Below are 68,961 nucleotides of genomic sequence, written 5' to 3'. Positions count from 1 at the left end.
CTCTCTCAGCGAGGCCCCTCGCTCTCCCCTTGTGCTGCAGAGCTGCAAAGTGACCCTCTTCCGCTGCGCCGTGTTCCTCGGCTGGGCCAATCGGAAGAGTCTCTTCTGCAGCCTGGCCTGGGACGGCTCCTCGCAGCTCTTGCCGTGCGTCGGGAAGTGCCTGGTAGGTGTGTTCTTTGGGCCCACAGAGCAGTGAGTGGGGAGCTCAGGGAGACCTTTCTAGCCCCACCCCCCGAGCACCCAGGGGGTTCTCCACCCCTCTCGTCACGCAGGGACATCAGAGGCAGCCCCTCCTAGAAGGGCTCCCGTGGGGTCCTGTCCCTTTTGCTTGTGGGGGGCACAGCTGCTGTGCACCCTGCTCCTGCCCTCCAGTCCCTTGCTGCCCTGCAGGCCCTGTGGGGTTAGGACACTGGGACTGCAGGGCACCCTCTCCATCCGGCCCTTCCGAGAGGGGCAGCTCCATCGTCTGGGCTCCTACTGGCTCTTGCCCTGCCCTCCCTCTGAGCTTCAGCAGCCCTGGCCTGCCCGCTGTGGGCAGATCACGTTGTCTGCACTGAGCATTTCTCCCTGCTCTGTTCCTAGATGGAGAATAACGAGAGGAACGTCCCAAGGCTCCTGTTCCAGGCCTTAGCCTATCTGGAAAGCTCCCAGCCGTCCATCCGACATTCTGCAGCCCTGTTCATCGGTAAGCAGAGCAAACCCACGTGAGCTTTTCCCGTGCTTCCTTCAAAGCTCTTTTTCCACTTCCCACTCCGTTCTCTGGGACCAGGGGGAATTTTCACTAGTTTCATTGAACAATCAGTTCAATAGGTTACGATGTTATCACAAACATGCGCTGCCCATCCCGACAGTCTCATCCAATTGCATTAATGGCTCTAGTCTCTCCAGCCTAACCAGCATCTCTTCCTCCTTGTCAGTTCTGGGCTTTCAATGTCTGTCATCCCACTGAGACACATGGGCACAGACAGACATAGCCCGGATCCGATACGTTTTGTTCTCTGCTTGTCTGGTGGTGAGCCTGGGCCAGGCAGAACTCAGCTTTCCCAAAGGTCCCCCCTGCGATACGTCTTTCAGTGGGCTTACAGCAAAATTAAGTGTCTCCCAAGCACAACTTAGCTTTTTGGGAAACTTAGTTTAAGAGCTGCATCACAATGCCAGTGGGAGGGGGGAAGAGGAGAGCTCCCTGCAGAAGTCGTAAGGACACCGCACATTTAGTGTTCTGGGGACACATCTGTTTGAATTAATAAAAAATGAACATGAACCAAAAGGGGTTTCAGGACAAGCATCAGCCAGCAACTCAGGAGCCTCCTGCAACTGCAAATGTGAAACATGGATATAACATGGAAGAGTTAGTTGAATAAAATATCAGCCCTATTGTGTTTTTGTGTATGATTTAGTCCTTCCCATCCCTAATATACTGCTTCAAGGTCTGCAGCTTAACACTGGTGATCATGTGCTATTTCCTAAATTAACAGAAGTCAGGTTATCTACCAGAATGACACACAAGGTGCTCTCTTAGCTGGTGTAAAATGCTACTCCCAGCTATAAATTACTATGTTTCACTGAGGAGATTTGCACTAGTGTTTGAGGAAATTAGAGAAGTAATACCAGTGGGAAACTTGATTTAAATCAATGCACCCAGCCTGACAAGCACCAGAATCCAACAGCGGGGATCTGCGTGGGCCAGAATTCACATTTACTGCAAGCTGGAGGGAACCACTTTGCCATTTGGTCTCTTCCAACTTCTCCTGCCCACAACTTTTTGGCCACATCTTCACGAAACCATCAAGATGCGATTTCAGTCGCCTTTGCAATCGGCCTTTCAGTGACTTCTGGGGCCGGATGCTTTCTCCCATGTGCTTCGTGCCACATCGAAGGGCCGGGTATTGAATTTCCCAAGGGCTGTCTTGTGGGAATGGCTGAATCTTTAGCAATTTTCAGGGATGATGTTGAAAAGTCCTGAGCTCCGGGGTATTCCTTGTCTGTTTAGGAGAGACCATCCACCATTTCGTCTACCTGTTGGCGGAGACAGTGAGTGCAGATGACATCTACCGCCTGTGTGAAGGTAAGGAAACAGCTCTGGGCGTTTGTGCATCTGTGGGCAATATGAGGCCTGAACACAGCTGTCCCAGTGTCTGTCTCTGTCTGAGGACAGTACTTAAGAGGGAAGAATGGTCTTGCTGGTCAATGTAAGAATGGGAGTCAGGAGATTTGAGCCCCCAGGAGCAACTCTGTGCCTCACCTTCCCCACCTGTAAAATGGGGATAAGAACACAAAGGCTCTCAAGGGAGGCCGGCCAGAACTGAAAATGACTAGTCAGTAGGAGGAGGAGAAGGATTCTTACCCTCTGTCACAAAAAGTTCCACCACCTGCTCCCCTCCACTAGAGAGGTTGTAGGCCAGGGACCTTCACCCAGAGTTGGGTTCTTGGCTCCTAGGCCATCCCGTGCGGCCCCCAGGAAACACCTTTCCCTGCCACCTCTGGAGCACTGAAGGCGGCACAAATGCACAAAGGATTCAGTTGAAGTTAGGAGCCGAAGCCCCTTTGCGGCTCTGCACCTAAATGCCAGAGTTACGGTTGCTGTCGTGTTCCCGTGGCAAAGGCCATTGGGAAGCAAAGGTTTCCCAGCCACCTGTGACAGCAGCTCTGTGAGGTTTCCAACCCATTTCCTCTTTCATTCAGCTTTCCAGGAAGTGCCTTTAAGATCAGACAGGACCACAGCGATCGTCCTGAATGAACATTGGAAATGGCTGCAGAAGCTGGTGAACCTCGTGTGGGGTGCGTTTTGATTAGGGAGCGGCACCGACACAGAAGGACTCTTCATCCTGCCACGGTACGTACAACAGAGGGGAGCAGCTCTTTGGAGCAGGGGCTGGGCCGTGGGCTGGGTATTCACAAGGGACATCAGCTCCCGTAGCACAGTCCAGCCCAGAGACACCTGGGAAGACGTTCCGAGGCTCTCGCAAAGCCGGGGCCCTGGGCAGCACAATGGGAGAGGGAAGCCGGTGCTGACCAACGCAGGGTCAGACACATGGAAAGCAGAAACGTGAATTATTCCTGTCTGTCTGAGATCGGGGTGGGCGGGGGGGGGCTTAGTTGTTGGAGCAGTGGCAGTGGGGCCTAGTAGTTGGAGTGATGGCGGTGGAGCCTAGAGGAGCTAAGAGCAGGAGCCAGAGCCAGGAGTCAAGTGCGGGCCTGGAACCGTCTAGGAGCAGGGCTGGGAGCTTAGCTGGACTGCGAGCCGGGCTGCGCTAGGACTAGGGACGAGGCCGGAGCAGGAGCAGGGCTGGAGCAGGCTGAGGCCTGGGCGGCCTGGCACCACTCTCAGGCAGAGGAGAGGGCCAAGCCATGAAGCGACACTGAGCAGACTGAGTTGCTGGTTCTCCTCGGAGGTGCCGATGCCTCTTCTGAGACTCACCAGCCCAGCTCCTGCCTCCTGCATTGGCTGGAACCTGACTCAGGGCAACTCAGCCCAGCGTGGGGCTTCCTCAGGCTTCAGTTCAGGGAGGAGTCAGCCCCTCGGAGCCGGGCGACAGATTCACCCTCCCCTCTGAGGAAACCAGGCCCTGCTGTGGCGGCTTGACAAGGCCCTAACAGAGCCTGGGGCCTTCCCTGCACGGGGCCAAGCGCACTCCACAGCATTAGCCAAGAGGGGAGCGAGGGGGTGGGGGGGAACCTGCCCTGCCCTAGAGTCTCCCTGTGACGGCGCGTTGGGGGTTCCCCGTCTCCTGCACCCCGAAATGGCACAAACAGACTGCACCAGCCGGTGGAATAGAGGAAGTTTATTGCCTCTCCAGGATACAGCACAGCACAGATGTAGTCTGGTCACAGAGCTGGGCTAGGATGCCTCAGGCCCCCTTAAGTTGGGGGGAGACTGGGCCCCTAAACTCCAGCTCCTCTCCCTAGGCTGTCTCCTCCATCCTCACAGACAGCCAGCAACCAACTCACTCCCTTCCAGCCCTGCCCCCCAGCCAGGGCAGCATTCACCTTCCTTTGTTCCTCTCCATGGGGGGGGTGTGGCCACTGGTTCAACAAGTTTGGCATTACCTTGGCCTAGTGAGGTTTTCCCTGCTGGGTCTTGCTCCAGACAGCAGAGGTCACCACATCCCAGCAAGTACCCCCACTACGTCACAGTTCTCCCCCCTCCGAGAGCGAACTGAGCAGGGTCACTCCGCTCGTGACCTGGGGAAGTTCGGGCCCCTCGCTACGGGACAGCGCGTCGGCGATGATGTTGGCGCTCCCCTTGACGTGGATCACTTCCATGTCGTAGTCCTGCAGGAGCAGGCTCCACCGCAGCAGCTTGGCGTTCGTCCCTTTCATCTGGTGTAGCCAGGTCAGGGGGCAGTGGTCGGTGAACACCGTGAAACGCCGGCCAAACAGGTACGGCTGCAGCTTTTGCAGGGCCCACACCATGGCCAGGCACTCCCTCTCTACGGTCGCGTAGCTCCGCTCCCGGGGCAGCAGCTTCCTGCTCAGGTACACGATGGGATGACGTTCCCCTTTCTCGTCTGCCTGCATCAGCACCGCCCCCAGCCCGGTGTCCGAGGCGTCAGTAAACACGATAAAGGGCTTGTCGAAGTCTGGGTTTACCAACACTGGAGCCTTGGCCAGGGCTTCCTTCAGTGCACAGAGAGCCCTCTGGCACTGCTCTGTCCAGACCACCCTGTCGGGCCTCCCCTTCCTGCACAGCTCTGTGATCGGGGCAGCGATGGAGCTGAAGTTGGGCACAAACCTCCGGTAGTACCCCGCCATCCCAATGAAAGCCTGGACCTGCTTCTTGGTCTGGGGCACAGGCCAGTCCCGGATGGCCTCCACTTTGGCCGGCTCTGGCTTCAAGCAGCCGCTCCCCACCTTATGGCCCAGGTAGGACACTTCGGCCATTCCAACCTTGCACTTCCCAGCCTTTACGGTCAGCCCAGCCTCCCTCAGCCGATCCAGTACCTGGCTGACCTGGGCCACGTGGTCCTCCCAGGACTGGCTGAAGACGCAGATGTCATCGATGTACGCTAGGGCACAGTTCTCCATTCCCCTCAGCAGCTGGTCCACCAGGCGCTGGAAGGTGGCCGGCGCCCCTTTGAGGCCAAAGGGTAGGACCAGGAACTCATAGAGCCCCAGTGGCGTGATGAAAGCCGATTTCAGTCTGGCCTCCTGGTCTAGCAGCACCTGCCAGTAGCCCTTGGTGAGGTCCAGGGTGGTGAGGTAGCGAGCTCCCCCCAGCTTGTCCAGGAGCTCGTCGGGCCTTGGCATTGGGTAGGCATCGGACACCGTGATGGCGTTGAGCTTCCGGTAGTCCACGCAGAACCGGATCGACCCGTCCTTCTTGGGAACCAGCACCACGGGAGAGGCCCAGGGGCTGGAGGACGGCTGGATCACCCCCAGGGCCAACATGTCCTGGACCTCTCTCTCCAGGTCCTGGGCTGTTTTCCCTGTGACCCTGAATGGGGAGCAGCGCACCGGGGGGTGAGTGCCCGTCTGCACCCGGTGGACAGCCAGGTTGGTGAGACCCGGCTTGTTGGAGAACAGCTGCTGGTGGGAGCGCAGCACCTCCCGGATCTCGGCCTGCTGGGCCGGGGTGAGCTGGTCCGAGAGGGAAATTGACTCCAGCGAAGAGTCCTCTCCGGTCCCAGGGAACAGGCCCACCAGGGGATCCTCCCCCTGCTCCTCCCAGGGCTTACACATGGCCAGCACCAAGTTCTCCCTGTCACAGTACGGCTTCATCATGTTAACATGATACACCCGCTGGCCGCGCGTCCGGCCCGTCAGCTCCACCACGTAGTTCACCTCGTTCAGCTGCTTAACCACCTTGAAGGGGCCGTCCCAGGCGGCTTGCAGCTTGTTCTTCCGCACGGGGATCAGGACCATCACCTGGTCCCCGGTAGCGTAGGCGTGGGCCCGTGCATTGCGGTCGTACCAGACCTTCTGCTTCCTCTGGGCCCTGCTCAGGTTCTCTCTGGCCAGGCCCATGAGCTCGGCAAGTCTTTCCCGGAATGTCAGGACGTATTCCACGACCGGCTCACCCTCCGGGGAGACCTTCCCCTCCCACTCGTCTTTCAATAAGTCCAGGGGGCCCCTCACTCGCCTCCCATATAACAGCTCGAACGGCGAGAACCCCGTGGACTCCTGGGGCACTTCCCTGTACGCAAACAGCAGGTGGGGTAGGTACTTGTCCCAGTCCTGCGGGTGTTTGTGCATAAAGGTCCGTAGCATCTGCTTCAGAGTCCCATTGAACCTCTCCACCAACCCGTTGGTCTGGGGGTGATACGCCGAGGCCCAGGTGTGTTGCACCCCACTCTTCTCCCACAAGCACCGGAGCAGGGCCGACATGAAGTTGGATCCCTGGTCCGTGAGAACCTCCTGGGGAAACCCCACCCTGCTGAAAATGGTCAGCAGTGCGTCTGCCACCGTGTCTGCCTCGATGGAGGGCAGGGCCACGGCCTCGGGGTAGCGGGTGGCGAAGTCCACCACCACCAGGATGTATTTCTTCCCTGTCCGGGTCGCTCTGTTGAAGGGCCCCACAATATCCATCGCCACCTTCTGGAAAGGCTCCTCTATGATGGGCAGGGGTCTCAATGCAGCTTTCTTCCTGTCTTGGGCCTTCCCCACTCGTTGGCAGGAGTCGCAGGACCGGCAGTACTGCTGGACAGCTGCAAACATCCCCGGCCAATAGAAGTTTTGGAGCAGCCTCAGCCGCGTGCGCCGGATCCCCTGGTGTCCCGAGAACGGGATGTCATGGGCCAGGTGTAGCAGCTTGCGGCGATACCTTTGGGGAACCACCAGCTGCCGCTGGAGCCCCCACTTGCCTACCGTCCCGGGGGAAAGCCATTCCCGGTACAGAAATCCCCTCTCCCACCGGAACTTCTCCTGGCAATCTCCTCCTAGGGGTTGAGTGGCACCCAGGTCAGCCCGGTCCCTCAGGGCCTGCAAGGAGGGATCCGCTCGCACCTCCGCCTGGAATTCAGCGGCTGGGGCTGAGACAGGGCCGTGGTTCCCCCCACTGCCTAGGTCCAACTCTAGGTCTGCTGGGACGGGGCCCTGGGCCCCCTGTTGGGGAACCTCCTCGAGTTCCGGGCCGCAAGCCCCTCGCTTGCTCTGGCTACGGGTGGTGACCAGCGTCCTGTGGGGTCCGTCTGGCCACTCTTCTAGGTCACTCCCCATTAGCACGTCGGTGGGCAAGTGCGGGTGCACCCCCACTTCCTTGGGGCCCTCCTTGGCCTCGGTTGTAATCCCCTGGCTGTAGGTCCTCCAGCTGACTGAGCACTCCGGCCGCCTCCTGGTTCAGTGCGGGGATGAGCTCCTGCAGCCAGTCAGCTGGGGGGACCTGTTGCAGCCCACAGGCCCTCTCAAAGGAGCTGAGGAACCCGTCTATGTCGCCCACGTCCTTCAATTGGGCCACCGTGAGCCTCTCCAAGCGCCTGGCATCCCCGGGACTCTGGGGCCCATCCACTCTTGGCGCAGCCGGGGCCCCGCAGGTTCTCCGCTCTGCCATGGCCAGCTCATGCTGTCGCTGCCTCTCTCGATCTTGGCGCTCCTTCTCTCGATTCTGGCGGTCCCTCTCTCGATCTTGGCGCTCCTTCTCTCGGTCCTGTACTTCCAATTCCTTCATCCGCAGCTGGATCTCCAGCCGCCGCAGCTCCGCTGGGCTGGCCCCTGCCCTAGAGGGGCTACGGCTTGCAGGCCTCCCGGGAGACGCTGTCTCATCTCTCCGGTGGGTTCCAGCGCTCCTCCCCCTCTCTGAGCCTGACACACTCTCAGGGGGGGTCTGGCTGCTTCCCCTGGGGACAAGATCCTGGCCCCGTGGTTGGTCATTCTCTTCCAGCTGGGTAATCAGCTGGGCCTTGGTTGCTTTCCGCACAGGCAAGCCCCTCTCTCTGCACAGCCCCACCAGCTCTGCCTTCAAGAGTCGGGCGTAGGCCATCTGCCCGCTGGGCCCCTTGGTGCAGACTCACCAGTCTAGTGCTGCAGCGCCCCACGATTCCCAGGAACCGCTTCGCTCTGTCTCCAGCACGCCTGGCTCCAGGGCTCTTGCTTCTACTGCGCCTTGTTGCTTGCCGCTGGGAGTTTCATCCACGGGGTGCAGTGCATCCTACTTCTGACACCAGTGTGACGGCGCGTTGGGGGTTCCCCGTCTCCTGCACCCCGAAATGGCACAAACAGACTGCACCAGCCGGTGGAATAGAGGAAGTTTATTGCCTCTCCAGGATACAGCATAGCACAGATGTAGTCTGGTCACAGAGCTGGGCTAGGATGCCTCAGGCCCCCTTAAGTTGGGGGGAGACTGGGCCCCTAAACTCCAGCTCCTCTCCCTAGGCTGTCTCCTTCATCCTCACAGACAGCCAGCAACCAACTCACTCCCTTCCAGCCCTGCCCCCCAGCTAGGGCAGCATTCACCTTCCTTTGTTCCTCTCCATGGGGGGTGTCTGGCCACTGGTTCAACAAGTTTGGCATTACCTTGGCCTAGTGAGGTTTTCCCTGCTGGGTCTTGCTCCAGACAGCAGAGGTCACCACATCCCAGCAAGTACCCCCACTACGTCACACTCCCCCTTGACAATTGTGCTCTTCTCATCTGTGCTCCTGCCCTTTCTCCTCTGGCAGACACCGGCTGAGCCCACCACGAGCCCGGCCTGGCCAGAAGACCAAGCAGCTGGGACACCAGGAGGATGCGGAAGAGGCAGAGCTGCACGTGACGGGGAACCAGCCGCGCAGGGGCCAGGAGCCGTTCCGCCCCCAGGCCAGAGGAAGCCGAGCCCCTCCCCAGCCCTGCGGTCTGGTCTCCAACGTTTGTCTGGCCCGTCACCCCAGGACACAGCTCACAAATCACCATCAGACCCACCCATCTCCGGGCCCTTCCCACCGGCCTCTGCCCATCTGGGTGGGTTCTTCTCGTCGCCCATCGGCCTTCCCACAAACACCAGTGTGGGAGCACGCTCTTGGGGGGACTGGGACTGCGCGCGCTCTGGGGTCCGCGGTGGGGGGAGGGACAGGGGCTGCGCACGCTCTGGGGTCCGTGGTGGGGGGAGGGACAGGGGCTGCGCGCGCTCTGGGGTCCGCGGTGGGGGGAGGGACAGGGGCTGCGCGCGCTCTTGGGTCCGCGGTGGGGGGAAGGACAGGGGCTGCGCGTGCTCTAGGGTCCGTGGTGGGGGGAGGGACAGGGGCTGCGCGCACTTTGGGGTCCGCGGTGGGGGGAGGGGCTGGGGCTGCCCAGCGCTCTGGGACTGGGGTGGGGAGCTGAGGCTGTCTGGCTGCTCTGGGGCTTGTGGGGATGCCAGGGACCCAGGCAGCCTGGGGGCTGGGGTGGGAGGGTAGAAATCTGGGGCTGGGCAGCCACCAGTTTGGGGAGGAGAGGGCAGGGCACGGCCAGCAGCCTGGTGGGCATGGGGGGGCGGAGCCTCGGGAAGTAGGGGCAGGGCTGGGCTCTGCTGTCCCATGTGAGCCGTTCGCTCACTGCCCATGACTCCCACTGCTCTACCAGTCGGGGTAGTGGCCCTGGAGAGAGGGGACTTGCCCAAGCACCAGACGTGCTGTGGTCAGGTGCTCTGACTCCTGTGACCCCTGCAAGAAACCCCCACAGAGCCCTCTGCCCACAGGGGCGGGTTTCACTCCCCCTTTGGGCCATCTCAGAATAGACACAGGCACCAATCAGAGCAGGCCAGGCCCGGAGACCTAGGCCAGAAGCCCTCGATCTCTGGAGCCGAACAACTGGCTGGCCGACAGCATCGTCCCGGCGATCCCACGGCAACGCAGCGAGGAAGAGGTGGTCTCGCCCCAAGAAGGTGTTTTTCAGGAACTCTGGCCGAGGCCTTTGGGCTGCGCCACCTCCGATTGGTGCCCGAGTCCCTTCTGCGATGAGCGAGGGGGTGAAACCCGAGGCAATTGGCAGAGGCCGTGTGGGGACTTCTTGGAGGGGTCCTGGGACCCTCTTGTGGGTTTTCTCCCCGTGGATCTGCCTTGGGAATGGATTTCACCCATTGGAGACAGTTGCAGGCCAGGACGCATGTGGAATTGGGTAACGGGACCCCTCTGAGGACTCCTCTGCCCGCCCCCCACCAATCACGGTGGCCCCTGCCCTCAGGACCAACGAGGGCAGGGGGGGGCCACATCAAATAGGGGAAGTGCCGTGGTGTGAGGATCTTCCCTCAAGAGGGTCCTGGGACCCCTCCAAGGAGTCTCCCCTCCGTCCTCTCCCAACCAGGGAGGGTCACCCCCCGCCAAGGCCAGCTCAGAGGGGAAACATGCACCAGTCAGAGCATCTAGTGCCCGAAGGCCTAGGCCAGAAGCCCCCATTTCCGGAGCTGAGCGGCCAGCTGGCACCATCGCCCTGGACGTCCCAGCGCACCACTGCGGGAAGGAGCCCGTCTCGTTCCCAGAACTCAGCGCCTGGCCCGTCGGGCTACACCTGCTCTGACTGGTGCACGTTTCCCTTCTGAGCTGGCCTGAGGGGGGTGACCCTCACTGGTTTGGAGGGGCTGGTGGGGAGATTCCTGGGAGGGGTCACAGGACCCTCTTGTGGGCTGGACCCCGCAACACGGCACTTCCCCCATTTGGTGCAGTCCCCTCCCTCGATGGTCCTAAGGGCAGGGGCCACCGGGACTGGTGGAGGGCGGGCAGAGGAGTCCTCAGAGAGGTCCTATGACCCATTTCCAGATGGACACTCTGCTGGGGACATCTGCCCCCCATCGGACTGACAACTCGCCAGCCTAACTGGGTAACAGCTGAGAGTTTGTCTAGTCGCTGGGGACAGACCCGCAGTCACGGCACACTCATGAGTTCATGTTGCTGGCCCATCGGTCCATTGGTGAAACCCAGTCTCGGGGCAGCTCTACGGGGACACGTTCCCTCTCAGTTGTTACATCCAGGTGCGGCAGGGGGCATAGGGCATGGGCAGTGGGCTGCGGTACGTGTTCTGGATGGCGGCAGGCTCAGGGGCGCGGCTGGGGATGGAGCGTATGGGGTGCAGGCTGACGAGCAGAGAGGATTCCCCCCAGCCCTGGTTCATTGCAGAAGCTCAGGGCAGGTGAGAGTCACCTCTCCATGGCGGCAGCACCTGCCCTGAGAGTTGCTGGTGGGTACCTATTTCCCCCAACGGGGGCAGATCTAGGCTGCGGGAGGGGGGCAGCAGAGGTGTCTCTCCCTGGCTGTGCCAGCTCTGCACTGGGGCAGCAGGGAGAGGCGCTATTGCCCCAGCCAGGCAGCTCCACTTTGGGGCTGCCGAGGAGAGGTGCTTTTTAGGGATGAATATCCCATTTCATGGGTTAATCCAGCTGTTCTCAAATGTTGTGATAGCGCAGCCCCCCTCTAAGTTGCTCACAACCCCTGTGTAAGTTTGAGAAACGCTGGGTTAACCGATGAAAGGGGCAGCCAGAGGGTGCTGCAGTCTGGCCGGGCTGGACCGGCTCCGCCACCCACTGAGGCCGGGCTGGAGCATCTTCCCCCTCCCACACAGGCAGGGTTACTCCAGCCCCACCGGAGCAGCACCTGCCTCTGTTGGGCCCCGCGGGGCTGAGCAGACCCCTGCCCACGGCGGCGGGGGGCTCCTCCCTGCTCCAGTGGTTACCCAGAACCAGTGAGCAGCCCCCGCACATCCCGGTTCACTTCTCCCCTCCCGAGAGCCTCTGCCCCATGTCGGCAGCCTTGGGGCTGGGAAGGGAAATCTCTGCTCTGCAGCCCTGAGCCCTGCGCGGGGATTCACAGGCAGCACATGGGGCTTGACAGGAGACGTTTCCAGTCCAGTCTGTTACCGTGGGCAGAGTGTGCGTGCACTAGGGATGTGAAAGTGCCAACGTAGAGGCGGTTACCTCCTGAGCCTCGGCTCATCGGTTAACGTGCACGGTAACAGGCAGCCCCCCCCCCCAGCACTGCCTCTGCATTAGAGGCACATGGGGGGCAGGTGGGGGCCGGTGCGTGCAGGGAGCCAGCTTTCAAGCCAGCTCCCCATACGCACCAGCTCCTGCCGGACCATTTTCCCCCACGCAAGGGTGCCTCTTTCACAGGCAGCAGCTCAGAGCAGGGGGCAGGTAGAAGCTAGTAGACCCGGGGTGCTGGTTTTTAAAGCAAGGCCCCGCATGTACCAGCTGTAGTGGAGCCGCCTGCCCCCCACCCTGCGCTGCTGCCTCCAGTCCAGAGGCAGCAGAGGGGAGTGGAAACCATGAGCTGCCTGCCCCCTGCATGTAACCGTGTAACTTAAGTACATGCATGTTCCCGTCCCTAGTGCATACACAGCGTGTGGCTCACAGAGCTTCTCCCTCGAGTGTGTTCGTTAACAAAGCCATTTTGTGCTCAGACTGAATGTAAAAACTGTCCCTGTAAATGAGTCATCTGCTCGCCTGTACAAATAAATCAATAAATCGATCTCTGCTGTCGTCCCTGGGTCGTTCTTGGCGCGTTCAATAGAAATTTGTGATTTTGGTGGAAATTGAGGTTTTGGCAACAACCATGTTCTGTCTCACATGGACTTAAACATGGGAATGTAGAAACATGGGGGTGTGACAGACCAGGCCGTGTCTGGGCACAGCTGAGGGCATCTGCTCAGGGCGAATTGCTCAAATTCAGGGCTCCTTATAGCCCCGAGACTGGTGATCTTTCCAAACAGGCCAGAAACCAGTCCCACAGAGCGCTTCAGCTGCCTGCCTGAAGCCTCACAAGCAAAACCTCTCCGACACCTCAGCAATATCCATGCCCCAGGTGGCCCCGGTGGGGGTCCTAGCACCCAATCCCACCTACCCTGAACATGTTCTGTCCGGTCCCAAGAAACCAGCCACAGATCCCTGGTCAATTTACGCTTTGGACCTTACCCACAAATCACGCTGGGCCAATCCTTTAGCATCTAACATCTAAAGGTTTATTATTACAATAAAGAAAAGCATGAGAGTAAGGTTATTAAAGGATAGTACATTACATGCATCGAATCTCCCAGTTCTCCATGCAGGCTCTAGCAGAGATGTTACAGCTGCTGGTTTAAAAGTCCTTGTTGCGCATCCTAGGATCAGGATGGGTCCACAGGTCTTTCTGGCTCTTCGATCCCTGCATTGCTGCCTCTGGGATGAAGTGCTGAGCTGAAGACCAAGATGGAGTCCACCACATGGCCTATTTATCCCTCCTTCCTGGTCTCTTCTTGGCTACAGCAGGTCACCTGGCCCACGGGTTCTTCCTGTGTTCCCTGCTGATAGCCCTTAGGTGTGAGTCACCACTCATTCTTTAGGCGTGTCCTTGGCCCATTGAGTGCTATTGTCCCACAGAGCCTCGCTGATTAGCATGTCCATAGGCCGGGCTCTGCCCACTGCTCAACCACATGCAGAGAAATATTCAGTATCTACACAGATTACAGACTCCTAACTACACACACAGACATTATACAATCACATGACTAGCGTACACAGGATTAGCAGACAGTAAGCTTCTATTCAACACCCCACATGGCCCCCTTTTATTCCATTTTTGGGGCCAACACCCCCACCTATGGGTGCATCAGTGATCTGGCTGCTCCCCTCAAAATCCAGTAACGTGACAGGGGGTCTCTCTCCTCAGCTAGCCAGACCCAAGGACACGAGTTAGCTAGAGGTGTCTCTGCATCTTTATTGGTGAGACCGAGCAGAGGTGACCGTGTGAGGGTTTCGAGCGCCCACGCGGACGGTGTAGTTCGTAGCTATTGTCTAGCGATTTTCACTCTTTCACTGCGTTTAGGGAAATAGTAAATTCAGTATCTTCAGGGCCTTGTATTTAGTGGGAAATAGTGAGAATAGATTCCTATTAGAAACCCAGCTGGGGGACTCAGTGTGACACTCGGCTTCCCTCTGCCATGAGAAGGCCTTTCCCCGTAGCCGTATTGGGAGGCCTGAGGTAGCTCAGTTGGGCCCATGTTAGACTGAAGATCTAAAGGTCCCTGCTTCAGTCCCAGGGCTTGGCTGGGCTCTGTGTCCCCTGACCTTCTAGAGCTGGGCTCTTTACAGCATCACAGCTGTGCCCCTGGTCTGCGGAGAACTTCAGCAGCTCCTTGGACGCGCCTTGCCTGCCCTGCTACTCCCCCTAGGGCCCAGCATGCCCTGCCTGCCTCCCCCTGCCCTGCCGGAATTAAACCAGCTGCCTAAGGATAACTTGCTGAGCCCCCGCTACAGTCCTCCGCTCTGCCAGCTGAGCTATCGAAGGTCAAGTGTTGGCTCTGTCTCCGCTGCTTTGCCCTTAAGAACGGAGGCGGGAGTTAGGAAGAGGCAGCAGTACCTGAGAGCCCTGTGTTGGGACACAGAGTGCTGGGTTCTGGGGCTAGAGATACCTGCCCCTCCCCTCGAAAGGGGGCTGCCCAGATCGTGGCACGGCCAAGTCATGAAGAAAACTCTGCTGCATTTGGTGGGCTGGGGCCCGTCTCCTGACAGGCTACAGACCATCAATAGAGGGTGCATCAGCTGAGCAAGCCTGAAGCAACCTGCAGGTGGCGCTGCCCTGGGGAGCGAACCCCATTGCAGGGCCTGAGCCCCGTCTAGCCATCTCCTCTGAACAAGGCTCAGCAGCTCTCGCAGCTCTCTCAGGCTGAGGCTCATGGATGCTGGGTGGCTGGTGAGGTCAGAGCTCCAGCTGAAAGCTGCACAGCCAAGGGGCACCCCCTATACAAGGAAGACAGAGGGTGAAACAGTTACTGGCCTGGGGGAACCCCCAACTGTCTCACCTTGATCCCAAGGACATTGGGAAGTCTCCGTCCCTTTTGAACCTGCACCAGAAAGCGGAACAAGTCAGCAGGTCTCTGCCTGAGCTGATGTTCCTGGCCCCAGGCTCTGAAGGGACGAGCTGCCCTCGCTTGCAGTGGAAACCCCCAAGTCTTCCTGTCGCTCGCTAGAAACCCTTCTAGCCTGGCGCCAGCTCTTCCCCCAGCCCAGGCCTTGTTCCTCAGCTGATTCCAAGAGGCTCTTCTGGGCGGGGAGTCAATGAGGAACCACGATGGTGTCACACCCCTGCCTCAAAGGGTATGTCTACAATAGCCACCCTAGTTCGAACTAGGATGTCTAATGTAGTCATTCGAACTTGCAAATGAAGCCTGGGATTAAAATATCCTGGACTCTATTTACATGTTCCCGGGCGCTGTCGTTTTTAAATGCCCGATAGTTTGAACTCCCTGCCCGCAGCTACACGTGGCACGGGCTAGGTAGTTCAAATTAAAGCTCCGAATTCAAACTATCGTTACTCCTCATTGCAGGAGGAGTAACAGTAGTTCGAATTAGGAGCTTTAATTTAAGACACTTTCCTTCGAGCTGAACCAGCCACCTAAGGATAATGTGCTGAGGTCCTACGACAGCCCTCTACTCTGCCAGCTGAGCTATCGAAGGGCAGCTGTGGGTCTGGCATCTGCTGCTTTCCCCTTAATCATAGTGGAAGGAGTTGGGAAGAGGCATCATGGTGTTGGGACAGAGACTGGTGGGGGTCCTGGGTCGTGCAATACCGTGAGATACCTGCCCTTCCCCGCGAATGGGGGCGCCCAGATGGTAGCACAGCCCAGTCATACAGAAGACTCTGTGGCACGATCAGCAGAGAGTGTCTTAGCTGAGAAAACCAATTCCTGAGGCAACCAGCAGGTGGCGCTGCCCTGGCCAGTGAATCCCCTTGCGGGGCCTGAGCCCTTTCTGGCCAATCTCCACTAAGCAAGACCCAGCGGCTCTGTCAGTTCGTCGGGGGCTCTGCTACTTGCTGGAGACGTGCGTGAGTGGCAACGCGGTACCAGAGTGAGTGGGGCACCGTGCAGCTCCCGCCAGACTCCAACCCTCCATTCCCTTGCGGCAGACGGGGAGACTCCGAGCAAGACGAGCCCGACAAGCAGGAATTCTTTGCAAACAGATATAATTATTTATTTAGGTGCTACATGGTAGGCCCAGCCCCATCTATAGCAACACTGCAGCTGTACCCGGAGTTCCCAGAGTCCTTCATTCTTTCAGTGGGGGGACGCAGGAGTCAGGCAGGGGGTTGGAGGTGTGTGTGGGGGGGGGGCTCAGTGCAGAGAGCTGGGTGTGTTCGGAGCTCAGGGCAGGTTGGGAGGGGTGCGAGATACAGGGCAGGGAGTGGAGTGAGGAGTCAGGGCAGGTGCTGGGAGATCAGGGCAGGGGGTGAGGGATGGAGGTTTCAAGGAAGAGCTCTGGGAGATCTTTGGGTCTAAGCGATGGGGGGGGGATGCAGCCATCAGAGCAGGAGATGGGGGGCTCAGGGCAGGGAGCTGGGAGGTTGTAGGGAGTTAATGGGGCTGCCCACAGCAGAGAAGGTGGAGCTGCTCCAATGGCAGCTCCTCTCAGGGGGTTGCAGTGGGGAGGGCTGTGCTGCTCACTCCCTGGTAGAAGCAGCTGACTAGACAGTGGAGCTCTGCCCCCCAGGGGGAGCCACTGAGGCAGATGTTGCCCCCTGGGGGCAGAGACAGAAGCTGCTGGGCCGCTGGGGTAGCTGCTTCTCGCCGCCCTGGGCTGGCTGGGTAGCTGAAGCAGCCGTTGACGGGGCAACCTTGGAATTCTGGCGGGGGGGGGGGAGGCTGCAGCTGCTCCCCACGTGCCTTCTTCTGCATGGGCCTCTTGCAGCTTCTGCTCCTCCCCCAGGTCCTGATCCCACCACTACGGCCTTTATATAGTGATTGTTCCCCCAGCCTCAGCCAATCAGCTTCCACCCGCACCTCCTTTCAAAGCTGTATTGTAAAATGTAATTGAAAGTGTAACACATTTCAAACACTGAGGGTACGTCTACACTAGCTTGTTAGTTCGACCTAGGTAGGCAAATGAGGGCAACCGGAGTTGCGAATGAAGCCCAGGATTTAAATATCCTGGGCTTCATTTGCATGTTCCCGGGCGCCGCCATTTTTAAATCCCCCTTAGTCCAAACTCCATGCCCACGGCTAAGTGCGGCACGGAGTAGGTAATTAGAACTATCATTACTCCTCGTGGATCTCTAATTCGAACTACCTACTCCGTGCTGCAACCTACCCTGAGACACCATCTTTTCAATTCTCCTGGTGACCGGCAGAGTTGGGAGCCTCGACTCTTTCCCCTCACAGCCACGTACAACTGCCTGGTGTCCCGAGAGTACCCTGGTCCCTGGTACCTTCCCTCAGCAGGCAGAAAATAGAAAAGGCCCCGGAAACTTCTCCATGTTGTCCTCAGTTGTACTCCATGCTTCTGGAGGATCTTTGCTACAAACTGAAGCTCCAAACAAAGGACTGAATGACCCATCCAACCTCCATATGTGCTCCAGAGACGTGACTTAAGGCAGCCGTTTATTCTGTCACTCCTACCAGCCAGAAACCAAAACATTGTAAACATTGTGTTTACTTGAGTCCTTTAACTAGTTTAACTCTTTCTTTCTTTCTTTCTTTCTTTCTTTCTTTCTTTCTTTCTTTCTTTCTTTCTTTCTTTCTTTCTTTCTTTCTTTCTTTCTTTCTTTCTTTCTTTCTTTCTTTCTTCAAATAAAGCTTTGGAGTTTAGGGTTGAAAGGAGTGGCGCACGGTGATTTTTGTCTAGGTTTTGAGTTATAAAATGAGCTGAGAATGTGATGGATCCTTTTGGGATGGTGAGGAGGAGGGGCTCCCTGCTCCTCCTCCTTCCTCCCGACTTGTCCAGGTCTAGCGTCCTGCCAGCCGTACCCTCTAGGGCGTATGTACAGTCTCTCCTGTTCGGGTGGCAGTTTATGTGCTGCCTCCACAGTAGTTAATGCCAGTGGTTCCCTGCCAACTTTGGTTGCAGTTAGGGGGACCCAGTCCCATCCTCTCTTATGGGTCCCAGCCCAGGGCCCAAGGACAGGTATGGCTAGCACCCTGTCCGGTTGGTAGGGCTCCAGCCGCAATGCACCAGCCCGCCGGCTGATGGTACTAAAGCCTCGCCCTGGGCTACTTTCTACCCCCGTGGGTTTCTGACAATTGTGCACAGTGTCCTCCTACTCCTCCCGCCCCCAGGTGTCTGTCCAACCATGCTGGGGCTCCCTGGGACTCCTCAAAACCCTTGCCTCCTCCACCTCCGCTCCTCTCCATCCTCTCCTAACCGGTTCCCACTCCAATCCTCGGCTGCCCCCTACGCTGGTGTCTGCCTCCCTTTTAAACAAGTAGGATGGAGCCCTTAACACTCCTGCCTGGGGTACAGAAAATAAATAACAAAGTGCTATTTACTTCTTCTCCTACCAAAAGAACTAGGTGCCACCCAATTCAATAAATACGTAACAGGTTTCAAATAAACAACAGGAGGTATGTCTTCATGCAGTGCATGGTCAGCTTGTGGAACTCCTTGCTAGAGGACGTTGTGAAGACCAGGGTTTCAACAGGGTTCTGAAAAGACCCAGATACATACATGGAGGACAGGCCCATGCGTGGCTGTTAGCCAGGATGGGTAGGAATGGTGTCCCCAGCCTCTGTTTGTTAGAAGCTGGGATTGGCAACGCGATGATTCCCTGTCCCGTTCATCCCCTCTGGGGCACCTGCGATCGGCCATTGTGGGCAGACAGGATACTGGCCTAGATGGACCTTTGCTCTGACCTGGTGTGGCCGTTCTTATGTACCAAGAACTGAGACGAGCAAAACAGAAACGAGTCTCCTGTCAATCACTGCACTGAAGGGAGGTTGGAAAATCGCACTTGTTCAGACAATTTAACTAAAGCAGGTTGGCTAAAACCAAACACAATTAAAAAAGAGGCGATTGCGTTTCCTTCCCAGGATCTCCTTTCTACAATTAGCATTTGCCCAGGTTCCCTGATGGAGGGGTAACAAAGAGCAACAGTTACCTCTGGGCCTGGGGGTTGGTGGGAAGTGCCAGCTGTGCCCTAGGCCACATCCTCATCTGATCCTTTCCCCGAGCCCCCACCCCTGCCCTGCTTCTTTCTGCCGTCTCCTCCTGCTCCCTCCTCTGAATATTCCCCATCAGCCCTCGCCCCAGAGCCTCCTGCACGCCAGGAAGAAGCTGATTGTGCTGGGGCGGGGGGCTCTGGGAGGGAGAGGGAGGAGTTAGCCGGCAGGGCCCATGGGGGTGCGAGGCTCGGGGGGTGGGAGAGGAGCTCGGTGCAGGACTCACTCAATTTTCCCCTCGGTGCTCTTCTGTCAGAGAAAGGGCTCGGCAGAGCCAGGGCCTGGAAGGTGAAAGGAGCCTAATTTTCCTATGAAAAATAAGGGCCAATGTGCCACTGTGAGGACGATTCACCACAGAGCCAATGGCCCCAGGGCAGCGGGGGAGTCTCCACGTGGCGATGGGTCTATGCCGACGAGAGGCCTTGTTGGAACGTGTCTGGGCAAAACCAGCGACTGGGCCGGATGGGGCCTGTGGGACGCAGAGTCAGATTAGAGGCTCTAACGCTCTCTGGCCAGGAAGCCCAGTGAGGGAGGCAGAGCTGAGCGCTGTGTGGGGAGCAGCTTCTGAGGTGCGACCGTGCAGCCGGCTGACTTCCTAGGAGGAACAGGCATTGAGTGGGGGGAGCACAGGGAATGGCTCAAACATCCCGAGGGGTGGCCAGAGGCAGGACACTCGCCCTGCAGCGTGGGGGGAGGGGGCGGCCGTGACATCACACAGGCCTTTGGCAGGCCCTCCCCATATTAGGCAAAGATGGTGGGGAGGTGGTGACCTCACTGAGAGATGGTGACATCAGCCAGGCACAAGAGGGGCAAGGCCGGGATGACCTCGCAGACCCCTGTGGCACTTGCTAAGGCAAGTCTCTGTCTCGCGATGTCTCTCTGAGGACTCAGAGCTTCCTGGTTCCTGCATGTGAGCGCCTGGAGGAACCTCTGTCGAGCTTCCTTCTCCTTCTCCTGATTTCCCTACAGCCCAGACATCCCTGCGGAGAAGGTAAGAGCCTCCGAGGGGGTGGGAACTGCTCAGTCTGATCCACCTGGTCCCGGCTGGATTCTAGGCACGGAACACTGGGTGAAAGGGTCGGAATTTTATTCCCCACCTGGGGCTTTGTCCCTTAGAACCACTGGGGCCGTGGGGGTTTCTCCTGTTTGGTTTCTCTTTCCCTCCGTCCCGCCCGCATTTCTCTTCTTTTCTTGCCTCATTTGTCCTCTTCTGCTCCCCACCCCACATCGGGAGCTGGTCTCCTGGGAGATCCAACCAAAAAGGTGGGGCAGAAATAGTGCTCTGACGGGGATCGCCCCCGTGATGTGGGCCATGCTTTGGGCTCTTTGGTGAGAATGTTCTGCCCCCCCTCCCTCAGTCTCTCCCCTGATTGGCAGGACAGGGGCATTGTCGGGGAGGAGTCTCAGGTCCTTGTCCGTGTGCAAGACTGAGCCAGTAAGTCAGACCCACCGAGGTGTTTCGCTACGGTTGGAGCTTCCCTGCGTTTGCTGTCTTGGGGCTTTTCCTCATACCATATACGCCAAAGGAATACAATGAAAAAAGTGAACACATTATTAACCTGACAAATCAGATTAAGTACAGAAGGTGGGGTGAGGGAGAGGTAGGGAGGGAATAGCTGTTTATGAGTTAATGAATGGCTAATCAGGGGGTGATAAGTGGGGAAGCTATCATTGTAATGGGCAAGGGAATTAGCATCTTTGTATCTTTGGAACATCGCTTATTTTGAGTGCAGGGAGCTGTGTAAATACTCCCTAAGGTGCTGCGGGACAAAGTTACTGACTAACAAGGCTGCCCCTCTGAAACTAGTTCTGTGACATCCTTTGGAAGCGCTTCCCAGTCTGCTGTTGCTGTCAATAATGTGCTAAATGGGAGGGAGGGAGATGCTCTCTTATAACCTCAGCCTCTGATTGCCCCTCCCCTTTTCCTGCCAGGGCAGAGCGCAGCAAGGGCCTGGCCCCTCCCACTTCTCTGCACAGGTGCAGACATGACAGTTCTCTGGAGACTTCCAGCAGGCTCCTGATTTCTTTGAGTCACCCCCCACCCTTTCTGCCAGCTGCACTACAGGGGTAGGACCAGGCAATGGGGAGCATCTCTGAGTCATGACCTCTAGCTGCTCCTTATCGAGTGAGGCTGTGTCTAGGCTGCAAGTTTTTGCAGCAGAGAGTATGCTTTGTGATGTCATTAGCATATTTTGTACTGATGCTTTTTGCATAAGGGGTTTTTGTGCAAAAAAGAACAGCGTAGCCACTTCTGTTTTTTGCCAAAAAGCTGTTTTGTACAAGATCTGAAGAGGCATAAAGATCTTGTGCAAAAAGGAGGTTTTGAGCAAAGCAGAAATGACTACACTGCTTCTTTTTGTGCAAAAACCCCCTTGCGCAAAAAACATCAGTCCCTCATTAGCATACTCTCTGCTGCAAAAACCTCTCAGTGTAGAGAAGCCCGAGAGAAGTAAAAGCAGCAGCAGAAGAATCAAAAGAGGAAGAAACAGAAGAAGTACCAGCAACAGAAGATACAGCAGAAAGAGGAACAACAGAAAAAGAAGCTGCAGTCGCACAAACAATAGAAGAAGAAGCATGAAAAAAGTAGGGACAGAAGAAGTAGCAGAAAAAGATTAGGAGAAGAAACAGGAGGTAATAGCAGCTGAAGAAGAAAAATTAAAAGAAGCAGCAGTGGCACAAGAAGAAAAGTAGCAGCAGCAGGAGAAAAAGCAGAAGAAGGAGGAACAGAAAAAGCATCAGTAGCAGAAGAATCAGTAGCAGATTAAAAGGAAGCAGAAACAAGAAAGAAACAGCCACAGAAGCAGCAGCAGCAGCAGAAGAGACAGCAGCAGATTAAAGCAGAAGTGGCAGCAGCAGCAGCAGCAATAGTAGAAGAAGCAACAGAAAAGGATGGAGCAGCAGAAGCAGATGAAGCAGCAGGAGAAATATCAGAAGAAGAAGTGGCAGAAATAGAAAAGTAGCAGCAGCAGAAAAGCAGCAGCAGTAGAAGATGCAGCGGAAGAAGAAACAGCAGAACAAACAGAAGAAGCAGCCTGAAAAGAAGTGGGGCAGGGAAAGTTGCAGGAACAGAAGCTGATGAAGTAGCAGCAGCAGAAACTGTAGGAGAAGAAGCAGAAGAAAAGAGGCAGGAAGAGAAGAAAAAATAGTAGCAGAAGCAGAAACAGAAGCACAGGAGAAGAGCAGAAGAAAGAGGCGGTAGCAGCTACGGCAGTAGAAGAAACTCAGCAGAAGCAGCTGTGGCAGAAGAAGAAAACTAGCAACAGAATAAGTAGGACCAACAAAGGAAGCAGGCGCAAAAGTAGCAGCAGAAGAATCAACAAAAGAAACAGCAGGGCTGTGTCTACATTGGCATCCTTTTCCGGAAAAGGGATGCTAATGAGACAAGTCGGAATTGCAAATGCCGCGGGGGATTTAAATATCCCCCGGGGCATTTGCATGAACATGGCTGCCGCTTTTTTCCGGCTCGGGGTTTTGCCGAAGAAAAGTGCCAGTCTAGACTTAAGCAGCAGAAAGAACAGAAGAAGGAGAAACAGAAAAACAAGCAGAAGCAGGAGAAGGAGCAGCAGGAGCAGGAGAAGCAGAAACAGCAGCAGCAGCGGTGGAAGAAGAAGTAGCATCAGAAGCAGATGAAGTAGCAGCAGCAGCAGCAGCAGATGAAAAGAGAAATCAAAAGCAGCAGAAGCCATCAACAGAAGAAGAAAGCAAAGAAGAAAAAGCAAGTAGTAGCAACAGAAGAAGAAAGAGCAGCAGCAGGAGAAGTAGCAGCGGAAGAAGAAACAGCAGCACAAACAGAAGAAGAAGCCCGAAAACAAGTATGGGCAGGAAAGGTGCAGCAACAGTAGCTGGCGAAACAGCAGCCAGAACTACTGGGAGAAGGAGCAGAAGCTAAAAGGCAGGAAGAGAAGAAGAAATAGCAGCAGAAGCAAGGACAGCACTGCGCTGCATTAAACAGCACTGCATATTTTACAGTCGAAAGAGGCTATTTTGAAATTTGGTGCATCTCCACAGCGCCAAATTTTGTAATAACGTGCTCTTTCGAGCCGTCCCTTATTCCTCGTACAACGAGGTTTACAGGGCTGGTGAAAGAGCGCGTCCGCTATTTTCAAAATTTTTCTGAAATAGCAGATGCGTTCCTTGGATGTGGCGTTGCTATTTCGGGATCCTTCCAGGACCCCGATACAGCAATGCAGTCGAGACATAGCCCTCAAGGAGCAGAAGAAGTAGCTGCAAGAGAAGAAAGAGCAGCAGCTAAAGAAGCATCATCAGAAAAAGAAGGAACAACCACAGCCACAGAGGAAGCAACAGGAGAAGAAGGAGCAGCGGCAGAAACAAAAGAGGAAGAAGAAGCATGAAAAGAAAGGGACAGAAGAAGAAGCAGCCACAGAAGCAGATGAAGCAGATTGAAGCATCAGAAGAAGACACGGGTGAAGCAGCAGCGGAAGAGGCAGCAGCAGAATAAGTAGCCCCAACAGTGGTAGCAGGAGCAAAAGAAGAAGAAGAAAAGCAGCAGCAGCACCAGCAGCAGCAGGAAAAACAGCAGCAGAAGTAGAAGCAACAGCCGAGTAAGTAGGGTCAACAGAGAAAGCAGGAGCAAAAGCAGCAGTAGAAGAATCAGCAAAAGAAACAACAGAAGAAACAGTGAAAGCAGCAGCAGTAGCACAAACGAAGAAAAAGCAGTGGCCACAGAAAAAGCAGAACCAGAAGAACCAGCAGAAGAAGCAGTGGCAGAAATAGAAAAGTAGCAGCAGCAGAAAAAGAAACAGTATCAGCAGTAGAAGAAGCAGCGGAAGAAGCAGCAGCAGCACAAAGAAAAGAAGAAAAAGCAGAAAACAAGTAGGAGCAGAAAAAGCAGCTGCAACAGAAGCAGATGAAGCAGCAGCTAAAGTAGCATGAGCATCAGAAGAAGAGCATCAGAAGAAGAACCAGAAAAAGAAGTAGCAGCAGCAGAATATAAGGAGCAAGAGCAGAAAAAGAAGGAGTAGCAGCAACCTCACAAAAAGCAGATATAGAAGAAGTAGCAGCTACAGAAGCAGCAGCAGCCATAGATGCTGCAGCTGAAGAAGCAGCCGAATAAAAATAGGAAGTGAAACGCTGCAGATTGAGAAGAATTGAAGAAAGAGGCCATAGCAGCAACAGCAGCAGCAGCAGCAGCAGAAGAAGAAGAAGAAACACCAACAGAACCAGGAGCAGCAGCAGAAGAAAAGTCGGAGCAGAATAAGTAGCAGTAACAAAAGAAGCAGGAGCAAAAGCAGCAGAAGAAGAAAGAACAGAAGAAACAGCAGAAGCAGCAGCAGATTGAAGCTGCAGAAGAAGCAGAAAAACAAGCAGGCGGAGGAGAAGGAGCAGCAACAGAAGAAAAGAAACAGCAGAAGAACAAGCATAAGAATGAGAATCAGAAGAAGCAGCAGCAGAAGTAGCAGCAGCAGATGAAAAGAGCAGTGGTAGCACCAGAAGAAGCATCATCAAAAGAAGAAACCAAGAAGGAAGACGCAGAAGAAGTAGAAGCATCAGCAGAAAACTGTAATCCCAAAGGAAGGAGCAACAGAAGAAGAAAGGAAGCATCAAGAGCAGCAGAAACAACAGAGGAGAAGAAGAAGTGGAAGAAAAGAGGCAGGAGCAGAAGAACTAGAAGAAACCTCAGCTGAAGCAGAAACAGCATCAGATCACAAGAACAAGCAACAACAGAAGAAACATCAGAAGAAGAAGCAGAATCAAAGAGACAGGAACAGCAGTAGAAGAAACAGCAGAGGTCCAGGTTGGATATTAGGAAACACTATTTCACTAGGAGGGTGGTGAAGCACTGGAATGGGTTACCTAGGGAATGGGTTACCTAGGGAACTAGTGGAGTCTCCATCCCTAGAGGTGTTTTAAGTCTCAGCTTGACAAAGCCCTGGCCGGGTTGATTTAGTTGGAATTGGTCCTGCCTAGAGCAGGGGGCTGGACTTGATGACCTTCTGAGGTCTCTTCCAGTTCTATGGCTCTATGATTCTATGATTCTAGGAGGAGAAGCAGCGGAAACCAAAGAAGCAGCAGCAGCAGTATAACAATAATAAGCCACAGCAGAAAAGAGCAGAGGAAACAGGAAGTAGCAGCAGCAGAAAAAGAAACAGCAGAAGGAGCAGCAGAAGAAGTGGCAGTAGCAGAAGGAGCAGCAGACTTTAGCAGCAGAAATAACAGACTAAGGAAAACAGGAAAAAAAAGGGGGAGCAACAAACTTTAACAGCAGGAAAAAAAGACTAAGGAGAAACAGAAAAACAAGTAGAAGCAGGAGAAGGAGCAGCAGTAGCAGAAGAAGCAGATACAGCAGGTGCGGCGGAAGAAGAAGTAGCATTAGAAGCAGATGGAGTAGCAGCAGCAGATGAAAAGAGAAATCAACAGCAGCAGAAGCCATCAACAGAAGAAGAAAGCAAAGAAGAAAAAGCAAGTAGTAGCAACAGCAGAAGAAACAGCAGCAGCAGCAGGAGAAGAAACTGCAGCAGAAGCCGCTGTAGCAGAAATAAAAGGAGGAGCAACAGGAGAAGAAGCTGAAACAGCAGAAAGCAGCAAAAGTAGAAGCAGCAGCACACACTAAAAATTAGAAACGGAAAAATAAGTACAGAGAGTAGAAGCAGCTGCAAGAGAAACTGATGAAGCAGCAGCAGCAGAAAGTGAAGAAAATAAAATAGCAGCAGCAAAAGCAGAAGTAGCAGAAGAAAAAACAGCAGCTGAAGAAGCATCAGCAGAAGGAAAGTAGCCAAAGAAGGAGTGGAAGAAGAAGCATAACAACAAGTATGGGCAACAGAAGGAGCAGCAACAGTAGCAGCTGAAAAAGCAGCAGACAAAGGAGAGGCAGAAAAATAAATAGGAGCAGGAGAATGAGCGGCAGTAGCAGCAGAAGAAGGAACAGCAACAGAAGGAGCATCAGGAGCAGCAGCAGATTTAAGCTAGAGAAGTAACAGCAGTAGAAAAAAAGGAGTCATCAGGAACAGTGGCTGCAGAAGAAGAAGAATGAAAATAAGTAGGGACAGGAGAGGGAGGAGCCACAGAGGCAGATGAAGCAGCAGCAGAAAGAGCAGCACTGCAGAAGCAGCAGCGGAAGAATAATAAGAATAATGAGCCCCAGCAGCAGAAGAAACAGGAAGTAGCAGCAGCAGCAGCAGAAGAATCACCCGAAGAAAAAGCTGCAACAGAAGAAGAAAAGTAGCAGCAAAAGAAGCAGCAACAGAAGATGTGTTATAAACAGAGGGGCTGTGTCTACACTGGGCCCCTTTTCCGGAAAAGGGATACAGATGAGACAAGTCGGAAATGCAAATGCAGCAGGGATTTAAATTTTCCCCGCTCCATTTGCATGAACATGGCTGCCGCTTTTTTCCGGCTCGGGGCTTTGCCAGAAAAAAGCGCCAGTCTAGACGGGGATCTTTCGGAAAATAAAGCCTTTTCCGAAAGGTCCCTTATTCCTGATTTTAGAAGGAATAGAAGGACAGAGCTAGGTCAAGGGAAGGTTCTGCCTCCTGCCTTCCTTCCCAGTAGCTTTCCAGTATGAACCAGCTGTGGGTGTTAGCACTGCCCCCTGCCTGGCCGTGCGATGGGATAAGAGTTACCTGGGGGCGGGTGTCTAGGTCTCTGTATGGAGGCCTGAGTGTATTGTGATGTCATGTGTGACAACAACAAAGAATATGGCTGCAGCATTCTTATCCTGCCTCCAGTCCAACTGGTTGGCAACGGCTGGTGCCCAAGGATCTGAGAGACGTGAACTGAGCCTCTGTCAAGAACCTCAGGAAGCCGCTGTCCCCGCGGGCGTGAGAGAGGATGAGTCTGTACAGAAGGTAATTCCCGGAGTCTTTCCCTGCCCCCGAGAGCCCACCTTGGAGATTGGAGCCTCCTCGGCCTAGGACAGATGGGGACAGGGGCTGCAACAGTGCTCACCCAAAGGCTCAGCTTACAGGAACCCTGCGCAACAGCCTCTTCCCAACTCCCAAAGTAGGGGCAGAGCAGGGTGTGTGGCTAGAGCACAGTGCACCATGGGAATTCTCTGCTTTCCAGGGCCCAGATGGGAGCAATGGGTTAGGCAGAGCAGCCCCAAGGCTCCTTTGACCATCCCCCTGGAGCCAGGCAGGGCCCAGCCCCAGACTGCAGGGAGCACAAAGGGGATTCAAGGGGAAAGTACAAACTGGAGATGGAAGAGTGCAGTCGATCAACCGACAGGCAAAAGCTTATAGGTGAATGCTCTACACGACACGCATTTCCCCCTTCCCTCTGCCAGTGCATCGTTTAGCAGGATGCCCAGCAGCCCGGCTCAGTTCTGGCTCATGCAGGGTCCAGGACCTACCCCCGTTGCGGCTCTGCTTTTAAAGAGTATTAAGAGCTGGGTGTGCAGGCAGCTTGCACCAGGTCCAGGAGCTCAGATTCCTGCCATGCCCCCAACCCCTGGACAGGGACTGCTGCTGTCCCAAGAGGAGAGCTGGTTTTTAAACGGGTTCCCCTTGCAGACCTGCTCCCGCCTGGCACCTCTGCTGCTGCCTCTGATACAGAGGCAGCAGGCTGGGTGGGCAAAGGGCTCCGGGAGTGGGGCTGGAGTGCACTGGCGGCTGACTATAGAATAATCGAGTAAGGAATACGAATTCATGCAGTTACTCGACTGTTCAGTTAACCACTATGGAACATCTCTAATTCAAACCCATTTATCCCCATCCCTGCCCGGCACAGGAAGGGGGTAGCTGGGAATGAGCCTCAGTGCACTAATGGTGCCCGTGTCTTTGCAGGGGGCGCCGGGTGCAAACTCTGCCCCTCGGACTGGCGGCTGCGCGGGGACAAGTGCTACTGGGTCTCCACAGAAAATAAACCCTGGAACAAGAGCCGCAGCGACTGCGCCGCGAGGGGCTCCCAGCTGCTGGTGATCCGGGACCGGGAGGAGCTGGTAAAGGGGCTGGTAACCCCCTGCTGGGGCTTCCCCTGCTGGGCTGGGCTTGGGTACAGAGCCTGGTTAGACACACTTGAGGACTGGGAGTTTCACAGCTGCCCAGCGGTTTGGTTTGGACGTCCCTGTTCCCATTACTGGTTACTAAGGGGGGTCCAAACTCCTGAGGCAGCTTTGACAGGCCCAGCAGAAATCACTAGCCTCAGCGTCAGGGTAGTGACAGAGGCAGCTCTAAGCCATTGTTAGCCTCCCCTGTGTGCGTGTGCTGAACCCAGCTCAGCTGGGAGTGCGAGTGGGGCTCTGTCTAGACTGCAGGCTTCTTTCAGAAGAAACTTTTCCGGAAGAGATCCTCCGGATAATGTCTTCCGAAAGAGAGCGTCTGCACAGCACAGAGAGCTGTGTGGTCAGTGAAAAGATACTGTCCGCACTGAACGGACGCTCTCTCCCGTGTAAGCTGGGATTGCTATGGATGGAGTGGTCACCAGGACACCTGGGCTTCTTCCTCTTTCCTCTTGTGAAAGAACTCCCTCTTCCCCGCCCACACACGCCTTTATGCAACAGAGCTCTTTCGGAAAAGGGCTTCTTCCTCGTAGAAAGAGGATTTCCAAAGTCAGAAAAACCTCTTTGTTTCGATGATTTAAAAAAAAAAAAAAAAAACACACCTGCAATGTAGATGTAAATGAAGATTTTTTCAGAAAAATGGCCATTAAAAAAAACACCCTCTGCAGTGTAGACACCCTGAGAGAGACAGAGCCATCCCTTCCAGTGCCTCCCAACCTGCACCTCCCCTCATTTGGGGCAGGGGCTGTGCTCAACAGCTGTGGGGGCCAGAGTGGGGGGGGGCAGTCCCAGGGCTGAAGGGGAGGTAGATAGCAGGGGCCCCAGTCTGCTCTGCTCGCCAGGCACCTAGAAGCATGATTTGGGGAAAGGGCAGAGTCACCCCCTCACACACACACCCCCTGGTCACTGGTACCAAGAAGCAGTTGGGAACTGGTGGAGCCATGTGGTCTGGGGAGGGGTCACTTCGCTGCTGGTTACTAAGGGGCAGGCTTGACTCCTGCTGCTGTTCTGGTGCTACTAAGCCCCCAGGCCATTTCAATTGGGGGAAAGTGGTGGAATGGGGGCAGGAAGGGGTGGAGAAATGGGGCCAAGATGCTGGGGAGCTCAGCATCCCCCAGTAACGGCCCTGCTGGGTGCAGCTTGTAAGAGGTCAGCTGGAGCTGGGGCTACCATTTACGTGCCATGTGGCTGCCTAGAGCACCATGAAATCAGGGGCAATTTGGTGCCACAGGTTTCGTGGTGCCCCACATAGCTGTGGGAGGGAGAGGGAGGGGGAAAGAGAGATGCAGATCAGGGCTACACGTCCTGTAGGCCACATGTGGCCCGCAGCCTGTTTGTTTGTGGCCCGCAGTGTAGTTTGTGTTTACGCAGAGCTCAACGTGTGGCCCACAGGAGGAAGCCAGAACAAAGAAGTAATCGATGTAATGCTGTTCTGTAGCTGCGCATTTTCGGAGTTAAATTCCTGGACTGTCATTGCTCAGTGAAAGTGCTGCCATAGGGGTGGAAATCGGGTAATTGTTGCATTTTGTTCATATCAGCAGAACTGACTTAAATGGGGCCTGCGTGTTGTGTAGTCTTTGTATTCATGCCTGTCGGTGTGAAAAAAGGGATTTGCATGTCTATGCAACCACGCTTAAGTTGTGGCCCTCAGCATGTGCTCGGAACATCACTGTGGCCCCCAGGGCTTCCAAAGATGAGTAGCCCCGATGTAGGGGGATGGATGGAGGGAGGGTCTATATGGGGATTGCCAGGCTCACAGCCCCATAATTCTGGTGCTGGACTTGATGACGACTTGGACATGAGAGAACATTCAGGTCACCAGGTGCCTGTCACACTCCCTGCAGGAGGCCCTCCAGGACCTGACGCAAGGCCCCTCTCAGCTCTGGGTGGGACTGTCCCACCCCTCCCCGGAGAAGGCCTGGACCTGGCTGGATGGATCCCAGCTGGATCAGACCCGGTGAGTGATTCCTTGAGTCACTTTCCCTGTGTGGGCAGAAGGGGACAGGGACGGGGAGGGCAGAGGAGGAGCAGGGATGTTCAGGGTGAGGTGACGCTGAGGTTGTCCATTGACAGTCTGTGGAGGGAGCAGAGCAAAGGGGTGAGGCCGGAGCCTTGGGGATCCCCAGAGAGGGGGGCAGGAGAGGGGCAGACATGGACCAGCCAGAGGCAGGAGGGGACCAGGAGGGGCAGCGTCGGCACAGCCCGGCAAGGAGGAGCCGTGGGGCAGGAGAGAGATGGGCAGGGCCTAGCGCAGCAGGGAGGAGGGAGCTGGAGCTGGGCTTGGGCCAGGGAGAGGCCGTTAGAGTCCCTGGGCTGGCCCTGGCAGTGGCTTTGCCAATGTATCAACTGTCGTTAATGTGGGAGAAGGAAAAAACTATCAGGGAGTCGGTCCCACCCGTGTGAAAGAGTTTCTAGCAGGAGCTGATTCCAGCCCAGGACCAACATTAAAGTCTAGGAAGAGAAGGGTCCTTTATAGTGTCCATGCTAGTGCTTACACCAGTCCTGTTAACAATTCCCCCCTCCCCCAGTTACAGTGGCCTAATGTCTGAGGTGCTGAGGGAGGGGCAACCTTTATTGACCCACGAATGGGCTTGTCTGGCCTTACACTCTGCTAAGGATGGACAAGCTGGGTGGGGTCGAGGGAGCAGCCCCTGGGGCATTAGTGGCCAGCCGGCTCGGCCCCAGACCCAGCTGCCATTCAGTGGGGCTCCAGGGGAACCCCTCAAACACCCAGAGGGGCCGGCCAGGGCCAGGTCATCAGCCTTGCAGGGGAGGGGTGGGCGTGGCAGTGACATCACAAAGGCCTGTGGCAGGACCTCAGCCTATCGGGGGACAGGGATGACCTCACAGAGAGACTCTGACAACAGCCAATCAGGACAGAGGCGCAAGGCCGGGGCAAGCTCAGAGATTCCCGCGGTTTGGCAGCAGCGCGGCCCCTTCCCAGGGTCTCTGTGGGGACCAGATGGAGAATTGGGACCGAGGGGCGAGGGCAAGAGGAGCCTCGTCGGCGTTTTCCCCTTCCCTGCAGCCGGTCGTGTCGAACCCAGTGAGACGGTCGGAGCCTCAGAGAGGTTTGGAGCCTGCTCAGTTTGGTTCCCCTTTGCCCCCTCCCCTCCCTCTGTCTCGCCTTTTTCTGCGTCCTCCCCCCTTTCCCTGCTCCACCAAGCAGGGTGGGTGGGTGTTGGGGCGGTCGGAGGCCTCACTCAGAGCTGAGCTGGCAGAGCGCTGGGAGCTGGAGGTGACCTGGCCCGTCCTTTCGGACATCTGTTGAGCCCTCTCCCCTCCCCCTGCTGCCTCCGAGCTCCCAGTCTCGCTGCGGATTGGTCGAGTGGGTGGTTATTGACAGGGGAGACTCGCGGCCTTTTATTCTCTTTAAAACTGTTCTCGGTGAGTCGTTATTAATGGTTCCCAGCCATGCTGGAAGGGCCTAACACGTGGGGCTCTGCAGGGGTCTGTTCTGGGACGGTTCTCTTCAATCTCCATCAGTGATTTAGATATTGGCATGGAGAGGGCGCTTATTAAGTTTGCAGATGATACGAAGCTGGGAGGGGTGGCAAGTGCTTTGGAGGAAGGGTCAGAATTCAAAGTGATCTGGACAAACTGGAGAAATGGTCTGAGGTAAATAGGATGAAGCTTAATAAAGACAAATGCAAAGTGCTCCACTTCGGAAGGGACAATCCACGTCACACACACAGAACAGGAAGTGACTCTCTAGGAAGGAGTCCTGCAGAAAGGGATCTAGGGGTCAGAGTGGACCACAAGCTAAATAGGAGTCAAAAGTGTGACACTTGTAGAAAAAAGCCACCATGATTCTGGGAGGCACTAACAGGAGTGTGGTGAGCAAGACAGGAGAAGTCGTTCTTCCGCTCTACTCTGCGCTGCTTAGGCCTCACTTGGAGTCGTGTCTCCAGCTCTGGGCACCATGTTTCAGGAATGAATTGGAGAAATTGGAGAAGGCCTGGAGAAGAGCAACAAAAATGTGGAACAGTTTAGAAAACATGAGAGTGAAAGAACTGGGCTTGTTCAGTCTGGAAAGGAGAAGACTGAGAGGGGACATGAGAGCGGTTTTCACGTACCCAAAAGGGTGTCACAAGGAGGAGGGAGACAAACTGTTCTCCTTGGCCTCTGAGGACAGGACAAGGAGCAATGGGCTGAAACTGCAGCAAGGGAGGTTTAGGTTGGACATTTGGAAAATGTTTCTGCCTGTTGGGAAAACTTCCTGTCAGTGTTGTGAAACACTGGAACAAATTGCCTGGGGAGGTTGCGGAATCTCCATCACTGGGGATATTTCAGAGCAGGTTGCACAGACACCTGTCAGGGATGATCTAGACGGAGCTGGGTCCTGCCGTGAGGGCAGGGAACTGGACTTGATGGCTTCTCAATGTCCCTTCCCATTCTACTGTTCTGTGATTCCCAGACCAGACGGATCAGTCCCAGACCAGCAGGGCTGGCGGGGAAGAGGAGGGGTGGTGGTCAAGCTGTTTCTCTACCGTATCTATCTCTGGGCAGTTCCTGAGTCTCTAAGGGCAGGGCCCATGAGCAGTGGTTGGGCTGTGGCTGGTTGTACAGCTCTGGGCTCTGATTGTCCAAATGTCCCAAGGTGCTGGCTGGGGGCAGGACACCAGCCGTGTGGGGGGAGGGGACGGTGATGCCACAAAGGCCTGGGGGGGAAGGAGCTGGGGGAGGGGCTGAGCTCATGGAGATCCCCTGACATCAACTGCAAGGCAGGGCAGCCTCAGAAATATCCCCCCCTCCCCAGCCCTTTCTGGCTGTGTGGGAGCCCCCCAAAGAGGCAGGGCTGGAATCGCTCTGAGACCGACCCCTCGGGGGTGACGTGGGCCAGCCCTTGGGACGTCCCCTGAGACCTCTCGGCCGCCCCCTCTCCCAGTCTCACTGCTGATTGGCTGAGCAGGGGGCCATGGCGAGGGAGGAGGTTTCCCAGCGGTGACACCCGGCTCCTCTTCCTTTGCAGGCTCCGCACGGCGGGGTCTGGCCTCGGGCCGGCCCTGCGGGGGGACCTGCGGGCAGAGCCCCACACGGGCGCTCAGACAGCGGGGAGGTGAGCATGGGCGAGCAGGGGGAGGCTGTTTTCCTTTAGCACTGGGGGGCTGGGGGTGGGAAAGGGGAGACTGGGGACCCTTGGGCAGGGCTGTGTTGGGCCCTTCCCCCTCCAGGGTCAGGGCTGTGAGTGGAAGTTGATCTCAGGGCCTGGCTGGTTCAGGGAACAAGAACCTCAAATCCCATCCCCTCCCCCTCACACTCCCCCCTCCCCCACTATGGGATCCATCCACATTGACCTAGTCTGGAGAGACAAGGCCCTTCCTAAGAGCCAGGCCCCATGGATCCGACTCGCTCCCCTGAGCACCAGGGCCCAGCCCCGGGGATGGGGATGGGGGCTCGTTGGCACAGGCTGGGCACGGGTCGTGGGGAGGGAGGCGCCTGGCCCAGGGGGGTTGGGAGCAGGACTCTGATGGGCCCCGTCTCCTCCCTTCCATCCCAGCTCAGCACAGCCCCCCTTAGGGAGCTCGGGGCCCAGCTGGGACGGTCCCTCGGGGGCCCAGCCAAGGACATCGGCCGGCCGGCCAGGGAGGGGGCTGACCCCTCTGCCCACTGCTGCTGGGCCAGAGGTGAGGGACCCCGCTGGGCAATGGGCCGCTAGAGCAGACACCGGCAGATGCCAGGCCGGGGGCCCTGTGGAAATGACCCGCCCAGGCTCCCACCGGCAATGGGAGTACGGTTACCAGGTGAGTAAAAAAATATCGGACACACTTGATCTCAGATGAGGGTGGGGGGCCGGGCAGGGAGGGAGGCAGGGCTGGCCGGGGGAGGGAGGGGGGTTGGGGCGGCCAGTGGGAAGCAGGCCTGACGGGGGGCGGAACAGGTGGGGGGGCAGCGGTACTGGACGGGGGAGATGGGGGGGAACCAGTCGACGGGAATCAGGGCTGGGTGGGTTAGGTGCAGCGGGGCTGGCCGGAGGAGATCGGGGGGAGGGGGGGAGAACTGGCCGCCGGAAGCAAGGCTGGCAGGTGCAGCGGGACTGGCCGGGAAAGATCAGGAGGAGAAGTGGGGAGAACCGGCTGCCGGGAGGGTTGGGGGAGCGAATCGGCCGGCGGGGAGCGGGACGTAGCCGGGCATGTGCAGATCCCAGGGCGCTGCCTGTTCCGCACACGGTCCTGGCGCAGCGCCAGTGAGTTCTGCTGCGGCTGCACAAGGCGCTTGCCCAGCGCTCAGGAGCACAGACGGGGCTTCCCCTCCCCCCAAGGCGTCACTCCAACCAGAGGCTCCCAGCGCCGATCGCGCCCCCCTCCCAGCCCCTCCCCCCACCAGGCTTCCGTCGGGCGCCCAGCCGGAAAACCAGAAAGTCCCGACATTGCTCGTGCCCGGTGAGTTCTGACTGTTCTCACCGGGCAGAGGGCACAAAAACTGGACTGTCTGGTTGGACACTGGACACCTGGGACCCTGAATGGGAGCCTGGGGCAGCCGGATGCTGTGGGGGAACAGCTGGCATGGGGGGGGGGGGAGGCGGTAGCAGCTCCTGCAGTGATAGGCCAGAGGGGTCTGGCCCTGGGGGCCCTAGAGAGGCGCCGCCCAGGGCCAAGCCCCCACTGCCCCCTGGGTCCCGGGCCCCGCATATGACAGGCCCTTGCTGTCTTGGGACAGGAGGAGCCCGGCCACGGGGATGCACCAGCTCCCCCACCCCCAGCTTGGCTCCAGGGCCGGTGTTGCCTGCAGGGAAGGAGCTGCCAGCGGGAGTAGGAGCATCAGTCGGAGCTTTTCCTGCTCACGCCGGGACTGGAGCCATGGACCCGACCCGGCCCTGGACCGGGCACCAGGGGAGAAGGAGGAGCTGCCCCTCCCCCCCGCGGGGGATAGAACCTCCCCTCCCCCATCTCCTGTCCCTGGACAGGGACCTGCACAGCCCAGTGAGTCAGGGCCAGCTTATGGACTGTAGCCATTGGGCTGCACAGCCCTGACTAAAGGGGCAAGGTACCGACACTGGCCATTGGGCCACACTGGTTGGACTAAAGGGGCAAGAAACTGACCTTAGCCATTGGGCCAAACTTCCCTTAGAAAAGGGGCAATGTACTGACTCTGGCCATTGGGCCACACTGCCCTTAGAAAAGGGGCAATTACTGACTCTGGCCATTGGGCAACACTGCCCTGAGAAAAGGGGAAATGTACTGACTCTGGCCATTGGGCCATACTGCCCTGAGAAAAGGGGCAAGGTACTGACTCTGGCCATTGGGCCACACTGCCCTTAGAAAAGGGGCAATGTACTGACACTGGCCATTGGGCCACACTGCCCTGAGAAAAGGGGCCAGTACAGACTCTACCCACTAGGCCGCTCTGCCCTAAGGCAAGCTCTGCCAGAGGGAAGCTGGGAGCCTGCAGGCTTTGTGGCGGGAGAAGCTGCCGTCCCCTCGGAACCAGGCACGGGCTGGACCCAGCGACCCGACGGAGACGATTCCAGCCCAGGGACGGGGAGTGTCACAGCGCAGACTGAAGACTAAACAACCCGCCCAGCAGCCAGGACCAGGCGAGGTCACACACAGGACCAGGGCAGAGGAGGAGGAAACCGGCCGGCCAGGGCAGAGAGGGACCTGCTGAACCTCGGGGACCTGCTGAAGCTGGAACAGACGAAGGGGCCTCCCCATCGCGCCGCTTCCCCCAGACCCGAGCTTGGTCTGCCGGTGCCCTTCAGCCAGGACGCCGGGCACAGAAGGCCCAGCAACCGCGGCGCCTTGCAGCCCTGCCCTGGGCGTCGGAGGCCTGGCCAGGCCCTTCCCAGGGAGACTCCCATCCAGTGCAGATCCCTACGGCGGGGGTGGGGAACCTCAGGCGCGGGGGCCGGATGCAGCCCTGGCTGGCGGGGATCCGGCCCCTGAAGCTCGGGGCTCCCCACTGCATTGGGGGCCTATGCTGGGGAGGGGAGGGGGGCTGTTTCTCACTTGTGTGCAGCCCCCCATAGATTTTTCTGTGGGTCAGTGGCCCCGACCCAGCAAAGGTTCCCCACCCCTGCTCTGTGGGGGGTAAAGGTCCCTGGGAACCTGACTAGGGCCCCACCCATTTCACAGCCAGGAGATGTGCAACGGGGGGAGAGGAGGGGATGGGGGAATGGCGAGGGGAGTCTGAGCTCCCCACTTGGCGAGGGCCCTGGGGCGTCAGCTGCTCCCTGACCTGGCTGGGATGGGACAGGAGTTGTCCTGCCCCAACACGGGCACTCGCGGAGGGGGCAGATCAGAGCCACCCTGAGGGGCAGGGAGAAGTGAGGTTGGAACGGCTCTAGCTCTGCCCCACAGGCTGCTGGGAAGTGAACTTGGCACTCTTGGGACGCCCCTACCCCCATTGCACACAATCCTAATTTGGGCCAGGACCCAGCTGGTCAGAGAGCCGGGAAATTTCCCAGGCAAGCCCCCAGGAGTGTGCCAGGGAGCAGTGTGGACACGGTCTGGCTGTGAAATGGGCGAGGTTGCAGGGGGACGCGATGGGGCCCTAGTTCCGGCGTATTCCCTGGAAGTTGTGGGAAAGGGTCTGCCAGAAACTCCTGGCCCCGTTGGTCTCCAGGGTCATTGGGGAATCCCCTAGTGCAGCCTTTCTCCAGCTGGGGCTCCCCACCCAAAAGGGGGTCCCAGGGCCAGGGGAGGGGGCTCGCGAGCAGGGTCACTGGCCGCCTGGGTTTTCCCAGCCATGACCTTGTCTTCAGGCCACAAATCTTCCTCTGGGCAGATGTTGGAAATATTAAAAACTGTCGGATTTCTCCCGGCTTTCCCAGCTGAGTGGCTGGAGAGCAGCGGCTACTGTCTGGCCATCCGGTTTGGGGGCAGCCCCATTGACAGCAGCAGCACAGGAGGAAGGGAGGCCTGGTCCGGTGTTGCCACCCTTCCTTCTGCACTGCTGCTGGCGGGGGGGCTGCCTTTCCATCTGGGTGGCTGCAGAGCAGCGGCCCCTGGCAGGTCACCCAGCTTAAAAGTCAGCGCCACCACCAGCTGCAGCGCAGAGGGAAGGGGGCAGTGTTGCAGGGTGTGGGGCTGCCTTCTGAGCTGGGTGGCTGGAGAGCAGTGGCTGTTGGCCAGGGGCCCAGCTTAGACGACGGCGTCCCTGCCAGCAGCAGCACAGAAGCAGGGTGGCTCCGTGTGTTGTCACTCCTACTTCTGCACCACTGCTGGCGGGGGCCCTGTCTTCCGAGCTGGGTGCCCCAGGAGCAGCCACGACTCTCTGGTCACCCGCTCGGCCGTCAGTGCTGCCCCAAGAGCGGTGCAGCAGGAAGTGCAGGAGGGGCGGGATTGCAGCACTTCCTTCAGCACCGCGGCGGGTGTCAGCCCTGCCTCCCAAACCGGGTGACCAGAGAGTGGGTGCCACTGGCCAGGGGCTACCTCAGAGGGCAGCGCCGATACCAGCAGCAGCACAAACTAGGGGTGTCAACGTGTGTAGCTGGCTACACAATTAACCAATACGTCTGGGCTTATTGGTTAATCCTGTCGCCTCCACACACCCCTCCCCCGGCTGCCTCAGGAACAGAAGCAGCAAGAGGGGGGAAGGTGGGAGCTGGTGTCTGCGGGGATCTAGCTATTAAGCTGCCTCCCCATGAGCACCAGATCCCATGGAGCTGCCTGGCCCGCACCATGGGCTGCTGCCTCTCATAGAGATGCAGCAACACGGAGGGTGAGGGAGTCAGGCAGGAGCTGGTGCAAACGGGAAGCAGCTTTTAAGACAGCTCCCCATGTGTATCAGCTCCTATGGAACCACGTCTCACCCATCCCCCTCCACTGCTGCCTCCCTATCAGTGTGGGGTCAGGGCAGACATGAGATGAGATGTTTGGGGAACTATCTTCTAAGCCGGCTCTCCACACAGGCCAGCTCCATGGAGCCCCCTTTCCTCCCTCGCTGTCTCACATAGAGGCGAGGGGGATGGGGGGTTGCTTGAGGGGAGCTGACTTAAAATCTAGTTCTCTGTGAGCACCAGTTCTGCGGAGCTGCCTGCTCCTGCCTCTCACGCTCCAGAGGAGGCTGCTGCAGAGCAGCCTCTGTCCGGGGCTGGCACAAGCTCTCGTCGCACAGAGGCTGCTGTGTGGGATGCCGGTGCAGCCCCTCATTGCTGACTCAGGCACCAGGGACTATCGAATAATCGTGGAATTGCTACACTTTGATGCAGTGACATGATTGTTCAGTGACTCCCTGTCTGACATCCCTAGCAAACAGGGAGGATGGCCCTGGACAGTGCTCCCGTTGTCCTTCTCTGCCATCACCGGCAACAGCGCCGCCACTCCCGCCGGGCAGCTGGACAGTCCGTGCTGTCTCCGGTAACAGTGCAGAAGGCAGGTGGGCTGCTGCAGCTTTGCCTCCCTGCCTTCCGCGCCGCTGCTGCTGGGTAAGGATGTTAAATAACGATTCATGGACAAGTCGAGGAGTCGATGGAATTTCCATTGGCTACTCGACTAGTCGATGGGCACTTTCTGCACTTTGAACTGGACAAGGGCTCAAGCAGGGCCTCCTGTGCACTTCAAAACGGGAACTCCGTGTGCAGCCCGGGGCCAGCAGGAAGTTCCACTGACTCGGCTTTACGAGGGTCCTTCCGCTTTGAAAGGCTCAGGGTCCTGGAGGCTCTTGTGCATTTCTGAGTGGAAGCACCTGCATGGAGCCTGGAGTCAGCAGGGGACTCAGACCCCTGGCAATCCCGAGGTCCATGCGGCGCTGCTCCTTTGGAGAACCCCCTTTTCACACCTTTTCCCATGAGCAGGCAGCACCAGCACCACCAGCAGCGCAGAAGGGAGGGTGGCCTGGTGTGGCGGTGCCTCCCTTCCCTCTGCACTGCTGCGGGTAGAGGCTCTGCCTACTAATGAGGAGGCTGGGGGCAGTTATAAGGGGTCAGGTGCCCAACCTGGATGGCAACCCCACCGCCAGCAGCAACGCAGGAGGGAGGGAAGCTGGTCTGATATCGCCACCCTCCCTGCTGTGCCGCTGCTGGCCGTGCCTCTCACTTCTCAGCTGGGCAGCTAGAGAGCGCAGGCACCATGTGCACAAGGCCGCCTGACCCAGCAGAGCCACCCTCCCTTCCGTGCCACTGCTGGGGGCAGCCCTGCCTGCCACACTGACGCTACGTCTAGACGACAGGCTTTTGTCCACAGAAGTTTTGTCGACAGATATTGTCGACAAAGCTTCTGTCAACAAAGAGCATCTAGACTACGTCCAGTTCTGTAGACAGAGCAAGCCGCTTTGTCAACATGACAGTGTAGACGCAAAGGGCAGTGGAGATGCAATAGCGCCTTCTGGCGACAGAACTCTCTCGACAAAAGGCGTTATTCCTCGCAGAATGAGGTTTACAGCTGTCGACAAAACAGCGGAGTTCTGTAGACGTCAACAGAACTCAGCAGCAGTGTAGACGCAGGTATAATTGTGTCGACGAAAGTCCACTTTTGTCGACAGCACCCTGTAGTCTAGACACACCCTGAGTGGCCTGCGAGTGGCCCATGCTGGCAGGACTCCCAGCTGCAAAGTCAGTGCCAGCAGCAGCACAGGAGGAAGGGAGGCCTGGTCTGGTATCTCAGCCCTTCCTTCTGTGCCGCTGCAGGCGGTGGCGCTGCCTTTGGACCTGGGCGGCAGCAGAGCAGCGGCTGCTGTTGTGGGGCCCAGTTCGGAGGGGGCCCCACTGAGCAGCGAGTGAGGGGTGGTCACTGACGGGTCCCCCAGCTCAGAAGTCAACGCCGCCCCAGCAGCAGCGCAGAGGCAGGGTGGCCTGGCATGTTGTTGCCACCGTTCCTTCCGCACTGCTGCTGGCAGGGCTGCCTTCTCCGCTGGGGACCACAGAGCAGGGGCCACAGGGGAGGTGCCCAGCTCGGAGGGCAGCTCCGCTCCCAGCAGCAGCGCAGAAGGAAGGGGGTGTGGCTGCCATTGCATCCTTCCCTCTGCCCCCCTGCTGGGGGCATCGCTCCCTTCCAAGCTGGGTGGCCAGAGCGAGCGGGATCCCAGCTGTGGGGTCAGTGCCAGCAGCAGCAGCAGCGCAGGAGAAGTGGAGGCAGCGATGCCGTTGCCACCCTTCCGTCTGCGCCGCTGCTGGCCAGGTTGGGGGCAGAGAGCAGCTGCCCCTCCAGCCGCCCAGCTGGGGAGGCCAGGAGAGATCAGGGACATTTCTTCTTATTTCCAAACTCCGCCGGGATGGGGACCTGGGGACTGAACACGAAGCCACGGCTGGGAAAGCCCAAACGTCCGGTGCCCCCGTGAGCGACCCTCCTGCCCTCGCCTTGCCGCCCCCTTCTGGGCAGGGACCCCCAGGGGGAGAAACGCTGCACTAGGGGATTCCTCTACGACCCCGAGGGCCACCACGGCCAGGAGTTCCTGGCAGCCCCTTTCCCACCACTTCCACGGAGGAGGCGGCAGGTTCTCAGGGGAGGTTTCCCCAACTCAGAGATCTGCCTGGATGGAGAGTGGAGGAGCAAAGGGAGGGCCTGGCCAGGAACGCCCAGGGCCAGGGCAGGGCTCACACGGCAGCACCCATGGCAGGGAGTGGCCAGAGACTCCTGGGAACCGATGGGTGTGAAAAGAAACCTGCTGCTCAGCCAGGCCCAAAATTCTGTGTCTGCCAGTCACTGGGGCCAGCCCAGATGTATCCAGCCTCCTGCTGACTCTGGAGTCCCTGCTGCCTTCTCCTGCATTGCCTGGAAGAGAAGAAGTGATTCGTGGGGTCCGAGAGATGCTCCCTCGATGCCAAAATCTCCACCCACCTCAGGTGCAGCAAGAGCAGAAGCCAAGTAAAAAAATTGTGAGACTGGTTTAAAATAAAGAGATTGAAGAGAAATAAACCGATCATTGATTGTATGAGCTTTGCTTTCTGGGCCTTAAGCACATGCACGGGTCGGTCTCAGCCATTCCCTGCAAACCAGACAACTTGAAACACTTTTCCCATGACAGCCAAGGGGGAGGCTGCACCCCAGGGCCTGTGGGGACAGAGCGGTGCCAGCAGAGCCCCCTCACTGGGATGCAGCCCACAGGTACAGAAGGGGTGTTTCTGTTGCCTTGATAACAGCCCCTCCAGAGGCAAAGGCCTCCCAGACTTCTGGCTGGAGCAGTCATGCCTAGCTGTCAGAGCACAGCCTGTGGGTCACAGCTGGGGTAACAAGTCCCAGAGCAGCCCAAAGGCCAGTCTCATGGGCTCAGACTTGAAGGTCTAAAGGAACCATCATGGTCATGTGGGTGAGCTCCTGCTCCTTGCAGACCCCAGAACCTCTCCCACCCCTCTGGCCCCAGCCCCACTCGCCCTGGCTGAGTTACTGACACCCCCCACGTCACGGCTCAGCGATATCAAGGGATGGAGAATCCCCCATTACACGACTTGAACCCAGCCCGGGACGCTGCAGAGGGAGGCAGCCGCATCCACCCAACCCCCACGGGCTCTGCCCATCTGACCCCTTGACAAGCCCTTCCCACCCCCACACACGGGGTCAGTCAGAGCAGGCGTGTTCTGGCCGGAGCCCCCAGCCACACGGTGGGGAAAGAATTGTCTGAGCAGCTCAGCACTGGGGAGCCCACGTTTCCCTCTGCGGAGGGCGGGGCAGCCGGTCCAATTCCTCCCACCCATGTCAGTCCAAGGGCCGCCGATGGGAGCTGGCAGCACAAACGCTCCCATTCCCACCCAGTCGCCTGAGCCCCTGTGTCCCTGGGCCCAAGCCCTGGGCTCTGTTGGCTGAGGAGCAGGGACTCCGCATGATCCCAGCTCCATGTTTTATTGGTCTGTAAAGTGCTACCAGGCCATTTGTTGTGTGACCAGAGCGAGGGCTGAGGAGGAAGGTCCGGCCTGGGGCTCACAGCCGGTTGTGCTGGGGGTGTGTGAGGCAGAGGATGCAGGCCAGGCAGAGGCCTAAGAGGGTCTGTCCATGGCCAGAGAGGGGATCCCAAGGAGCGACTGTCTCAAGTTGCAGCTGGGGAGCTCTGGGGTGGGTATTAGGGGAAACGATTTCACTGAGGCTGGTGAAACGCTGGAGCGGGAGGCCTGGGGAGGGGGGGGGAATCTCTGTCCTGAGAGGATTTTAAGGCCAGACCTGACAAAGGCCTGGCTGGGGTGAGTGAGTTGGGCTGGGCCCTGCTCTGAGCAGGAACAGGACGAGCTGACTCCTCAGGGCCCTTCCAGCCCAGTGATTCTAGGACTCTGCACAGGGGCAGAGAGGGGGGTCCCAGGAGAGGTTCCCAGTCGCACCAGGCCTAGAGGCTAGAAGAGGGATGTGGGGGGTGCATTGGGCACTGGAACTAGGACGTGGTTTCTTCTGGGTGTGTGTGTTGCTTTTGCTCACACTCAGCTGAACGGCAACATTTCCATCATCATCATCGTCATCATCAGACTAGTGAACACAACAGCCCCGACCTGCTCCCCGGGGGGATGCTCAAAGGAAGCACCAGAAACCACGTCGGCTGGTCCAGCTGCCCCTGAAACACAGGCCAGGGGTTTAAGATTTTCTACCCGTTAACTCTGCATCCTGTGTCATCAGTGCACACACAGCCCAGCACTGCCTGTGCCCCCCGTCCAAACCCCACCCCACATCTCCCGCAGCCTAGAAACTTCCCCACCCAGACACCCCCATGAGACCAGCTAGTCTCCTATTATCAGTCACCAAACCCCCATGTACCTGAAAAACTGCCAGTCTGTGCTAATATCTGCCCTATATCCCAGACTGCCAGTCTGTGCCCCACACACAGAGCCCCCCCATGCCAGCCCCTCCCCCACATCCCTGACTACCTGCCTGCCTCTGCCCCACATCCCTGACTATCTGCCAGTCTGTGCCCTAGGGAGCCCATCGTTCCAGCACCTATCCCATTTCCGTGACTTCCAGTCTCTGCCCCACACATTGAGCCCCCTTTTCACCTCCTAACCCACATCCCTGACTAACTGTCAGTCTGTGCCCCACAGACAGAGCCCCACCCTCCCCCCTCCACCAGACCTGGTGGTACAGGGTATACGGGGCTATCACGTTACTGGATTTTGAGGGGAGCAACCAGATCACAGTCGCACCCATAGGTGGGGGTGTTGGCCCCAAAAATGGTATAAAAGGGGGCCATGTGGGGTGTTGAATAGAAGCTTACTGTCTTGGGAGAAATATTCTTGTGTTTTTATCACTCATTTCTTTTCTTCCAACATGTCAGAGGCAAAATGATTCCGTGCCTTGAGGGGAGTCATTAAGTAACAGGGGCAACAGAGAAAGATGCTCCCCCTACTACTGGATTTGCAGAAGTTTGTAACTTACTTTATAAAACAGAAATCCACTATATATTTTAGAGAGTTTGCATGTCTGTCTGTCCGTTCATCTGTTTGTGTGTGAGTCTGTTTGTTCAAGAACTCATCCTAAATGGTAAGACCCAGACCCACTAAAATATGGCATGTGCCTTCCTCTGATTCAAGATCAGAGTTTGGTTGTGCCAGGACAATGGGACATATCTGGAATGTGTCAGTTTCTCATCAAATGCAAAGGGATGGGTGTGATACCCCAGAATGAATATGGGGGGAGGAAGGGGAAGTAAATGTCCCTGATCTGGTTCAGAAAAGGGCAACCAAAATGATTCGTGGTTTGGAAGAGGCCCCATATAAAGAGAAAGCAAAAAGACTGGGACTTTCAACCTGGAAAAGAGGAGAGTAACGGGGGATATGATAGAGGTCTATAAAATCATGACAGGTGTGGAAAAAATGAATAAGGAGAAGTTGTTTACTAGTTCCCATAACCTAAGAACTATTAGTCACCAAATTAAATTAATATGTAGCAGGTTTAAGAAAAACAAAAGGAAGTTTTTCTTGACACAGTGCACAGTCAACCTGTGGAACTCCTTGCCAGAGGATATTGTGAAGACCAGGAATTTAAGGGTATGTCTTTACTGCAACTTTATTTTGAAATAACTTAGTCCAATTCTACACAGCAGGTAGTTATTTCAAAATTGTTTCAAAATACTGTCAAGCTGGAGGACTTCTTACTCTGACTCCTGTAACTTTCATTGTATGAGGAATAAGGGAAGTTGTAGGGCGAAATCTCTGTTTCAAAATGAGATATGCAGTTCATGTACCTCACTTATTTTGAGTTAAGCCCTGCCGTGAAGATGCACCCTAACACGGTTCAAGAAAGAGCTGGATAAATTCATGGAGGTTAGGTCCTTCAGTACTTATTAGCCAGGATGGGTAGGGATGGGTAGGGACTCTGTTTGCCAGGGGTGGGAATGGGCAACAGGGGAGGGATCCTTTAATGATTCCTTGTTCTGTTCACTCCTTCTGGGGCACCTGGCATTGGCCACTGTCAGCAGACAGGACACTGGGCTGCATGGACCTTTGGTCAGACTCTATATGGCCACTCTTATGTTCTTATGTCATTAAAGAGCCCCCACCCTGCAGCACCCCAAGTATGTCTGCATTGACACATACTTAGCAGCTCAGGTGTCCCGGGTACCTGAATCCAGTCATGAGTTCACAGAGAATCTGAGTCCTGCTTTTGTTCAATAGAATAATCTGAAAGGCAAACACCCCTCCCCTACAAAAAAATACCCAACAGAGCCGTGTTTCTTCAACTTTTTAACACTGAGGAACATCAAACTATGTTTTTGGTTTTGAGGAACACTGAGGAACCTTTAAGGGTGGCCATTTTGAATTCTGTTGTTCTCCGTGGCACACCTCCAACTGCCTCGCGGCACCACAGAACACGGTTTAAGAAACACGGCGATAGAGACAACAAAGCCCCACCGCTTTGTGACAACAATCCATTTCACAGACGGGGAGAACACACCAGAGAGCAACCGGACAGGAACAGATGGAAACATTTTATTAAAGCGAATGATTCCCACACAGTTTCTGACACACAAGTTACACAGGGGCTGGGCACGGAGGGGTCCCTGGCCTCTGTTTATCGGAGGCTGGGAATGGGAGACAGGAGAGGGATCACTTTATGATTCCTTCTTCTGTTCACTACCTCTGGGGCACCTGGTATTGGCCACTGCGGGCAGACAGGACACTGGGCAAAATGAGTCTTTGGTCTGTCCCAGCCACTCTGATGTTCTTATGTTCTCTTGTGAGCACCTCTCACTAGCTACTCACAGACAGCTCCCTGCCTGGCTTGTCCCATTCCCAGACACTTACATCTCCCCCGTAACTCAGGCTTAGGGGGCTCACAGTGTCATGCCAGGGATTTTCTGAGCAGCTACAATTTCAGCCAGTGATGTTCAGCGTTGCAATACCCCATCCCCAGTCTACAGCATGTTCCTTGTCTCTAGGTCTACAGTGGAGAGGAAAGTTCCCAGCAGGCAGCAGTTTCAGGAGCTGGGGGCCAGCTGTTTTCCTGATCCCAGCTGACCCCCAGAGTTCCCAAGGCAGGTGGGGGTCTAGTGAGGGGCAGAGCTGTCAGGCTGGTCATTGATCTGAACTCTCTTGTGCTTTGTCTGGTGAATTCACAGAGCAGTGCGCGGCGGGATTTGTGCAAAGAGAGATCAGCTTGGCGTGGAGCTCTGGGAGACGGGGGGGTCTCAGCACGGGGAACTTTTTTGAAGGGTCAGCTCATGGTACAGGGGGTTTCACAACTCAGGCTGGGCCTAGAGAGCCTCCCCCCAAGAATGTGCCCAGGGACCCCAAGATTGGGGCAGGGGAAGGGCCTCTAATTTGGTCCCATCGTTTGTCCTGATTTTATCCCTTCCTCTCTGGCTGTGCCAATGGACCCAGATCTCTGCAAATCGCCTCCTGCTGCTGCAGAGCCTCCAGCTTCTCCCCAGCCCTGATTGGTTAATTCTGTGTCCTGTCACCCCCACCTCCGCCTGTCCCTAGCCCGGCTGTTAGTTCTGCCCCTGCCCAGCCCCCACCACTACCCTTCAGGATTTGGCTGCTTCCTGTGGGTGCAGAAGGTTCCTTCTACTTTGCTCCTCTGGATCTGCGAGGGAGAAGATTCTGGGGTCAGAGATATGAGGAGCCAGGGGCTGGGTACAGGGGAGTCCTCCAGGGTCACAGAGATTGGGGGGGGGTGAGGTTAGCGGAGCTGATGTCAGGGAGACAGTCGGAGCTCGGTGTCTGTGTCCCCCACCCAGAGCCAGGGTCGGATTCTCTCCCCAGGGAGGGAGCCCGGCGGGAAAGTGAAGATCGGGGCCTCGGTTCCAGCATCGATAAATGTCACCTGGCCCCAGTCACAGTCCAGGCAAACCCGGATTCTGCTGGGGGGGCACAGGTGCAGGGCGGTGTGAGGGTCAGTGAGAGCCTGGAACTGGTCCCCCCACCGCCCCACAGCCCAGATCCCGTCCTTAGGACTCAGGCTGATCCATCCCTTCCTGCTCACTGACTCTCTGGCCACCCCCACAGCCCAGAATGGCCCATTCCCCACCTCCACCTCCCAGTAATGTCTCCCTAAGGTGAAGCTCTCACAGCCCAGCACACAGGGCACAGAGACAAATTTCTCCGGGGTGTCGGGCAGTGGCTGCCATGTGTGTCCCCATCTCACACGTTTCCCATCCTCCGACAGGACGAGGTTGGGATGCGCCGTGTCTGGATCCAGAGTCACATTGGCTGGGGGGGAGAATCAGAGCGTGAGGGGCAGAGCTCGGCCCTGGGGGGGTCGATGGCGTCAGGGACAGAATCTGCCCCAGCTGGGCAGTGACTCAGGGACTCTCCTTCCTCCAGGGGCGCCCGGCTCTGAGTGGGGAGCAGCCCTGAGGTCTCAGCTAAGCCCAAGGGGCAGCTCACTCCCCAGGCAGGGAGGGGCCGTGACAGAGTCCACGCACCGTGCGCAGGAACAGGGGTGTCTCTGTACCAGTGATGGTTGGCAGGAGGCTGAGTCAGGGGCTGACAGAAGGAAGAGGGGCCCCAGGGAGCTGAGGGGGTCCCAGCGGGGTCTGGGCGGATGGAGAGAGAAGCTGAGCTCACGCGGGGGGAGAGGAAAAGGGGAACAGGACCAGAGCTCTGCTCTCAGCAGCTCCCCAGCTGCCTGCAAAGGGCCCAGGGCTGCCCCTGTCTGTGCCCCGTGCCCTGGTGCTCTGGGGCCTGATCCATCCCTTCCCCCGGCAGAGCAGGGACCCTCCCATGGACTCCTGGGTCCTCTGCAGGGGGCAGGAGAAAGAGCAACGTCCCCGAGTGCCCCAGAGTCCATGCTGGGCACAGCCCGTCAGTCACTGCGGGGGAAGGGACCAAGGGGAGCCCAAGGCCAAGTGGAATTTCGGGTGTGTGAGGGGCTCCAGGTGGGGAGGGCTGAGGTGAGGGTTTTGGATACCAGAGGGGGTACAAGCTGAGGCAGGGAGTTGGGGTGCAGCAATGGCGAAAGGCTGTGGGTTAGCCTTGGAGATGACAGGCTCTGGGTACGGTGTTGGGCTCTGGGCTGGGGCTGTGGGCTTGGGGGCGGGGGCTCAGGAGGAGGAGTTATGGGGCAGGAGATGGCCCCTGGGCTGGGGGAGGGGCTGTTTGTGAAGTCGTTTCCATGGCTGGCTCCTGGCCCATGGTGCTAAGTGGCCTGCCCGGTGCCTGCCTGTCCCGGGGCACCGCACTGTGCCAGGTCCCGCATGAGGTTTTCAGGGCGTTTACCTGTTGTTAGGGGCTCCTCCAGTGCATCCGGCAGAGTGTCTGGGGAGGAGAGAGGGAGATTCAGGTTTGCACAGGGAGCACAGAGCCGGGTTGTCATGTGACAGACACGCTCAGGCCTCGTTCACTTCCAGCCTTTTGTCGTTCCCTAGGCCCAGGTCCTGCAGAGCCGCTGGCATCAAAGCCGCTTTCAGCCCTTTGGTCCCCTGATGCTTGTGGGAGGTGAGGGGTTGTGTGTGAACTGGCTCTCGCCGGGAGCTGCGGGGCTGTTTGCTCAGCGTCTCCACACAGAGCAGCACAACGGGGCCTCCAGAGGCAACAATCAGAATAAGGAGAAAATCACCTTATCCCAGGGGAAACTGAGGCAGGGGAGGTGGGCTCCATGGGCCACATTCACCCAGTGCCGGCAGAGCAGGGCAGGGAGGCTACTTGTGACCCGGTGATCAGTGGCTTCAACAGCTGGGGCTGGGCTTGGCTCTGGCTCACACGGAGTCTCATGGTTACAATGGCCCCGGGTGTCTGGTCCAGGGAGCAGCGAGCCAGAGGCCCAGTGTTACATGGCCCACATCCCTCTGTCCCTCCCCCCGCCTCTTTCCCCCTCCCTCCCATCCCTGCCCCTCCCCAGCCCTCTCAGGGACTTGCCTCTCTCCCTCTCCCCACCTCTTCCCTCTGCCCTCTCCATCCCTGCTCCCCCCCAGCCCTCTCAGGGACACTCCTTGGGCCTGCAACTGCTGGGAGGCACAAGGGGCCCCTGTGCTGGAGGGACCCCTCACCATGGGGGAGGGGCTTTCTCCTTCCCTGCAGCCCCTTGGCCCAGACCGGACCAGAGCTCAGGGAGGGGCTGGACCCGGCTCTACCAAACGGCCATTTATTGAGGGGCCTGCGGCTGGGGGGCTGCACCGCCCTGGGGCACCCGCCCTGCAGCCCTCTGGCTGGGAGAGATGCAGGGGCCCAAGCGAAGGGATTTTGCTGAATGTGGCCTGAAGGTTGTGACCATTCGTGAGTCGGGAGTTGATGGGAGACGCCCTCAGGCCGGGCCCGGCGCCTTCTCCTCTCCCTCGGCTTGGCTAGTGGGAAGTGCTGAGAACTGGGACCAGGGTCGTTGCTCTGTCCATGTTTGGAGACTGAACGTGGGTATTTACACCAGGGCTGGGCAAAATACGGGCCAGTGCCACCAAGCCACGGAATCCAGCCCGTGGACCCCCCTGCTGGGAGCCTCAGGCACATGCAGCTGCCGTGGTTTAAAGCTTGGTTCCTGTGGCTCTGGGCTCTGCAGGGAGGGGGAGGCTTCATGTGATCTTCCCACCCCCAGCCCAATCCTCAGCTCCGATTGGCTGGAAACAACCGGCCAATAGAAACTGAGAGTTTGACCTGGGGATAGGGGCAGCACAAGCCTCTTCCCCCTCCCAGAGCTGAGAGCCACATGGAGGGAGCAGTCTGCAGTTTAATGTGATATGGGGCTGCAGCAGGCAGGGAGCCCAGCCTGCCTTGGGGGATGCTGCAGGGCTGCTGGCTGGGAGCTACTTAGGTAAGTGCCTCCCAGCCAGAGCCTGCCTCTGGCACCCCAACCCCTCCTGCGTCCCAACTCAATTCCCTAGGTCACCCTCCAAGCTCTCTGTACCCCCTTCCCCAGGTGACAGTTCCCTCCCAGACTCCGTACCCCGCTCCGACATCCCTTCCCCAGGCCAGAACATTCTCCTGCACCGACATCCCCTCCCTGATCTTGCACCCCAATCCTCTGACCAAGGTCACCACCCCAAACTCCCTTTCAGACCCCACTCCATCTCCTGCACTACAGTCCCTTACTCTGTGCACCCTTCTGCACGCAGCCTCCACCCTAAATCCTGCACCCCCGCCGCAGCAAAGTGCAGCCCTTGGCCACCTTCCAAAATCTTGGAGTGGTCCCCACCAAAAATTATTGTCCCCCCCCTCCACCACCACCTCTGACTGATGCTGATTGGCTCCGCTTGGGCCTGATGAGCCCTGTGCTTGCTATAAGGGAAATGTTTCCCACAATGACCTTCCTCTTAAAGTGCCGCATTCCTGAGTTGTTCTGCAGGACACAGATGTGTTGCCCACGCAAGGGCTGTGTCTAGACTACATGGCTCCATCGATGGAGCCATGTAGATTAGGGTTGTAGGCAAAGGCAAATGAAGCCGTGATTTAAATGATCGCGGCTTCATTTACATTTACATGGCTGCCGCGCTGAGCCGACAAACAGCTGATCAGCTGTTTGTCCGCTCAGCGCTAGTCTGGACGCCCCCTGCCGACATCAAAGCCCTTTGTCGGCAGCCCCATTATTCCTCGTGGGATGAGGTTTACCGGGGCTGCCAACAAAGAGCTTTGATGTCGGCAGGGGAGCGTCCAGACTAGCGTGCTGAGCCGACAAACAGCTGATCAGCTGTTTGTCAGCTCAGCGCGGCAGCCATGTAAATTTAAAGGAAGCGGTGATCATTTAAATCACAGCTTCATTTGCCTTTGCCAAAAAAACAAATCTACATGGCTCCGTCGACGGAGCCTGTAGTTTAGACATACCCAAGGTGTTTACAGACAGACACCAAATGTGACCTGCCCAGGCCAGGGAGCGATGTCCAGAACCCCCTGCGGAGAAGTGACCCGTGCACATCAGCCTGTGCTGAGCAGTAATGAATCAGAAAAGAGTAACTCAAACATTGCTTGGACAGCCCAAGCCCTAACCATTAGAATTTCCTGTGTGTGCAGTGTGTGAATTATACAAGCCCCTGACTGTTCCTAACACAAAAGTGATTGGAACAGGATTAATCCGGGTATAATGTGCCTGTGCGTTACAGGTCAGATACCATAAGAGATGGTCCTAGCATCACAGGACAGATTATTCATGCCCCTCTATGCCCCAGGAGAAGGGAACTGGGCATGTTTCTTTCTCTCTCTCTTGTTTCCCACTCTCACAGTCACTGTAATAGCAAAGGCTGCTTCTGAACAAATAAGGGTTTGAATTAATCAACCTGAGTGTCTTGAAACCCAAGTCTGTGCCATTCACCCCCCAATTACATAGAAGCATCCTCTAATTATGAACCAATTGACCAGCACCATTCTCCTTCCCTAGTCCCCCAAGGTACCTTTGAACTCTCTCAGCGTCTCCGACAGCGCAATAACTTTCTGGGAGAAACCATGGACTCGCTTTACCAGTTCAGGGGCCATCTCATCTGGCTCCTGGGCCTGCCCCGTCTCACACCTGGAGAGAAACAACGTCCCATGGTGACACTGCCGTGGTTCCCAGCCTTTGGACCCCTTTTCCCTCTATGAAAATTTCACGAACTCCCCTTCCCTGGGGCAGAAAAAAAGAAAAGGAAGAGAAAGCGAAAGAAGTATCAGGCCTAGTCCTTACTTTTAAACTTTCCACAGGCCCCCTGCAGGACCATCGGGACCACCAGGGGTCTGTGGCCCACAGGTTGGGAACCGCTGTGATCCAGCTGTGAGTGACTCAGTCCTTAAGCTCTGGTTTGGGGGTATTTGAATCTCCGCGGCCAACTCACCCCTGGGCCTCCAGGCGCTGAGGGATTGGAGGTTCCCAGAGGAAGGGCTGGAGGAATTTGCCCACTAGGAGCTAGATTGAGACAGAAGCTCCCCCCTCCTCCACTCATTCCACACAGGTCTCCAAACAGCCCTCGGGCGGGAAAGACCCTGAATCCCTGCTGCCCTGGGCTGAATGGTGCCCAGGGCCCAGCAGGGACAGGCCCATGTCCCACCCCTCAGTCCTGGGGCAGCCCATCCCCAGGGAGGTGACATGGTAGAATATACCACAGGCCAGTCTGCGCCTTTCCCTGGGTAACTGCAGAGTCGCCTCTAAAAGGGCGAGGGCCTCAGGGTTAAATGAGTCAGATTTGAATCCCAAATGTGACCTTCCTGCTGTGGAGCCCTGGGGAGAGGCAGCGAAAAATTCACTGCCCAGTGTTTCCCCAGCGCTGTGAGGTGTGTGAGAACCACCGACCTGCTCAAGGTGCTTCTGACGTCCTGGGGAGAGGGAGAGAGAGAGAGAGAGTTTCAGTCCCACCTGACACACACTGTGAATTCCAAGGGAGGGATTTTGTGAGTGAGGGGAAACTAGACGTTTCCTGGCCCCAGGGCCATGGATCCCTGAGCGAATGGGGCTTTGCCATCTCTAGCCTCTCTGTGCCTGTGGGTCTGCACAAAACAACAATTCCCATGCCAGGAGGGCGCACACGGAGCTGGCCTGTGACCTCTGACTCCTGTGCCCACCTGTTAGGGGCTGTCCTGTCTCTGTGGTGGGATCCGGGGAATTTCCCCTCAGTCTCACCTGCAGGAATTCACTTGCCGGCTTCTGACACTTCCCCTCCAGCTCCCGGATCCGCTCGCTGAGACGGGAAATCTGCTCCGAGAGTTTGGTGACAGTGTCGGTCCCTGCCTTCACGATCATCTCGTGCAGCTTCTCCAGCTGGGCCAGCAGAAGTCGCTCGTGTTCCTGCAGGAACTGCCGCAGGCGCTGAAACTCGGCCACAATCCTCTGCTGCTCGACTCGTGTCCTTTTCTGGAAGAAAAAGAACCAAAGGAAGAACATCAGCACCACTGATACAGGGACATGGATGGAGCCTGGGGCCATTCACAGAGCACTGAGTGTGCAGGGGAGAATCTCTTTGCAAATTCTAAGTCACTGGACAGTGAACAGTCTCCTGTGATTACTAGAGAGAGAATTTTCTCACGTCTTCCTGTTTGGCCCCAGAATCTCATAAAGGACGTTTTTGTGTCCGACGTGCTCTGGATCATGAGTGGCTCATGGCCTCCATGACACCGAGCCAAAGCAGCAGGGAGCAGGACTCAGCACTAGCCCTTGGTGATATTTTCTGCGTTACATTTTTTTTCCTGGGAAGATGCAGATTTGTCACCAAAGACACATTTCATGAATTACTGGCGATGTCACCGGTTGTTGTGCTGCAGAAAGAAATACATGGCAAATCCAAATATTGGCTTAATTTTTCTAGATTTGTAAAGTCTGACTTGTTTTTGAAACTATTCTTGTGTTTTATAACAGTATTTTTCAGGAAAGGGTCAAGTTGAAACAAAACATTTTTATTTTTTCCCCCAAAATTTCATTTGACTCAGCAAAAAATCAAATATGTGATTGGCTAATCATTTGTAAAATAATTTTTCGTTCCACCTATTTTTGTAATGTCCTGCCAGTGAAAAAGATCAGGCGTTCAGTGCTGGCCTTACCATGAGGCAAACTGAGGCGGTCACCTCAGGTGCCAGACTATGTGTGTTTGTGGGGGGCACCGCTAGGATCGAGAGTGTAGAAAATTGTGTCTGCTGCTGGTGCATATGTAGACAGCAGAGCAGTCCCATGGGAGGAGTAGAACAGGAAGAAGGCAGAACTGAGAACTTTCAAAGTTTCGGCCCAAGTGAGGAGGCATGGGGGCATGGTTTGAGCTGCCCGCCTCAGGTGCCAAAATGTTGTGGGCCGGCCCTGCAGGCATTTGCTCTGCTCTATTCACAGCCATGTTCACAGAGACAGGTGGGAAGCTCATGATACCACCTACATGCTTTGTTAGCCTATAAAGTGCTACCAGACTACATGTTGTGTTTTAAGTTTACCCTGTTACAGACTAACTTGGCTACCCCGGAAGCTTCTGTTTACAGAGTATGTGGCAGTGGTTTCTACCCTGTGGTTTTTGTGCCCCGGGGGCAATGGACCATAGCAGCAAAAGACTTAGACTGAAAAACAACTGGACAGAGTTCAGCTGTTCACACAGAGTCGATTTTCAAAGGGGTCAAAGAATCTCCCGTTGACATTTCCAAAGGGGTCCACAAATGCACAGAGGGTTGAAGCGGCTGGTTTAGGGCCCAACCCTAAGGAGGGATTCTGCTAAAACAATGAATTGTGATTTCTGGGTTCTCATTCCCTGGCTGATCACGAGAAACCATAATCCAGTCCCTAGATTGTCCTGGCCCCTCCTTAGTGTCTGATTCAGGATTAGCTGCCCCTGGCTCGTTACAATGGCAGGGTAATAACGCCGGGCACCTACCAGGTACTCCTGGCTGGTCTCCTCCCTGCTCACTTTCAGTCCCTGCAGCTTTTCTCTCTCGGCTCTCAGAGTCTGCAGATGGGCCTGGAGCCTTTCCTGGAGACGCAGAAACATTTCATGTGACTAAGCAAAACATCAAATGTGAGATTTGCTAATAATTTAAAAAGATAATTTTTGGTGCAACCCATTTCTTTAATGTCCTGCCAGCGAAGATTTTTAGGTTTTTAATTTTGTTTCTGTTGTTGTTAGTTTCAGGATAAGACTGGGGGGAGCTGGTCCAGCACAACCACACACTATACTCACGACTGCAGGGCTCGGCAGGTGTATGGGATCGGAGACACAGAGTCACAGTAACAGACACTGGGAGTGTTTTCAGAGTGTTTGAAATTGTCTGCCCTTGTTACAGTAGGGAGCTGGGGTCACATACTCAGAGGCTGCATGCGCGGGGGTGGGGGGAGATCGCAGGGGAGGTTGCTGGAGGAGAGGAGGGACACCATGAGCATCAGGGACCTCCAGAAAGACAGGGTTGCATGGGGGGAGGAGGAGGGACTCAGCCAGGCAGGTACAGAGTAGAAATCCGGCCTGGCAGCCACTGGTGATGACCTAGCTCTGGCGATTGCAGGTGTTTGCAAACACCCCTCAGTGCCCCTCCTCTGTTCCCACCGCTGGTTCTTTCTTTACCCACCTGCTGCTGGTTGTGTGCATAAGGCTGTGGCTGGGGCTAGGAGCTCTCTCTGGCTGGCTTGTCCAATGGATGCCCAGCCCCACGGGGCCCCAATTGCTCCCTGGGACCCGGGGAGGCCGGTGCTATAGACACCAATGCATTCTACTCACTACCAGTTATTGCCATTGCCATGAACGTCAGCATGGACACGTGGTGGGCACAAGGTTCCCCCACTGAGTCTAGAGAGATAAATCCCAAAGAGAAATCTGCACAACTGGGCTCAGGAGAGGTGGGGGGGGGGGGGGAGGAGGCTGGGCACAGGCTGGCTAGCCCTTTCAAGGAAGGAGCTCTTAGCAGGGTCCCTGTAAGCCGGGCCCTTGGGCAGCCAGCCAGGAGAGATTCCAGTGCTGCCCAGTTGATTAGCAGAGCGCCCAGTCACCCACAGCTGGCAGCAGGTGTTTATGTGGGTGGTGCACAGCCACACATGCCTTGGTGCACACAACAAAATTTATTCCACACACAGAAATGTACAATTTTAGAAGGAACATTAGTTGTCAGACCTGCTAGTAACATAGTCAATTCTCCTCCCCAGGAAGGGACAATGAAGGGCAGAGTGAGGGGTTGTGGGATACAACCTGGCCTGGGGTAGGTCAAACAGAGGCCCATGGAAAGCCAGACAGAGGAGACCCTGGATCTTGTTCAGGATGATAAGAGCAAACTCCAGTCTCAAAGTCCTGAGAGTCCTGGCTGGGAGAGCAGGGCTGTTACTAGCCAAAAAAAAAATACCACTGTGGGTCTTTTTTGGGAAACTGAGGCAGGGCTGCCCCATGCCACAAGGGGCCCTCAGACTGTCCCTGCTTCCTGCAGTCCCACACCCTTGATCCTATCAGCTAAATTCCCAGGGCGGGTGCTGCTCTCCTGTACTCCCCAAAAGTCCCACGAGGGCAGGAATCGCAATTGGCATTTCCCTACCTGGAATTCTTCAGCAGCTTCCTCGGCAGGAATCACGGTGTGATCCTGGTGCCTCTTGGATTTGTCGCACACCACACAGATGGGGATTTCATCCTCTCTGCAGAAGAGTTTGAGAGGCTCCTGGTGTTTCTCACACAGTCTCTCTGGGGCTGGTTCCCTCTCTGCCTGCAACCTGAGTGCTCTGGCTGCCTCCACAATACTCCTCAGCTGCCTGTTCGGCCTGAGGTTCCCCTGGGGAAAGGTCCGTCTGCACTGGGGGCAGGAGACGCCTGCGGTGAGCCCCCCACAGCACTGGGCGATGCAGGCTCGGCAGAAGCTGTGATCACAGTCGAGAGACACTGGATCGTTGAAATAATCCAGGCAAATGGAACAGGTCACTTCATCCTGGAGCATCTTTACTGGATTCACAGCAGCCATGGCTTCTGGTACAGGGGAGACCAGAGAGTTTAGTTTCACTTCCTTCTGCTCAGAAATGGGTGGGTTGAGCTTTCTATCATTAGGTGTTGCCTTCCTGGGTGTGTTCTTATGTTCTTTCTTTTTTCAGATTGTACAGGGTCTTTGAATGAAGCGTGATGAGTCCAGACTGTTCATAACTCCTCCGAAACATCTGCCAGGCCCCAAACTTGGGACTAGGCACTCAGGGTGCGTCTATAGGGCACGCTCATTTTGGAAGAAGCTATTCTGGAAGATATACAGGCAGTCCCCGGGTTACGTACAAGATAGGGGCTGTAGGTTTGTTCTTAAGTTGAATTTGTATGTAAGTCGGAACTGGCTTCCAGATTCAGCCGCTGCTGAAACTGACCAGCGCTGACTACAGGAAGCCCGAGGCAGAGTTGCTCTGCCCTGGGCTGCCTGGAATCAGCCGCTGATCAGTTTCAACAGCAGCTGAATCTGGACGCCTAGGACAGAGCAGCTGGGGCGCTGCCGGGTAGGTCCCCGCAGGAGCGGCGCTGCGGGGACCAACCGGGCAGCACCCCAGCTGCTCTGCCCCAGGTGTCCCCAAGTCAGCCGCTGCTGAAACTGATCAGCAGCTGATTCCAGGGAGCCCGGGGCAGAGCAACTCTGCCTCGGGCTTCCTGTAGTCAGCCGCTGATCAGTTTAAGCAGCGGCTGACTTGGGGACACCTGGGGAAGAGCAGCTGGGGTGCTGCGGGGTTGGTTCAGTAGTGCCGAGGAGCGGCGCTGCAGGACCAACCCAGCAGCCCCAGCTGCTCTACCCCAGGAGAGAAAAGCCTGGTCTGCTGGGGGGCACACTAGCTGTGCCCCCCCAGCAGACCAGGGAAACCCGGACGGCGGGACCGCGGAGATGCGCCGTGGTCCCGCTCGCATCCTCCCCAGCTTTGCTCCGTGTCTCCCTGGTCTGCTGGGCGGGGGGTCTCCAGGAAGACGAGGAGCAAAGCCGCGGAGGGGCTTGGGCAGCCCAGGCGCTTCTGGGCTGTCCCACTGCCGGCTTCCGCCGAGGCTTTGCAAAGCCGCAGAGGGGCTCGGGCAGCTGGGCAGCCCAGGCGCATTTGGGCTGTCCCACTGCCGGCTTCCCCCGAGGTTTTGCAAAGCCGCGGAAGGGCTGGGCTGCCCCGCTGCCCCAGCCCCTCCGCGGCTTTGCAAAGCCTCGGGGGAGCCGGCAGCGGGACAGCCCAGGCGCGCCTGGGCTGCCCCGCTGCCCGAGCCCCTCCGCGGCTTTGCTCCGCGTCTTCCTGGTCTGCAGACAAGGGAGACGCGGAGCAGCTTTTCTCGCCCCGGAGTACACGGGGCGAGAAAAGCCCCGTTCATAACTGCATAAGTCGGATCCGCGTAAGTCGGGGTCTGCCTGTATCCCGAAATAAGAGCATCTACACTGTAGTAAGTTGAAGGTCGGCAACATGGAGTCAATAGGCCTGAATAAAGACCTGTAACATGAAATCAGCAACAGGCCTGGAATCTAGTGAGCAAGACTGTGGTTCAGTAACGCAGGAGCCAAGAAAGAGGCCTATTGAGAAAAGGAAGTTACCTTGGTATAGGAAGAGGGGAGAGATAGCTCAACAGTTTGAGCATTGGCCTGCTAAACCCCATGTTGTGAGTTCAATGCTTGTGGAGGCCACTTAGGATTTTGGGCCTAAAATTTGTTAAGGATGGTGCTTGGTCCTGCTGTGAAGACAGGGGACTGGATTTGAGGTCTGTTCTAGGAGACAGGCAATCTCCGTTTATTTAACAGTTCTTCAAGATGTGTCTCCATGGATGCTCTACTGTAGGTGTCAGACACCCAAGTGGGTGGCATCCCAGGGGCGGGGCTTCTCCTCTCATGCCAAAGGGCCCCTGATGGAACCAGGCAGAAAAGTGGTGCCTCCTTTTTGGTGCCTCCTGTTCTGCCCTGGCAGGCGCTGCCCCTTCTCCCGCTGGCCTGTGCCTGGCCTCCCTCCGTCTCCCAGCACCACAGAAAGCCCCTTGGCATGAGCCCGTCCCCTCTCACAGGCAGCTGCCTCCGTCTCCTCTGCCCCGGGAGGCCGGCTCCTCCCAAGCACTGCTCGCCAGAGGGGGCAGCAGTGAGCGGGGGAAGGATCAAGTCCTGCTGAGGCTCACAGCTCCGGCTCAAGCCCCAGTGCAAACCCCGCAGCTGGGCCCTGTCGCTCGCCTCCTCCACGCTCAGAGGGGAGTGGAAGCCCTGTTGCCTCAGGCCCAGAGACGAGGCCTCATCTCCCACATCCCTGGGGCAGGATGGGCAGGCTGGGCTCTGGGCCCACGTCCCCCTCAGCCCACAGGGGAAGGGGGAAGCTGAGAGAGGGCAGGGAAGCAGGGGGCCAGAGCCTCCTCCCCGCAGGCTGGCCCAGTGCAGTCTCTGCCTGCTGGAGCCTCCTCTCACCAGCAATGGGGCCTGTTCCCTGCTGGAGGATCAGCCTGTTTCCTTTCCCGGCTGCTCTGCCCCGAATTGCCGGCTAGAGACAGGCTCCCCCGCCCAGACTGCCCAGCAGGGCTTGAACCCCCAACCTGCATCATTAGCACCAGCTCTAGCCAGGCACTGCAGGCAGCCTTACGGGCCTCCCTGTGGGAAAGGAGCCGGGGGCAGCCACAGGGACGGTGTGTGGGGCCCAGGGATCAAGGAAAGATTTAAAATATCAACTTCCAGAAAGAAAGGCACAGACAGACCCTCCTCTGCCAACCCCTGCCCCACGTCCCTAACTGCCAATCTGAGCCCCACAGACAGACCCCCCCCTCTGCCAGCCTCTGCCCCACGTCCCTAACTGCCAATCTGAGCCCCACAGACAGAGCCCCCCTCTGCCAGCCCCTCCCCCCACATCCCTAACTGCCAGTCTGTGCCCCATAGAGCCCCCCTCAGCCAGCCCCTCTCTCATGTCCCTGACTAACTGCCAGTCTGTGCCCCACAGACAAAGCCCCCCTCTGCCAGCCCCACCCCCACATCCCTGACTAACTGCCAGTCTGAGCCCTACAGACAGAGCCCCCTGTCATGGCTCCTTCCCCACTCTGGCATGATAAATGCAGAAGTGGGGGCCAGCAAGTGTACCCCAAAGCCTTATCTACCAGGCTTTGGTATAAAACTTCCCCCAAAATCTTCAAAACCTAGATTTTGGGAATAGAACTTCCACTGCCACCACCCAAATATTGATAAAGAAATCAGGGGAAAGATCATTTGGGAAATCTCACCCCTAGAATAAAAATCAGGGCACACAATTAACCACTGCCAGGTTAATAAAAAGAAAAGAAAGAACTTTTATTATTACAACAAAATTCCTGTTGCCAGCACAATGACTAGATGGGAAGGTAACAAAATATACACACGGAGAAGCCCCATGGGCCTGGAACTTAGGGTATGTCTGCACTACAAAGTTAATTCGAACTAACGGACGTTAGTTCGAATTAACTTTCATAGGCGCTACACTAGCGCTCCGCTAGTTCGAACTTATTTCTAACTAGCGGAGCGCTTAGTTCGAACTAGGTAAACCTCATTGCACGAGGACTAAGCCTAGTTCGAACTTAGTAGTTCAAATAAAGGGCTGTATAGCCCCTTAATTCGAACTAGTGGGAGGCTAGCCCTCCCCAGCTTTCCCTGGTGGCCACTCTGGGCACCACCAGGGAAAATCGTCTGCCCCCCTCCCGGCCCCAGAGCCCTTAAAGGGGCATGGGCTGGCTATGGTGCCCGTGCCAGGTGCAAGCCTGCCAGCACCCAGCCAGCAGACCTTGCACCTGGCACGCCATGAGCCAGCCACCCGATGCCCCCCAGCCCTCTGCCTCTTCCCGGGACCAGGCTGGCGGCTCTCGGGAGCCTGGCCAGGACCGCAAGAGGCGGGCACCCGCCTGGTCTAGTGCAGACATCGTGGACCTCATCCACGAACTCCGCACTAGGCACAGGAAAGTGGCCATCTAGGGCAGGAGAGCTGCCAGCCTGGCCACTCAGGAGAAGGTTTGCATGAAAATCAGGATGGTCCACTGAGACCCCCGACCCTGAGCCCTGAGCTTAGAATGGCTGTACTGGGTCAGACCAAAGGTCCATCTAGTCCAGTAGCCTGTCTGCCGACAGCAGCCAACCCTAGGTAACCTGGAGGGGATGGACCAAAGACAGTGACTAAGCCATTTGTCTCGTGCAATCCATCTCCAGCCTTCCACAAACTTTGGGCAGGGACACCATTTCTACCCCCTGGCTAATACCATTCCATGTACCCAAACTCCATGACTTGATCTCACTCTGTTCTAGTTGTAGCCTTCACAGCCTCCTGCAGCAAGGAGTTCCACAGGTTGACTCTTTGCTTTGTGAACAACAACTTTCTGTTACTAGTTTGAAGCCTGCTACCCATTCCTTTCCTTTGGTGTCCTCTAGTCCTTCTATTATGGGAACTAATGGAGAACTTTTCTTTATGCACCCTCTCCACACCACTCTTGCTGTTATAGACCTCTATCATATCCCCCCTCCATCTCCTCTTCTCTAAGCTGAAAAGTCCCAGTCTGTTTAGCCTCTCTTCGTATGGGACCTGTTCCAAACCCCTGATCATTTTAGTTGCCCTCCCCTCTCCCAGCCTCTCTCTTCACCTCTCCCACCTCTTTTTCCCAGTCTCCCCCAGTTTTGTTCAATAAAGAGAGATTCTATTTTTAAACACGTTTTCTTTATTTTGTACATCAGGAAGGGGGGCTAGGGAAGGGTAAGTGGAAGGAGGTGAGGGAGGAATGGGGTACGCACCCCCGATGGGGACGACTGGGGTGTCTCTGCGGGCTTCTCGGGGTGGAAGTTCTCATGCAGCCCCCCGATTGCCCCCTCCCCCTAGATGGCAGCCTGTGGCAAGTGCAGCCAGGCTGATGGCCGAGTGCTGTGATGTTCCACGAGTGGGCACTCAGGGCACTCCAAGCCAGGACTGCTTTGCAAGCGGGGAACCCTGAGAACTGTCTGTCCGGGGTGGGGGTCGGGTCCCTTTAAGCACAGCCCTCCGCTAGCCTGAGACAGCAGCTCCACGGTCTAAGTCCTCATCTGATGCGCTGCCGGCACTGCTTCCGGCCATCCTTAACCTCGGTTCAGGGTCTACTCTGTGTGGACATGCTAGTTCAAATTAGCAAAACGCTAATTCGGACTAATTTTTAAGTCTAGCTGCGCTAATGACATTCCATGAGCAAATGCAACCCACCCGCATGGGCAGGGTGTGATTAAATGGGCAGAGGAGAACGATGCTGCAGAAGATGCGTGGAGCATGAGGAGAGGATAACGTGCATGGAATGTGAAACCAAGACCCAGGAGCAGATCTTGAGGCAGCAAACAGAGCGGCTGACATGCCTGGACAGGCATGGGAGGGGCCGGATTTCTCAGCAACAGTATGGTTATTGCTTGTGGTGCATGGCAGATCGGGGACAGGGCTGTGTAAAATATACAGGTCAGCACATTTAATATGCTCCTACCCTGACATAAAATTTTAGGGAGCACATGGGAGGCTGCCACAACAATGGGAATGATGCTTATACTGAGGTCTAACCCAGTCAATAGAGTGCAAAACCTTCCCTTTAAATGTCCAAAAGCTCTTTCTCCCACCATTCTGCATTTGCTCTGCCTATAGCTGAGCTGCTTCCTACTGATGTCCAGGCTGCCTGCGTACTGCTTCAGGGGCCACAGCAAGAAGGGGAGGCTGGGCTTCTAAGAATCACAATTGGCATTTCAATGCCTCCGATGCAAGATTTCCAGGTGGGAAGAAAACTCCACCTTGCACTTTTCTGACAAAACCAAAGTTCCTATAGATGCGCATGTCATGCTCCTTTCCTGGCCATCCCATATTGATGCCGGTGAAATGGCCTTTGTGATCCACCAAAGCCCATGGCACCAGCAAGAACTACCACTTCCCAGTTATGAGCTCTTTGGGATAGTGGCCAGGTACCAAGATAGGAATCTATATTTCATCTGCCTCCCCACCACCATTAGGGAACTGCATTGCAGCAAAGCCATCCACTATGGCCTGCATGTTTCCCAGAGTCTCTGTCCTTCGTTGCTACTTGGATCACTGGCTGCTTGGATCACAGCAGCCTCCCACCGTCTTATTCCCCCACTCTGAATTAATTTCCAGCTGACCGGTAGCTGCCTGGCCTTGCTAACTTCCACATGGCTATTACCACTCGCTTCTCAACTATCAAAGCCAGTCTCATTCTGGCACTGCTGCACCTCAGGGAAGGAAACCTCCATGAAAGTCACCTTATGCATGCACAAGTTTTGCAGCCACTGGTCGTTGTCCCATAGCTGCAGTCCTGCCAGTCTCTGCTTGTCACCTGGGTCCAGAACTGGCATTTCTCTCTGTCAGAAGAATCGATTGCCGCTAGCATCTCCACTCAGGTGTTTCACTCACCTCTGTGTTCATGGCCTCCACACGTTCTTCTTGCTCTAGCGGCTCCTGGCTAGGCCCTGGACATGCCGCAGCATAAGTTGTGAATTGTTTGCAGTGATGACCATCACTCTTTACTGCTGAACAGGATCCATGTTTGCCTTGCAATAATGTCTACCCAGATAACCCAGGGGGAAAGAGTGTGAAAAGGTTGTTTGCCGTAACAACATAAGAATGGCTGTACTAGGTCAGACCAAAGGTCCATCTAGCCCAGTAGCCTGTTTGCCGATAGTGACCAGCACCAGGTGCCCCAAAGAGGGTGGACCGAAGACAATGATCAAGCGATTTGTCTCCTGCCATCCCTCTCTAGGGATGGCCGTCGACGGAGGCATGTAGATTAGACAGATTGGCATAGGGAAATGAAGCCGTGATTAAAATAATTGTGGCTTCATTTAAATTTAAATGGCTTCCTCGCTCTGCCGATCAGCTGTTTGTCGGCAGATCGGGGAAGTCTGGACGCATCGTGGTCGACAAGGAAGCCTTTGTCGATCGGCGCAGGTATGCCTTGTGAAACCAGGTTTACCTGCGCCGATCGACAAAGGCTTTCTTGTTGACCGCAGTGCGTCCAGACTGCCCCGATCTGCCGACAAACAGCTGATCAGCGCGGCAGCCACTTAAATTTAAATGAAGCCACGATTATTTTAATCGCGGCTTCATTTCCCTTTTTTGAATAAACTAATCTACATGCCTCCGTCGACGGAGGCATGTAGTTTAGACGTACCCTAATAGATTAGTAATACATGATTTCCCTTTACAGAACCCATGTTGACTTTTGTCCAACAAATTATGTTCTTCTACATGCCTCACAAATTTATTCTTTACTATTGTTTCGACTAATTTGCCCAGTACTGAAGTTAGACTTACCGGTCTCTTGCTATGTTTTATAATTTGGGGTATACATTTAAGTCCAAGAATTTAACTACTAGAACACATATCAACAGAAGAGCATTACACTGACTACTTCTTTGTTTCGGCTCCCACTCGCCGGCCATGTGTTGATCCCCACATGAAGCCAAACTGCACTGCAGGGCACAAACAAACTGGCCGTGGGCAGCATCCCAAGTTATTAATAAATATTTTATAAACCTTTCCCTTTTCTCTCTGCTGCCATGTCTCCTCTCCTTGTTCCATCATCTCCCCTGGTGCCTGTTGCCCCCAACTCCTCACCCTCCTCTGCTGTCCTGACTCCTGCCCTTCTCACTGCCCTGAGCCCTCCTGAGACCTGCCCCCCTCGACCAGCCCTTCTCTCCCTCCAGTGCCCACTACTGGGGGCGGGGGGAGCAGCAGAGCTCTCCCTGCTGCAACCCCCTGAGAGGAGCTGCCTTTGGAGCAGCTTCACCTTCTCTGCTGTGGGCAGCCCCATTAACTCCCTACAACCTCCCAGCTCCCTGCCCTGAGCCCCCCATTTCCTGCTCTGATGGCTGCATCCCCCCCCCATCGCTTAGCCCCAAAGATCTCCCAGAGCTCTTCCTTGAAACCTCCATCCCTCACCCCCTGCCCTGATCTCCCAGCACCTGCCCTGACTCCTCACTCCACTCCCTGCCCTGTATCTCGCACCCCTCCCAACCTGCCCTGAGCTCCGAACACACCCAGCTCTCTGCACTGAGCCCCCCCCCCCCACCTCCAACGCCCTGCCTGACTCCTGCGTCCCCGTACTAAAAGTATTAAGGACTCTGGGAACTCCGGGTACAGCTGCTGTGTTGCTATAGATGGGGCTGGGCCTACCATGCGGCAACTAAATAAATAATTATATCTGTTTGCAAAGAATTCCTGCTTGTCGGGCTCGTCTTGTTCGGAGTCTCCCCTGTCTGCCGCAAGGGAATGGAGGGTTGGAGTCTGGCGGGAGCTGCACGGTGCCCCACTCACTTTGGTACCGCGTTGCACCTCATGCACGTCTCCAGCAAGTACCAGACCTCCCCCCTCCCCAACGAACTGACAGAGCAGCTGTGTCTTGCTTACTGGAGATTGGCCAGAAAGGGCTCAGGCCCCGCAATGGGATTCATTGCCCATGGGAGCGCCACCTGCTGGTTGCCTCAAGAATTGGGCGCCCCCATTCACAGGGAGGGGCAGGTATCTCACAGTATTGCACGACCCAGGACCCCCACCATTCTGTGTCCCAACACCATGCTGCCTCTTCCCAACTCCCTCCACCATGATTAAGGGCAAAGCAGCAGACGCCAGACCCACAGCTGCCCTTCGATAGCTCAGCTGGCAGAGCGGAGGGCTGTCGTCGGCCTCGCCACGTTATCCTTAGGTGGCTGGTTCAGCATGAAGGAAAGTGTCTTTTTCCCTCCTCCAGCTGAGGCAGAGCAAGAGAAGAAAGGCAGGGCAAGCCGGGACCTAGGGGAAGGAGCCGGGCAGGCAAGGTGCTTCCAGGGATCAGCTGAAGGAGAGGAAATGTGTGTGCCCCTGGGGAATGCCCTCTAGGAAAAGAGAGTCTGTCTAGATGGCTGGGTGGGAAGGCCTCATTCAAGTCAATGGCCTATCAGGAAAAGCCCCGGTCCTGGCTGCTGTGACCAGCTCACCTGGGACTGGACCCCACCTGGGAATACCAGTGTTTGCCCATTGACAGGCCTGGGAACTAAGATCGGAGACAAAAGTTTCTCACCCTCTGCACAAGTATTTTGAGGCAGGGGTGTGACACCATTGTGGTTCCTCATTGACTCCCCGCTCAGAAGAGCCTCTTGGAATCAGCTGAGGAACAAGGCCTGGGCTGGGGGAAGAGCTGGCGCCAGGCTAGACGGGTTTCTAGCGTGCGACAGGAAGACCTGGGGGTTTCCACGCGTAGCCTCATTTGCATACTTCTGGCACAACAACCCGCCAGTGTAGACATAGCCTAGGAAGGGGTCTTCTCTAGACATCTGTGGGGAAAGGGTGGTTCAGCTCTGTCAGTGACCTGCGCCAGGGGCTGGCCGAGAGGGGCTGCAGACATGGCTGTGAGGTGCAGAAACGGGACTTGTCTTCCAGCGGCTGTGAGGAACGTGCATTTGGAAGAGGATTTACATTCCATGGGTCACTGGCTCTGCAGTCATGGGGGCCTAATGAACAAGGTGTTGCCTTCTGGAGTCAAAACTTGTGGGTTTAAGTCCAATGTGAGGTGAAAACCTGCTTTTGTTCCCCTGCCTGGTGCACAGTAAGGTGAGGACTGAAGTGTGGTGGGAGCTGCAAAGTGCTCCAGGGACTTTGTGGTCAGGCTGCCTGCTGTCTCTAGCACCTGCCAGCTCCCCCATTGGGCTGAGAGCTGCTGAGCCTTGTTCAGAGGAGATGGCTAGACAGGGCTCAGGCCCTGCAATGGGGTTCGCTCCCCAGGGCAGCGCCACCTGCAGGTTGCTTCAGGCTTGCTCAGCTGATGCACCCTCTACTGATGGTCCCTAGCCTGTCAGGAGACGGGCCCCAGCCCACCAAATGCAGCAGAGTTTTCTTCATGACTTGGCCGTGCCACGATCTGGGCAGCCCCCTTTCGAGGGGAGGGGCAGGTATCTCTAGCCCCAGAACCCAGCACTCTGTGTCCCAGCACAGGGCTCTCAGATACTGCTGCCTCTTCCTAACTCCCGCCTCCGTTCTTAAGGGCAAAGCAGCGGAGACAGAGCCAACACTTGACCTTCGATAGCTCAGCTGGCAGAGTGGAGGACTGTAGCGGGGGCTCAGCAAGTTATCCTTAGGTAGCTGGTTTAATTCCGGCAGGGCAGGGGAAGGCAGGCAGGGCATGCTGGGCCCTAGGGGGAGTAGCAGGGCAGGCAAGGCGCGTCCAAGGAGCTGCTGAAGTTCTCCGCAGACCAGGGGCACAGCTGTGATGCTGTAAAGAGCCCAGCTCTAGAGGGTCAGGGGACACAGAGCACAGCCAAGCCCTGGGACTGAAGCAGGGACCTTTAGATCTTCAGTCTAACATGGGCCCGACTGAGCTACCTCAGGCCTCCCAATACGGCTACGGGGAAAGGCCTTCTCACGGCAGAGGGAAGCCGAGTGTCACACTGAGTCCCCCAGCTGGGTTTCTAATAGGAATCTATTCTCACTATTTCCCACTAAACACAAGGCCCTGAAGATACTGAATTTACTATTTCCCTAAACGCAGTGAAAGAGTGAAAATCGCTAGACAATAGCTACGAACTACACCGTCTGCGTGGGCGATCGAAACCCTCACACGGTCACCTCTGCTCGGTCTCACCAATAGCGACGCAGAGACACCTCTAGCTAACTCGTGTCCTTGGGTCTGGCTAGCTGAGGAGAGAGACCCCCTGTCACGTTACTGGATTTTGAGGGGAGCAGCCAGATCACTGGTGCACCCATAAGTGGGGGTGTTGGCCCCAAAAATGGTATAAAAGGGGGCCATGTGGGGTGTTGAATAGAAGCTTACTGTCTGCTAATCCTGTGTGCGCTAGTCATGTGATTGTATAATGTCTGTGTGTGTAGTTAGGAGTCTGTAATCTGTGTAGATACTGAATATTTCTCTGCATGTGGTTGAGCAGTGGGCAGAGCCCGGCCTATGGACATGCTAATCAGCGAGGCCCTGTGGGACAATGGGACTCAATGGGCCAAGGACACACCTAAAGAAGGAGTGGTGACTCATACCTAAGGGCTACCAGCAGGGAACACAGGAAGAACCCGTGGGCCAGGTGACCTGCTGTAGCCAAGAAGAGACCAGGAAGGAGGGATAAATAGGCCATGTGGCTGACTCCATCTTGGTCTTCAGTTCAGCACTTCATCCCAAAGGCAGCAATGCAGGGATCGAAGAGCCAGAAAGACCTGTGGACCTATCCTGATCCAAGGATGCGCAACAAGGACTTTTAATCTAGCAAATGTAACATCTGTGCTAGAGCCTGCATCGAGAACTGGGAGATTCGATGCATGTAATGTACTATCCTTTAATAACCTTACTCTCATGCTTTCCTTTATTGTAATAATAAACCTTTAGCTGTTAGATGCTAAAGGATTGGCCCAGTGTGATTTGTGGGTAAGGTCCAGAGGGTAAATTGACCAGGGATCTGTGGCTGGTTTCTTGGGACCGGACAGAACTTGTTCGGGGTAGGTGGGATTGGGTGCTAGGACCCCCCACCTGTGTATGAGGCCCGGGGCCATCTGGGGCATGGATATTGCGGAGGTGTCAGTGAGGATTTGCTTGTGAGGCTTCAGGCAGGCAGCTGAAGTGCTCTGTGTGACTGCTTTGTGGCCTGTTTGTAAAGGAGCCCTGAATTTGAGCAATTCGCCCTGAGCGGACGCCCTCAGCTGTGCCCAGACACGGCCTGGTCTGTCACCCCCCCGTGTTTCTACATTCCCATGTTTAAGTCCACGTGAGACAGAACATGGTTGTTGCCAAAACCTCAATTTCCACCAAAATCACAAATTTCTATTCAACGCGCCAAGAACGACCCAGGGACGACAGCAGAGATCGATTTATTGATTTATTTGGACAGGCGAGCAGATGACTCATTTACAGGGACAGTTTTTACATTCAGTCTGAGTACAAAATGGCTTTGTTAACGAACACACTCGAGGGAGAAGCTCTGTGAGCCACACGCTGTGTATGCACTAGGGACGGGAACATGCATGTACTTAAGTTACACGGTTACATGCAGGGGGCAGGCAGCTCATGGTTTCCCCTCCCCTCTGCTGCCTCTGGACTGGAGGCAGCAGCGCAGGGTGGGGAGCAGGCGGCTCCACTACAGCTGGTACATGTGGGGCATTGCTTTAAAAACCAGCACCCCGGGTCTACTAGCTTCTACCTGCCCCCTGCTCTGAGCTGCTGCCTGTGAAAGAGGCAGCCTTGCATGGGGGAAAATGGTCCAGCAGGAGCTGGTGTGTACAGGGAGCTGGCTTGAAAGCTGGCTCTCTGCACGCACCGGCCCCCACCTGCCCCCCAAGTGCCTCTAATGCAGAGGCAGTGCTGAGGTGGAGGGGGGCTGCCTGAGACTGTGCACGTTAACCGATGAGCCGAGGCTCAGGAGGTAACCGCCTCTACGTTGGCACTTTCACATCCCTAGTGCACGCACACTCTGCCCACTGTAACAGACTGGACTGGAAACGTCTCCTGTCAAGCCCCATGTGCTGCCTGTGAATCCCCGCGCAGGGCTCAGGGCTGCAGAGCAGAGATTTCCCTTCCCAGCCCCAAGGCTGCCGACATGGGGCAGAGGCTCTCGGGAGGTGAGAAGTGAACCGGGATGTGCGGGGGCTGCTCACTGGTTCTGGGTAACCAGTGGGGCCTGGAGGAGCCCCCCGCCGCCGTGGGCAGGGGTCTGTTCAGCCCCGCGGGGCCCGACACAGGCAGGTGCTGCTCCGGCGGGGCTGGAGTAACCCTGCCTGTGTGGGAGGGGGAAGATGCTCCAGCCCGGCCTCAGTGGGTGGCGGAGCCGGTCCAGCCCGGCCAGACTGCAGCACCCTCTGGCTGCCCCTTTCATCGGTTAACCCAGCGGTTCTCAAACTTACACAGGGGTTGTGAGCAACTTAGAGGGGGGCTGCGCTATCACAACATTTGAGAACAGCTGGATTAACCCATGAAATGGGATATTCATCCCTAAAAAGCACCTCTCCCCGGCAGCCCCAAAGTGGAGCTGCCTGGCTGGGGCAATAGCGCCTCTCCCTGCTGCCCCAGTGCAGAGCTGGCACAGCCAGGGAGAGACACCTCTGCTGCCCCCCGCCCGCAGCCTAGATCTGCCCCCGCTGGGGGAAATAGGTACCCACCAGCAACTCTCAGGGCAGATGCTGCCGCCATGGAGAGGTGACTCTCACCTGCCCTGAGCTTCTGCAATGAGCCAGGGCTGGGGGGAATCCTCTCTGCTCGTCAGCCTGCACCCCATACGCTCCATCCCCAGCCGCGCCCCTGAGCCTGTCCCCACCCAGAACATGTACCGCAGCCCACTGCCCATGCCCTATGCCCCCGCCGCACCTGGACGTAACAACTGAGAGGGAAGGTGGCCCCGTAGAGCCGCCCCGAGACTGGGTTTCACCAATGGACCGATGGGCCAGCAACATGAACTCACGAGTGTGCCGTGACTGTGGGTCTGTCCCCAGCGACTAGACAAACTCTCAGCTGTTACCCAGTTAGGCTGGCGAGTTGTCAGTCCGATGGGGGGCAGATGTCCCTGCCAGAGTGTCCATCGGGAAATGGGTCATAGGACCTCTCTGAGGACTCCTCTGCCTGCCCTCCATCAGTCATGGTGGCCCCTGACCTTAGGACCATCGAGGGAGGGGACTGCACCAAATGGGGGAAGTGCCGTGTTGCGGGG

The 68,961-nt window shown here is 56.5% G+C and overlaps 1 protein-coding gene and 1 long non-coding RNA gene across 3 annotated transcripts; one reads left to right on the top strand and one right to left on the bottom strand.

The window, feature by feature from the left end:
• The first annotated feature begins 27,442 nt into the window (after positions 1-27,442).
• Positions 27,443-29,881, top strand: LOC149522173 (uncharacterized). Its single transcript, XR_016347413.1, has 3 exons — positions 27,443-27,677; positions 29,130-29,248; positions 29,582-29,881. It is a non-coding gene; the product is annotated as an uncharacterized LOC149522173 (long non-coding RNA).
• A 15,191-nt stretch (positions 29,882-45,072) lies between these two features.
• LOC149522172 (zinc finger protein RFP-like) lies at positions 45,073-55,358 on the bottom strand. Of its 2 annotated transcripts, XM_089770543.1 has the most exons (7): positions 54,904-55,358; positions 53,268-53,363; positions 51,545-51,775; positions 51,218-51,240; positions 50,346-50,461; positions 47,251-47,289; positions 45,073-46,242 (listed from the first exon to the last, which is right to left on the bottom strand). In XM_089770543.1, the coding sequence occupies exons 1-7, from the start codon at positions 55,318-55,320 to the stop codon at positions 45,728-45,730; spliced, it is 1,437 nt and encodes a 478-aa protein (XP_089626669.1). In that variant the 5' UTR covers positions 55,321-55,358; the 3' UTR covers positions 45,073-45,727. The 2 variants fall into 2 exon arrangements, with proteins under 2 accessions (XP_089626669.1, XP_089626670.1); XM_089770544.1 differs by lacking the exon at positions 53,268-53,363.
• Positions 55,359-68,961: the final 13,603 nt, after the last annotated feature.

Source organism: Pelodiscus sinensis, chromosome 19 (assembly GCF_052426305.1).
Source record: "Pelodiscus sinensis isolate ZL-2025 chromosome 19, ASM5242630v1, whole genome shotgun sequence".
Classification (NCBI taxonomy): Eukaryota; Metazoa; Chordata; order Testudines; family Trionychidae; genus Pelodiscus; species Pelodiscus sinensis.
This window is presented reverse-complemented; position numbering and strand designations above follow the sequence as displayed.

Bases quoted from the DNA above. Each gene is read 5' to 3' on its own strand.
- LOC149522172 (XM_089770543.1), bottom strand. From the start codon at position 55,320: ATGGCTGCTGTGAATCCAGTAAAGATGCTCCAGGATGAAGTGACCTGT. The intron at 51,776-53,267 runs GTAGGTGCCCGG...TTTTTCTTCCAG, and splicing joins AGACCAGCCAGGAGTACCTG to AAAAGGACACGAGTCGAGCA. The intron at 47,290-50,345 runs GTACCTTGGGGG...TCTCCTCCCCAG, and splicing joins GACGCTGAGAGAGTTCAAAG to ACACTCTGCCGGATGCACTG.